A 72,089-nucleotide genomic window follows, 5' to 3' on the forward strand; every position below is an offset into this window, starting at 1 on the left:
TGAGGAAATTTAATTAATATGAGTAAAAGCCTTGACTGGGAGTTGATTGGTTAGAATTTCTACTATTGATGGAGTGATTGTAAGATTAATTTATAATTAATGGTTGTTCTGTTTGGTTATCCTTTACTAGGTAAGGGAAGTCAAACAACTTGGAATGCCAGATCTGTTCACAAGTTGCAACCCACTTAGTTCAAAGGGATTGGCGTTGGTGATAGGATAGCAATCCAACATTTAACCCAATTACAAATTTTTCCTTCAATCCTTCCAACTCAAGAGTTCCTTTTAATCAACTCCCCATCAAGTAAAGAAACTACTCACGCATTGTAAATAACAAATCCATAGCACATGAAAGGGAATTAAAAGAAGACATGATTATTGGAATTGAAATTGAATTAAAAAGAAATAACCCTTGCATTAATTAATCATAAAAGTATTCAAATAACAAAATTGAACAAAACAAAGAACATGGAAGAATGAAACCAAGTTAAGAAAACGAACTAGAATGACGAAGTCTTGATGATGAAATAACTCTCCTCAATGTTCCAATGCTAAGATCAATTGAAAATTAAAAATTCTAAAACCTAGAGAGAAAAACCTAAGAGAGTAAAACTAGATCTAAAACTGTCTCCGAATGAATGTGTTGTTTGTTTCTGCATATTCTCTGACTCTAGTCCGCTGTTCCGGGCCGAGAACTGGGTCGAAAAAGGGTCCAAAATTGCCCCCAGCGAATTCTGCAGAATATGCAGATCGCACATGTCACGCGATCGCGTCATCCATGCGGTCGCATCACTTGTGCTTTTTCCTCGCCACGCGTTCCCATCGTCCACGCGGCCGCGTCGCTGCGATTTGCTCTCCTTCGCGCGGTCGCGTGAGCCATGCGACCGCGTCACTTCTCGCTGGTTATCTCCTCAAATTCTTGTGTTTCTTCCATTTTTGCTAAGTTCCTTCGCAATCTCCAACTCATTCATGCCCTATAAAATCTGAAACACTTAACACACAGATCACGGCATCGAATGGAATAAAGGAGAATTAAAATTAAATAATTAAAGTCTCTAGGAAGCAGTTTTCAAACATGTAATAAATTCCGGAAAGAAATCTAATATGCATGCTAATTTAATGAATAAGTGGTTAAGGATCATGATAAAACCACATAATTAAACACAATATAAACCATAAAATAGTGGTTTATCAACTTCCCCACACTTAAACATTAGCATGTCCTCATGCTTAATTGAAGGAGATAAGGAAATAAGTATGAACATGTAGAAACTCATGAAATGCAATGCAAACCTATATATATATATATATATATATATATATATATATATAAATAAATGCAACTATATGGTTCTTGCCCACTTGATCAAAAGTAAATAAGCTCTTCAAAACAATTACAAATCAAATTCCACTAATTCTATCATTATACAAAAAAATGGATAAAAGTGCAAAAAGATAGCTCATGAAAGCAGGGAACATGAAAATTCAAGTATTGAACCCTAACTGATAATGTATGTACGCTCTAATCTCTAGTGTATAGGGTGATCACTCTATCCTTCTCTAATCATGCTTTCTAACTTTTGTTCTTCTCCTAACCAATCAATAACAGTTAATATACCAATGCAAACATCATGAGGTCTTTTCAAGGTTGTAATAGGGCTGAGGTAAAAGTAAGGATGTATATATATATAAGGCTAAGTGAGCTAACAAAGTGAATCTTTGATTAGTCTAAGCTCTCACCTAACATATACATACTTTATACAAGTTTAAAATCACACCTAGCTACCCATAATTCCCACTTTTGTATGATTCCCATACTCATGTACCAAATTTTTCTTTTTAATTTATCACATGTGCATTGATTAACATTAACATTGGGGTAATTTTTGTCCCTTTATATATATATAATTTTTTTTAATTCATAAAAGAAAACATAACGTATCAATGCACATAGATTCTTCATTATTTTCTAATTTGGTTTTTCTTTTCATGAGTAGGTTCCCAAATTCCCAATATTCAAATAAATTAAATACATTCCCTCATTACCCAATGTTCCCACACTTTAGTTGATACACAATTTCTATCTTAAGCTAACCAAAGATTCACTTGGGATTTTTAATTTGTTTTTCTGCTTAAGGCTTGTAATGTGGTTATAGAACAAGAGGGGATTAAAAGCTCAAGGGGCTAACAAAGGTGATGTAAAAGGTAGGCTTATTTGGGATAAGTGAGTTAATAACAAATAATGGCCTCAATCATGTGCAAGCATGTGAATATAATAAATATTGGACATATAAGATAAAACAAAATATAGATTACAATCATAGAGAAGTAAACACACAAGAATGAAATAATTATGGCTAAATAATGTAACCATATATAAAGGCTCAAATCTTTCATAGGTTGTGTGTTCTTTAATTCAAATATCATATTCCAAATACAACTCAAGCAAATTTATCATAAAATTTTTTTGAAAAAATTAGTGAAATTTTGTTCCAAAGATAGATTTTTAAAAGAAACTTATTGTCTTTTCAATCAAGTAGAACATGCATGCAACTATCCTAACCTACGCAATTTATTCTATTCTATAAAGGAAAGAAAATCTAACTAAAATATCCTAATTATTGGTGCTAGCGAAGAAAAATTACCTCCGGAAGTCAGGTACTGACCGACCTCCCCACACTTAAGGCTTTGCACCGTCCTCGGTGCCATCTGTCAGGAACAGGGGTGGGCTGGTAGCAGTATCTCCATCATCGGGACCGTCATGGCTCCCTGTGCTAGTAAAGGAAGTGGAATCCGGGGTATCTGAATCTCTGAAGTGTCCCTTGAGTAGCTCCTTGAGGTGTTTGAATCGGCACTTGTTACGGCGCTCTCTCATCTTTGCTTTCTATTCTTGCCGGTCCAACCGTTCAATTATCTGCTGGAGCAAATTCTCAGTTGTAGATGCTTGTGGTGTTGAAAAAGGATTATCTTCAACTGGAGCAGTAGGAAGGCTTGTAGTGGCTGCTGAGAGTCTGAGTTATTTCCCGTTAGGGACATACTGATCATCTCGTGGAAGCACGGCTTTGGTGTCCCCAGCTCTGTAGGAGACTCTGGCTGCTGAGACAAGATCTGAGACCAAGGCGGGGAAAGGTAAGTTGTCTGCAATTTGTACGTGTTCCATAGCATTCCAGATATGTCTTGAGAGATTCAGAGGTTGGTCTGTAAGGATGCATCATAGTAGAACAGCCATGTCCACAGTGAAGGAGGACTCATGAGTTCTCAGAAAGACGTAATGGGACATGATCTGTGCCCATACGCGAGCCTCCAAGGTAAGTGCTGAAGCCAAGATTCCCTTAGGGCGGGTACGGTGGTATTCGTAGATCCAACGGCTGCCAGGTGCTGCGATGATTCCGAGAACGGAGTCCCAGTCAAATTGGTATCTCTGGCTCTGAAGGGCAGCTTCTTGAAAAGCGTCCATTCCTGCTGAAATAGGGGGAAGACTCAGAGCTTGCTGAATGGCCTCTTCTGTGATGGGGACTTGCTTCTGCCAGACATAAACAGACTGCAGGGTCGGCATGTAGAAGTTGGAGTAGAACTCAACTACCCAAGAAAGATTGACCTGCCTTGGCTGTCTCCGTAGGAAACCCCATTGTCTTCGCTCAATTTACGGCTCAACAAAGGTGGCAATATTGGATGGGAGGATAAGAAGGTATTCATTGTTATAGTTCCTTTATGCCAGGATAGGGAACATCTACTCACAGTAGCGATTGGAAAATCGCGCAGCGTCCTTTGCTGGAAAGGCTTTCTCCTTTTCATCAACCTTTATTATCCTCTTAACTCGTTTTGTTGAGGGCTTGACTGCAGTTGAAGAAGGCTCTGCCACTAATGCTCTTTTAGTTCCTCTTCTTGTTGGTAGTTTGGATGTTGCTTTCTCCTTTCCTTTCTTGGTGGCCATCCTGAAAGAAGGGAAGAGAAAGAAAATTAAATTTAAAGAGATATACAGCAAGGAAGGAAACGTAAAAGAGGATGAATGATGCACAGCAAAATGTAGATGGCATTAACACATGCTCTTGAGTGCATATGAAAAGCCAACAGTGGAAAATAACTGGTGCATACAAAGACAAGTGAATGCAAGGCGTTTATTGGCATGCCGGAAAAGGGCATGAGTAGCATAGACCAAGCAATACTTTGTAACAAGCCAAAATGTTTGTATTGATGGTGCACAAATTGTGAATCACACTTTTCACAACTCGTACCACTAACTAGCAAGTGCACTGGGTCGTCCAAGTAATACCTTACGTGAGTAAGGGTCGAATCCCATGGAGATTGTTGGTTTGAAGCAATCTATGGTTATCTTGCAATTCTTAGTCAGGAAGTCAATTATATTTATCAGTTGAATTGCGAATAAACAAGAGAGCATGGGTTAAAGGTTACTTGTTATGCAGTAATGGAGAATATGTTGGAGTTTTGGAAATGCTTTGTCTTCTGAATCTCTGCTTTCCTTTGTCCTCTGATTCACGCACGCACATCCTTCTATGGCAAGCTGTGTGTTGGGGCATCACCGTTGTCAATGGTTACATCCCCTCCTCTTGTGAAAATGGTCCAAATGCTCTGTTACAGCACGGCTAATCATCTGAGGTTCCCGATCATGCTGGAATAGGATTCACCCTCCTTTTATTTCTGTCACTACGCCCAGAACTCGCGAGTTTGAAGCTCGTCACAGTCATTCAATCCTTGAATCCTACTCGGAATACCACAGACAAGGTTTAGACTTTCCGGATTCTCATGAATGCCGCCATCAATCTAGCTTATACCACGGAGATTCTGATTAAGGAATCTAAGAGATATTCATTCAATCTGATGTAGAACGGAGGTGGTTGTCAGGCACGCGTTCGTGGGGGAATGATGATGATTGTCACGTTCATCACATTCATGTTGAAGTGCGAATGAATATCTTAGATAGGAACACGCATGTTTGAATAGAAAACAAGAATACTTGCATTAATTCATCGAGACATAGCAGAGCTCCTCACCCCCAACAATGGAGTTTAGAGACTCATGCCGTCAAAGAGTACAAAGTTTAGATCTAAAAATGTCATGAGATACAAAATAAGTCTCTAAAAGTTGTTTAAATACTAAACTAGTAGCCTAGGTTTACAGAAAATGAGTAAACTATAGCAGATGGTATAGAGATCCACTTCTGGGGCCCACTTGGTGTGTGCTGGGGCTGAGATTTAAGCAATTCACGTGCATAAGGCCATTTTGGGCGTTCAACACCAGGTTTGGATCCATTTCTGGCGTTGAACTCCAACTTTTAATCCTTTTCTGGCGCTGGACGCCAGAATTGGGCAGAGAACTAGCGTTGAACGCCAGTTTACGTCGTCTATCCTTGAGAAAAGTATAGACTATTATATATTGCTGGAAAGCCCTAGATGTCTACTTTCCAACGCAATTGGAAGCACGCCATTTCGAGTTCTGTATCTCCAGAAAATCCACTTTGAGTGCAGGGAGGTCAGAATCCAACAACATCAGCAGTCCTTTTTCAGCCTGAATCATATTTTTGCTCAGCTCCCTCAATTTCAGCCAGAAAAATACCTGAAATTACAGAAAAACACACAACTCATAGTAAAGTCCAGAAATATGAATTTTTCCTAAAAACTAATAAAAATAAACTAAAAACTAACTAAAACATACTAAAAGCTATATGAAATTAACCCCAAAAAGCGTATAAAATATTCGCTCATCACAACACCAAACTTAAACTGTTGCTTGTCCTCAAGCAACTAGACAAATAAAATAGAAGACTAATAGGTTGAGAGGCAATAATATTTCAGAGTTTTTGAGTGAAGCTCAGATTCTAATTAGATGAGCGGGACTAGTAGCTTTTTGCTTCTGAATAGTTTTGGCATCTCACTTTATCCATTGAAGCTCAGAGTGATTGGCATCTATAGGAACTTAGAATTCAGATAGTGTTATTGATTCTCCTATTTCAGTGTGATGATTCTTGAACACAGCTATTTTATGAGTCTTGGCCGTGGCCCTAAGCACTTTGTTTTCCAGTATTACCACCGGATACATAAATGCCACAGACACATAATTGGGTGAACCTTTTCAGATTGTGGCTCAGCTTTGCTAAAGCCCCCAATTAGAGGTGTCCAGGGTTCTTAAGCACACTCTTCTTTTTGCTTTGGACCTTGACTTTAACCGCTCAGTCTCAAATTCTCACTTGACACCTACACGCCACAAGCACATGGTTAGGGACAGCTTGGTTTAGCCGCTTAGACCAGGATTTTATTCCTTTAGGCCCTCCTATCCACTGATGCTCAAAGCCTTGGGATCCTTTTTATTTGCCCTTGCCTTTTGGTTTTAAGGGTTATTGGCTTTTTGCTCTTGCCTCTTGGTTTTAAGAGCTTTTGGCTTTTTCTGCTTGCTTTTTCTTTTTCTTTCTATTTTTTTTTTCGCCTATTTTATTATATATATATATATATTTTTTTTCTGCAAGCTTTGTTCTTTGCTGCTTTTTCTTGCTTCAAGAATCATTTTTATGATTTTTCAGATTATCAATAACATGTCTCATGTTCATCATTCTTTCAAGAGCCAACATATTTAACAGTCTTAAACAACAAATTCAAAAGACATATGCACTGTTCAAGCATTCATTCAGAAGACAGAAAACATTGCCACCACATGTTACTAATTAGAATTTTTCTTATTAAAAACTCGAAATTTTATTGCCTCTTATTCAAAAGATCTACTATTTTATTCATGTTTGCTGATGATGAGAAAAATAGACTATAACTTAATTGGGGATAAAATCAAAATAGACACTAATTACTACTAATGATCATGTAATGAAGACACAAACATAGATAAGCACTTAACATAGAGAAAACGAAAAATAGAGAAAGTAAGAACAAGGAACGAGTCCACCTTAGTGATGATGGCATTTCCTTCTTGAGGAACCAATGATGTTCTTGAGCTCTTTTATGTCTCTTCCTTGCCTTTGTGGCTTGATTCCTAGTGATTTTTGGTATTTCTATCCTCAGTTGCTTCCAATAATTATGTGGAGGGAAGTGCATCCCCTGAGGTATCTCAGGGATCTCTTGATTTGCAGCCACATGTTCTACCACTGAGCTATAGATCCTTCACATAATTGTTTTAGCACACCAAACTTAGAATGTTGCTCGCCCTCGAGCAAAAGAAGAAGGAATAGATGAAGAAGAAGATGTGGAAAAAAAAAACTAGGATTATGAGGAGGGAAGGTGGGGATCCTGTGGGGTCCACAGATCTTGAAATGATCCTGTGAGGTCCACAGATCTTGAGGTGTCAAGGAATTTACATCCCTGCACCAATTTAGGCATGCAAAATGCCCTTGCACACAACTCTGGGCGTTCAACGCCAGGTTGGTGCCCATTTTGGGCGTTCAACGCCCATTTACTAGCCATTTCTGGCGTTGAACACCAGAACCATGCTTGTTCTGGGCGTTCAGCGCTAGGATGTTGCCCATTTTGGGCGTTCAGCGCCAGAACCATGCTTTGTTCTGGCGTTGAACGCCAGACAGGTGCTTCCTCCAGGGTGTGATTTTTCTTCTGCTGTTTTTGATTCCGTTTTCAATTTTTAATATTTATTTTATGACTCCACATGATCATGAACCTAATAAAACATGAAAAACCATGAAAGTAAATAAAAGTTGGGTTGCCTCCCAACAAGCGCTTCTTTAATGTCCTTAGCTGGACCTTGCTGAGCTTTTAATCTAGCTTCAACCTTGAGCACTCTTGCTCAACATTGCCTTCACGATAGTGCTTGATTCTCTGTCCATTAACAATGAACTTCTTGTCAGAGTCAATATCTTGAAGCTCTACATAACCATATGGTGATACGCTTGTAATCACGTATGGTCCCCTCCACCGGGATTTCAATTTCCCGGGAAATAGCCTGAGTCTAGAGTTGAACAGCAGAACGTTCTGTCCTGGTTCAAAGATTCTAGATGACAGCTTTCTGTCATGCCACTTTTTTTATTTCTCTTTATAAAGCTTGGCATTTTCGAAAGCTGTGAATCTGAACTCCTCTAGCTCATTTAGCTGGAGCAATCTTTTTTCTCCTGCTAATTTGGCATCAAAGTTTAGGAATCTGGTTGCCCAGTAGGCCTTATGTTCCAGTTCCACGGGCAGGTGACATGCCTTACCATACACGAGTTGGTATGGAGAGGTCCCTATAGGGGTCTTGAATGCTGTTCTGTAAGCCCACAGAGCATCATCCAAGCTCCGTGCCCAATCCTTTCTATGGGTATTTACTGTCCGTTCCAGGATTCTCTTTAATTCTCTGTTAAAGACTTCAGCTTGCCCATTAGTTTGTGGATGATATGGAGTAGCCACCTTGTGGCAAATCCCATACCAAACCATGGCAGAGTAAAGCTGTTTATTGCAGAAGTGAGTGCCCCCATCGCTGATTAGTATTCTAGGGACACCGAACCTGCTAAAGATATGTTTCTGGAGGAACTTCAGCACCGTTTTAGTATCATTGGTGGGTGTGGCAATAGCCTCAACCCATTTTGATACATAATCAACTGCCACCAGAATATAAGTGTTTGAGTATGATGGTGGGAAAGGTCCCATGAAGTCAATTCCCCATACGTCAAACAACTCAATCTCCAAGATTCCTTGTTGAGGAATGGCGTAAACATGAGGCAGATTGCCAGCTCTTTGGCAACTGTCATAGTTACGTGCAAACTCTCGGGAATCTTTATAGAGTGTAGGCTAATAGAAGCCACATTGGAGGACCTTGGTGGCTGTTTGCTCACCTCCGAAATGGCCTCCGTATTGTGATCCATGGCAATGCCATAGGATCCTCTGTGCTTCTTCTCTAGGCACATACCTACGGATTATTCCGTCTGCACATCTCTTAAAGAGATAGGGTTCATCCCACAAGTAGTACTTTGCATCAGTAATTAATTTCTTCTTTTGTATCCTGTTGTACTCCTTGGGTATGAACCTTACAGCTTTATAGTTTGCAATATCGGCAAACCATGGTGTTTCCTGAATGGAAAATAAATGCTCATCCGAAAAAGTCTCAGAGATCTCAAGAGAGGGGAGGGGCGTCCCTTCTACTAGCTCTATCTGGGACAGATGATCAGCCACTTGGTTCTCTGTCTCTTTTCTGTCTCTTATTTCTATATCAAACTCTTGCAGAAGCAACACCCATCTGATGAGCCTGGGTTTTGAATCCTGCTTTGTGAGTAGATATTTAAGAGCAGCATGATCAGTATACACAATCACTTTTGATCCTACTAAGTATGATCTGAACTTGTCAATGGCGTAAACCACTGCAAGTAATTCTTTTTCTGTAGTTGTATAATTTTTCTGGGCATCATTTAAAACGCGACTAGCATAATAAATGACATGCAGAAGCTTGTCATGCCTCTGTCCCAATACTGCACCAATGGCGTGATCACTGGCATCACACATTAGCTCAAATGGTAACGTCCAGTCTGGTGCAGAAATGACTGGTGCTGTGACCATCTTAGCTTTCAGCGTTTCAAACGCCTGCAGGCACTCTGTGTCAAACACAAATGGCGTGTCAGCAGCTAGCAGATTACTTAGAGGTTTTGCGATTTTTTAAAAATCCTTTATAAACCTCCTATAGAATCCTGCATGCCCCAGAAAGCTTCTGATTGCCTTAACATTGGCAGGTGGTGGTAATTTTTCAATTACCTCTATTTTTGCTTGATCTACCTCTATTCCCTTGTTTGAGATTTTATGCCCAAGGACAATCCCCTCAGTCACCATGAAGTGACATTTTTCCCAGTTTAAAACTAGGTTGGTCTCTTGGCATCTTTTCAGAACAAGTTTCAGGTGATCAAGACAGGAGCTGAATGAGTCTCCATATACTGAGAAGTCATCCATGAAGACTTCCAGAAATTTTTCCACCATATCAGAGAAAATAGAGAGCATGCATCTCTGGAAGGTTGCAGGCGCATTACATAGCCCAAATGGCATCCTTCTATAAGCAAACACTCCAGATGGACATGTGAATGCTGTTTTCTCTTGATCCTGGGGATTTACTACAATCTGGTTATAGCCTGAGTAGCCATCCAAAAAGCAGTAATAATCATGACCTGCTAGTCTTTCTAGCATCTGGTCTATGAATGGTAAAGGAAAATGATCCTTTCTGGTGGCTGTATTGAGCCTTCTGTAGTCAATACACATGCGCCACCCTATAACTGTTTTTGTAGGAACCAGTTCATTTTTTTCATTATGAATCACTGTCATGCCTCCCTTTTTTGGGACGAGTTGGACAGGACTCACCCAGGGGCTATCAGAAATAGGATAAATAATCCCAGCCTCTAGTAATTTGGTGACCTCTTTCTGCACCACTTCTTTCATGGCTGGATTTAGCCGCCTCTGTGGTTGAACCACTGATTTGGCATTATCCTCCAATAAGATTTTGTGCATGCATCTAGCTGGGCTTATGCCCTTAAGGTCACCTATGGACCACCCAAGAGCTGTCTTGTGTGTCCTTAGCACTTGAATAAGTGCTTCCTCTTACTGTGAATTTAAAGCAGAGCTTATGATCACTGGAAAAGTGTCACCTTCTCCCAAAAATTAATATTTCAAGGATGGTGGTAATGGCTTGAGCTCGGGTTTAGGAGGTTTTTCCTCTTCCAGAAGAAATTTCAGAGGCTCTTTCATGTCCTCTGAGTCCTCCAAATCATGCTGAACATCTTTAAAGATATTTTCCAACTCTGATTCGAGACTCTCAGCCATGTTGATCTCTTCTACCAAGGAGTCAATAAGATCAACTTTCATGCAGTCTGTTGATGTGTCTGGATGCTGCATGGCTTTGACAGTGTTCAACTTGAACTCATCATCATTGACTCTCAGGGTTATTTCCCCCTGTTGGACGTCAATGAGGGATCATCCAGTTGCTAGGAAGGGTCTTTCTAGAATGAGAGTAGCACTCTTGTGCTCCTCCATTTCCAGCACAACAAAGTCAGTGGGAAAGGCGAATGGCCCAACTCTGATTATCATGTCTTCGATCACGCCTGATGGGTATTTAGTGGAGCCATCAGCAAGTTGGAGACATATCTGGGTTGGTTTAACTTCGTCAAGTAAGCCAAGCTTTCTGACAGTGGATGCAGGTATTAGGTTGATGCTTGCCCCAAGATCGCATAAAGCTGTCTTGGTACAATTATCTTCTAATATGCATGGTATCAGAAAACTCCCAGGGTCTTTAAGCTTTTCAGGAAAGCTCTTCAGAATGACTGCACTGCATTCTTCAGTGAGGAGAACTCTTATTGTTTCTCTCCAATCCTTCTTATGACTCAAGATCTCTTTCATGAACTTGGCATAAGAAGGTATTTGCTCAAGTGCCTCTGCAAATGGAATCTTTATTTCAAGAGTCCTGAGATAATCTGCAAAGCGAGCAAATTGCTTATCCTGCTCCTCTTTCCGGTGTTTTTGAGGATAAGGTATCTTGGCTTTATATTCCTCAACCTTAGTTGCTGCAGGTTTATTGCCTACAGAAGTGGTTGAAGAAGCCTTTTTAGAGGGGTTATTATCAGCATTTGTGTGTGTCTGATCCCTCACTGGCAATTGAGTGCCAAAGTTAGAAACTGGAGTGACGTTAGACGCCAACTCCTTGTCTGTTCCTGGCGTCTGAACGCCAGAACTGTGCCCATTTTGGGCGTTCAGCGCCAGATTTTGCCCAATTTGGGCGTTCAACGCCAGATCCTTGCCCATTTCTGGCGTTGAACGCCAATCCTGCCTTGTTTCTGGCGTTGAACGCCAGTTTTGGGCATGGTCTGGGCGTTCAGCGCCAGCCTTCCACCAATTTTCTGGCATTTTAGTGCCAGAATTATTTTTCCCTGGGCTCTTACTGTCCTCAGGTGAATTTTGGGTGGTTTGCTCATTCCTTAGCTTTTTGCTGCCTTGAGGTGGGGTATTTAATGTTTTCCCACTTCTTAATTGAACTGCTTGGCATTCTTCTGTTACTTGTCTTGATAGCTGCTGCTTTGTTTGCCTAAACTGTTCTTCCATATGTATATTAGCCATTCTTGTCTCTTGTAGCCTGTCTTTAAATTTGGCTAGCTACTTTGTTAGAAAGTCCAATTGCTGATTGAATTCAGCAGCTTGTTTTACAGGACTGAGTTCAGTAGTTACTGTTTTAACCTCTTCATTCATGGAAGGGTTGCTGCTTAGGTACAGATGCTGATTCTTGGCAACTGTATCAATGAGCTCTTGAGCCTCTTCAATTGTCTTTCTCATGTGGATAGATCCACCAGCTGAGTAATCTAGAGACATCTGAGCTCCTTCTGCAAGCCCATAGTAGAAGATGTCTAACTGAACCCACTCTGAAAACATTTCAGAGGGGCATTTTCGTAGCATCTCTCTGTATCTCTCCCAAGCATCATAAAGAGATTCATTATCTCCTTGTTTAAAGCCTTGGATGTCCAGCCTTAGCTGTGTCATCCATTTTGGGGGAAAGTATTGATTCAGGAATTTTTCTGTCAACTGTTTCCATGTCCTTATGCTGGCCTTAGGTTGGTTATTTAACCACCTCTTAGCTTGATCTTTCACAGCAAATGGAAACAGTAATAGTCTGTAGACATCCTAATCTATTTCCTTATCATGTACTGTGTCAGCAATTTATAAAAACTGTGCCAGAAACTCTGTAGGTTCTTCCTGTGGAAGACCGGAATACTGGCAATTTTGCTGCACCATGATAATGAGCTGAGGATTCAACTCAAAGCTACTGACTCCAATGGAGGGTATGCAGATGCTACTCCCATATGAAGCAGTAGAGGGGTTAGCATATGACCCCAGAGTCCTCCTGGACTGTTCATTTCCACTTAGATCCATGATGGAGAAAGGGAGATGATGTAAAATAAAAAAAATATTTTTATTTATTTATTTATTTAATTATTTCGAAAATAAAATAAATTAAAATAAAATAAATAAAAATAGGTGAAGATTTTCGAAAAAAAAATGAAGAGAGAGAAAGTGGTTAGGAAGTTTTGAAAAAGATATGATTTGGAAAAGATTTTAAATTTTAAAAAAAATCTGAATTTTTTTTTTTAAAAATAATTTTCGAAAATTTGTTTTAAAAATAGAGAGAAAAGATATTTTTGAATTTAGTGAGGAAAGAGAAAAACAACAAGATAGCACAAGATTTAAAATTTTTAGATCTAATGCTCCTTGTTTTTGAAAATTTTAGAGGGAAAACACCAAGGAACACCAAACTTAAAAATTTTAAGATCAAGACACAAGAAAAACTCAAGAACACTTTGAAGACTCACAAGAACACAAGAACATGAAGAAAGAACACCAAACTTAAAATTTTTAGAAAACCAAACCAAAATTTTCGAAAACCAAAGGGAAATCAACAAGAAAACACCAAACTTAAAGTTTGGCACACAATTTAATAGAGAAATTATTATTTATGAAAAAGAAGGTTTTGAAAAGAATATAAAAGATTCTAACCCAATTACCAAGAACACAGATTAACGCTCTAGCCAAATGAGTTATGAATGTAACACTTGTTTTGAAGAAGTATATATATACATATATATATTTTAACCAAGAACAATAATAAGAGACTCTAAACTAAAAAGAAAAATTTTCCTAATCTAAGAAACAAAATAAACCGTCAGTTGTTCAAACACGAACAATCCCCGGCAACGGCGCCAAAAACTTGGTGCACAAATTGTGAATCACACTTTTCACAACTCGTACCACTAACCAGCAAGTGCACTAGGTCGTCCAAGTAATACCTTACGTGAGTAAGGGTCGAATCCCACAGAGATTGTTGGTTTGAAGCAATCTATGGTTATCTTGCAATTCTTAGTCAGGAAGTCAATTATATTTATCAGTTGAATTGCGAATAAACAAGAGAGCATGGGTTAAAGGTTACTTGTTATGCAGTAATGGAGAATATGTTGGAGTTTTGGAGATGCTTTGTCTTCTGAATCTCTACTTTCCTTTGTCCTCTGATTCACGCACGCACATCCTTCTATGGCAAGCTGTGTGTTGGGGCATCACCGTTGTCAATGGTTACATCCCCTCCTCTTGTGAAAATGGTCCAAATGCTCTGTCACAGCATGGCTAATCATCTGAGGTTCCCGATCATGCTGGAATAGGATTCACTCTCCTTTTACGTCTGTCACTACACCAAGAACTCGCGAGTTTGAAGCTCGTCAGAGTCATTCAATCCTTGAATCCTACTCGGAATACCACAGACAAGGTTTAGACTTTCCGGATTCTCATGAATGCCGCCATCAATCTAGCTTATACCACGGAGATTCTGATTAAGGAATCTAAGAGATATTCATTCAATCTGATGTAAAACGGAGGTGGTTGTCAGGCACGCGTTCGTGGGGGAATGATGATGATTGTCACGTTCATCACATTCATGTTGAACTGCGAATGAATATCTTAGATAGGAACACGCATGTTTGAATAGAAAACAAGAATACTTGCATTAATTCATCGAGACACAGCAGAGCTCCTCACCCCCAACAATGGAGTTTAGAGACTCATGCCGTCAAAGAGTACAAAGTTTAGATCTAAAAATGTCATGAGATACAAAATAAGTCTCTAAAAGTTGTTTAAATACTAAACTAGTAGCCTAGGTTTACAGAAAATGAGTAAACTATAGCAGATGGTATAGAGATCCACTTCTGGGCCCCACTTGGTGTGTGCTGGGGCTGAGATTTAAGTAATTCACGTGCATAAGGCTATTTTAGGCGTTCAATGCCAGGTTTGGATCCATTTCTGTCGTTGAACTCCAACTTTTAATCCTTTTCTGGCGCTGGACGCCAGAATTGGGTAGAGAACTGGCGTTGAACGCCAGTTTACGTCATCTATCCTTGTGCAAAGTATAGACTATTATATATTTCTGGAAAGCCCTGGATGTCTAATTTCCAACGCAATTGGAAGCACACCATTTCGAGTTCTGTAGCTCCAGAAAATCCACTTTGAGTGCAGGGAGGTCAGAATCCAACAGCATCAGCAGTCCTTTTTCAACCTGAATCAGATTTTTGCTCAGCTCCCTCAATTTCAGCCAGAAAAATACCTGAAATTACAGAAAAACACACAACTCATAGTAAAGTCCAGAAATATGAATTTTTCCTAAAAACTAATGAAAATAAACTAAAAACTAACTAAAACATACTAAAAGCTATATGAAATTAACCCCAAAAAGCGTATAAAATATCCGCTCATCAATTGACAATAAAATTCAATTAATATAATAGTAAGGGAAAGTTGTGAAAAGCAAGCATTGAATAGTATAGCATAGAGAAGTGCATAATGCCATATGAGCTTTTTCACAAACACATAGCATGCATGGTGAATAGGGTATAGAAAATATGAAGATGAATATGCAAGTAATCCCTTAAATAGGAGAAAAAAAATAAATGTTAAACAATTTGCAATAATCCACAAGCATATAATGAGGGACGATGACTCCAAAAAGTTTCTAGCACCATGTATAAAGGAAAAGAAGGAGAAGAAAAATAAAATAAAAAAATTGAAAAGAAAAAGAAAAGAAAAGGAAATAATAATATATATACACAAAATAATAAGAATGATAGAAAAGAGAAGGAAGAAGAAGGTAAAACCTTGTTAATGGTGGTGAAAGAGATAGAGAGTGAAAGCTGAGATAGAAAGGGGAAGGGGGAAGGAAGAAATAAGGAGGGAAAAGAAAAATTAGGATTGGGAGGAGGGGAAGATAAGGTATGTGGCAATTTTAGGTTGAGCTGTGCGGCGCATGCGACGCGGCCGCGTGGGGCACGTGTTCGCGTGGGTGCGCTTCCAGGTAAGGGGGGAGCGATCGTGTGACCCATGTTACGCTGCTGGCGCGAGTGCAGCCTCGCTCCAGCACAACTCTCTGTTCAATTTATTTTAATTGCCAAAATTGGGTGACGCGATCACGTGGGTCACGCGATTGCGTGAGTGTGCGTTATAAATGGGTGACGCGGCAGCGTCGGCGACGCAGTCCCGTGACAAGGATTGTGCTTCCAGCACCAATCCAGCATCACTCTCGCACAGAATGTTACTGTGCACCCTTTTACGTCGAAAACTCAGGGCACGCGGCACGCGGTCGCGTGGGAGGCCATGATTCCCATGCGACGCAAACGCGTCAGGGACGCGGTCCCGTGGGTCGATTTGTGCCATTGTCACGCCTCCAGCCACGCTCCAGCGTAACTCTATGTTCATTTATTTTTTTCTCCACCGCCCTTGCGACGCGGACGCGTCGCTGATGCGATCGCGTCGCGTGGCGAAAAACCCTTTTTTTTTTAAGGAAATATAAAGACATGTAAATGAAAGAGCACGGAAGCACTAATAAAGAGAAGAGTTATTAAAGAAGAAAAACTAAAAGTGAAGAAAAGAACGATCATACCGCGGTGGGTTGTCTCCCATCAAGCACTTTGCTTTAACGTCCGTAAGTTAGACGCTCCACTAGCTCAATCTGCTGCGATGTGGGGATCTTCCAAGCGGAAGATCTCAAGCTCCTTATTTTTCTGCACCTTCTCACTATGGTATAGCTTCAGGCGTTGTCCATTAACCTTAATAAGTTCAGAGCTTGAAGGATGGCTTAGGTGATAAACTCCGTACGGTTCAGCCTTCTCTACTCTGTATGGACCTTCCCGTTTTGATCTCAACTTACCGGGCATGAGCCTTAGTCGAGATTTGTAAAGGAGGACAAAATCTCCAGGTTGGAACTCTTTCTTCTTGATGTTTTGATCATGCACAGCTTTCATCTTTTCCTTGTAAATTCTGGAATTCTCATAAGCTTCTAGGCGAAGGTTCTCCAGTTCCTGCAGTTGTAACTTTCTTTCAACTCCAGCATTCTCAATTCCCATGTTGCACTCCTTAACTGCCCAGAAGGCTCTGTGTTCTATTTCAACTAGGAGATGACAAGCTTTTTCGTAAACCAAGCGGAAGGGGCTCATCCCAATGGGTGTCTTGTATGCTGTTCTGTATGCCCACAGTGCATCTTGTAGCCTGGTGCTCCAGTCTTTTCTATGAGGCTTTACTATCTTTTGCAAGATATGCTTAATTTCTCTGTTTGACACCTCGGCTTGCCCATTAGTTTGGGGATGGTAAGCTGTTGCAACTTTATGGATTATCCAATGCTTCTTCATCAATCCTGTTACAAAAATGGGTGCCTTGATCGCTCACGATCGCTAGTGGTGATCCAAAGCGACATATAATATGGTTTCTCACAAAGGAAACAACAGTGTTAGCATCATCAGTGCGGGTAGGAATTGCTTCCACCCATTTGGAAACATAATCCACAGCTAACAATATATAAAAATATCCATTAGAATTTGGAAATGGACCCATGAAGTCAATGCCCCAAACATCAAAAATTTCACAGAAGAGCATATATTGTTGAGGCATCTCATCCCTCCTGGATATATTACCAAATTTCTGGCATGGGTGGCAAGATTTACAAAACTCAGCAGCGTCTCTAAAAAGAGTAGGCCACCAGAATCCGCAGTCTAAGATCTTTCTAGCTGTTCTTTGAGGGCCAAAATGTCCTCCACTCTCAGATTAGTGACAGGCCTCTAAAATAGACTGAAATTCTGATTGAGACACACAACGTCTAATTATCTTGTCAGCGCCACATCTCCATAAATATGGGTCATCCCATATATAATATTTAGACTCGCTTTTCAGCTTGTCTCTTTGATGTTTAGAAAAATGTGGAGGAAATGTGCGGCTAACTAAATAATTAGCGACAGGTGCATACCAAGGGACTACCTCGGATACTGCTTGCAGGTTATCAAAAGGAAAATTATCATTTATAGGAGTAGAATCATCCTTAATGTGTTCAAGGCGACTCAAGTGGTCTGCTACTAAATTCTGATTACCACTCCTATCCTTTATTTCTAAATCAAATTCTTGTAACAGCAGTATCCAACGTATAAGTCTTGGTTTGGATTCCTTTTTAGCTAATAGATACTTTAGAGCTGCATGGTCCGAATACACTACTACTCTAGTACCAAGTAAATAAGCTCGGAATTTATCCAGAGCAAAAATAATAGCAAGAAGCTCTTTCTCAGTAGTAGTATAATTGGACTGGGCAGTGTCTAAAGTCTTAGACGCATAGGCAATAACAAAAGGATCTTTACCTTCATGCTGAGCCAGTGCTGCTCCTACTGCATGGTTGGAAGCATCGCACATGATTTCAAACGGCTGGCTCCAGTCTGGTCCTCTCACAATTAGGGCTTGAGATAGAGCAGTCTTCAGCTTATCAAACGCTTGTTTGCAATCCTCACTGAACTCAAACTCAATATCCTTCTGCAGTAATCTGGATAAGGGAAGTGCCACCTTACTAAAGTCCTTAACAAATCTCCTGTAGAAACCTGCATGGCCAAGGAACGAACGGACTTCCCTCACAGAAGAGGGGTAAGGTAAACTAGAAATAACATTCACCTTTGCTGGGTCTACTGAAATGCCATTATTGGATACCACATGTCCTAATACAATCCCTTGTTTTACCATAAAGTGGCATTTTTCGAAATTCAATACAAGGTTTGTATTAACACATCTATCTAATACTCTAGATAATCCCTCTAAGCAAAGGTTAAAAGAATCACCTTAAACACTAAAATCGTCCATAAAAACTTCCATACAGTCCTCAATAAGATCAGAGAAAAGACTCATCATGCACCTTTGGAAGGTAGCTGGGGCATTGCACAAGCCAAAGGGCATTCTCTTATAAGCATAAGTCCCAAAAGGACATGTAAAAGTAGTCTTTTCCTGATCCTCATGAGCTATATGAATCTGGAAATAACCTGTGTAACCATCTAAAAAGCAATAATGTGATTTACCTGACAGGCGATCCAGCATTTGATCAATGAATGGAAGTGGGTAGTGATCTTTACGGGTAGCTTGGTTGAGACACTTGTAATCAATGCAGACTCTCCAAGCATTCTGAACTCTAGTTGCTATGAGCTCTCCATGCTCACTCTTCACTGTAGTGACTCCAGATTTCTTGGCACCACTTTTACTGGGCTTACCCATTCACTGTCTGAAATGGGATATATGATACCTGCTTCCAATAGTCTGGTCACTTCCTTTTTAACAACTTCCAAGATGGTGGGATTCAATCTTCTTTGTGGTTGACAGACAGGTCTTGCTCCCTCTTCTAAAAATATTCTGTGCTCGCATACTTGAGGTTTGAATCCCACTATGTCTGCCAAACTCCACCCAATTGCCTTCTTATGCTTCCTCAGTACATCAAGTAACTGCTCTTCTTGTTGAGAAGTCAGTTCCCTTGTAATAATAACCGGAAGCTTCTGCTCATCCTCAAGATAAGCATATTTGAGATGTGGAGGGAGAGGTTTCATTTCTAACTTTTGATCATGGGCGGGCTCTGGATTATCTGGGGCTTGTGAAAATGGCGAAGTGCCCCCATTGTCACTTAAGAGGGTCTTCACACTTGGACCTTGTCCAGTGTGCCTCTCTTCAAACTCTTCCTTTTGAACTTCAGCCACACTTTCATCGATGACATCACACTGGAAGATAGAACGATCTTCTGGGGGGTTGTCAATGACTCCATTCAGATTGAAGATTACTATGCGGCCATCTATTTCAAAGGAGTATGTTCTTGAAAAAGCATCCAATTTGAATTTTGATGTCTTCAGGAATGGTCTTCCAAGTAGGATTGATGATGGCTTATCTGAATCATTGTGGGGCATCTCCAAGATATAAAAATCAGTGGAAAATGTGAGCCCTTTAATGTTTACCAAAACATCTTCAGCAACTCCAGCCACTGTAATAATGCTTTTATCTACTAACACAAAACGAGCTGCCGACCTTTTTAAGGGAGGGAGCCTCAAAAAATCATATATAGACAAAGGCATTATACTGACACATGCTCCTAAATCACACATGCAATCATAAATTACTACACCACCAATAGTACAACTAACTATGCAAGGACCTGGATCACTACATTTTTCGGGTAATCCTCCCATTAAAGCAGATATAGAACTACCTAAAGGAATAGTTTCTAATTCATTAATTTTGTCTTTATGGATACATAAGTCTTTTAGAAACTTTGCATATTTAGGTACCTGCTGAATAACATCAAAAAGGGGAACAGTTACCTCAACCTTTTTGAATATCTCTACCATTTTAGGATCGGGTTCCAGCTGCTTCCTGGGCTTTCTTGCAAGTTGTGGAAATAGAATAGGAGTAGTGTTTTCTGTGGTGCCTGTGCCTTTTGGTGCTTCCTCCTGTGGTTGAGCTGTTTCTTCTTCAACTGTGTTCTGTATATCATCTTCCTCTTCGATTTCTACCACCTATTCAGTTGAGGCGTATTCTGGTGAGCTTGGTTCCTCCTGATTCCTCTCCTGCAGTGTGGTTCCGGACCTCAGGGTGATGGCATTAATGCCTCCCTTTGGATTGGGTAATGGTTGAGAGGGGATTCCAGTGGTGCTTGAAGGTTGGTTACTGGAATTTTGTGCTGATCCAAACTGTGTCATAAAAGCTTGCAGAGTAGAGGTGAGACCATTAAGACTGGCATTAATACTATTCATGATGTTGTTTTCCATGGTCTGTTGTCTTTTCTCAAAATATTGTAGTAGATCTTCATTAGAAGATAACGAAGAATGAGTAAATTGAGAGGTCTGCTGCTGATTGTTCTGTGGTCCTTGGTTCTACCTCAGGTGTGGTGCTCTGTAAGGTTGATTTTGCTGCCTGTTGTTGTTATTGTTCCACTTTTGATTTCCCTGATTATCTCTGCCTCCTCTGTTACTGTTGTCCCTCCAATTCTGGTTTAAATTGTCCTACCATCCATGGTTATTATTTCCACTTTGATTGTACCCTTGGTTGGGGCGGTCATAGAAGTTGTGAGTGGATGCCACCATGTTGTCTTCTTGTTAGAGCTACGGGCATTCATCAGTGTAATGGCTATAATCAGCACAGATTCCACAAATTCTTTGTGGGACTAGTTGTTGGTTTTGCTGTGGTGGAGGAGGTTGAGCTTGCTGAGCTTGTTGATTCAACTACATTTGCTTCAGCAAGTTGGTCAATTCACAGATGCTTTGAGTTAGAGCAGCAGTCTCTCTGCTAGAAGATACTTCTGCAACAGCTTTTGAACGGCCTTGCTTCTGTCTGTGGTTCCTAGTGGATTCAGCTAAATCACTGATCAATTGCCAAGCTTCATCAGTGGTCTTGTACTTCTTCATAGACCCATTGCTGGCACTTTGCAGTGTGGTCTTATCTTGGGGCCTCATACCCTGTGTAATATAGCTGAGTAGCACGATCTTGTCAATCATGTGATGGGGACATGCTTCCAAAAGATTATTGAAGCGCTCCCAGTATTCAAAGAGAGTCTCATTGTCATCCTGAACAATTGTGGAGATATCCTTCCTCAGTTTATCAGTAACTTCAGATGGAAAGAATTTCTCCATAAACTCCTTTTTGAGTGTATCCTAGTTGGATACATTTGCTAGAGGTTGAGTGTAGTACCACTTTCTTGCTTTTCCCTTAAGAGAAAATGGAAAAGCTTTCAGCAGAATTGAAGTTTCATCAATGCCATCACGCCTGACAGTAGAACAGGCTGCCTGGAAATCTCTCAAGTGCTTGATAGGCTCTTGAGCAGGTAGGCCACGAAACTTGGGCATCAAATTTAGCAGTGCGGTCTTTATTTCAAAATCTGTAGCTACCGCTGGATGATGCGCTTGAAACGGTTGCATTGTAAAATCAGGGGCTCCTTCCTCCTGGATGGTAACTCTCCTAGCTGCCATGTTTTTTGCACGCAAAACAACCGAATCAGTAGAACAGGGGCTGGTTTCTTCCTCAGATTCACTTTCAGATCCACCCTCGGAGCGGGCTAACCGACGATGTTCTCGCCTTATTCGTGAAATTGTCATTTCAATTTCAGGATCGAATATTAGCAAGCATGGATCAGGAAGTGAACGCGTCATTTGACGGAAGAAACATGCAGCTCATAGTATCAAAATAAAATAAAATGAAAATAAATAAATTCTAATCAATAAAATTAGCACTCTATTGCAACTCCTCGGCAACGGCGCCAAAAATTGATGAGACGCAGAAGCTGGTGAATTAAAAATTATTAAAATGGTTACGTTGCAAGTATAGTTCTTAACTCACCGAAAATCTGCCTATCAATTTAGAAGTATGTCACAGAGAGTTTGAATTAAAAATTACTGGGAGTTTTAAGTCCAAGGTCGTCTCCCAACGAGTTGCAGAAAAGTGTGCTATCTTATTGTTCAAAGAAGTTGAGTTAAGTAAATTGGGATTTAAATTGAGGAAATTTAATTAATATGAGTAAAAGCCTTGACTGGGAGTTGATTGGTTGGAATTTCTACTATTGATGGAGTGATTGTAAGATTAATTTATAATTAATGGTTGTTCTGTTTGGTTATCCTTTACTAGGTAAGGGAAAGTCAAACAACTTGGAATGCCAGATCTGTTCACAAGTTGCAACCCACTTAGTTCAAAGGGATTGGCGTTGGTGACAGGATAGCAATCCAACATTTAACCCAATTACAAATTTTTTCTTCAATCCTTCCAACTCAAGAGTTCCTTTTAATCAACTCCCCATCAAGTAAAGAAACTACTCACGCATTGTAAATAATAAATCCATAGCACATGAAAGGGAATTAAAAGAAGACATGATTATTGGAATTGAAATTGAATTAAAAAGAAATAATCCTTGCATTAATTAATCATAAAAGTATTCAAATAACAAAATTGAACAAAACAAAGAACATGGAAGAATGAAACCAAGTTAAGAAAACAAACTAGAATGACGAAGTCTTGATGATGAAATAACTCTCCTCAATGTTCCAATGCTAAGATCAATTGAAAATTAAAAATTCTAAAACCTAGAGAGAAAAACCTAAGAGAGTAAAACTAGATCTAAAACTGTCTCCGAATGAATGTGTTGTTTGTTTCTGCATATTCTCTGACTCAAGTCTGCTGTTCTGGGCCGAGAACTGGGTCGAAATAGGGTCCAAAATCGCCCCCAGCGAATTCTGTAGATTATGCAAATCGCACATGTCACGCGATCGCGTCATCCATGCGGACACGTCACTTGCGCTTTTTCCTCGCCACGCTTCGCGTCGTCCACGCTACCGCGTCGTCCACGCTACCGCGTCGCTTGGGCTTTCCAATCCGCACGGCCGCGTGAGCCATGCGGCCGCATCGCTGCAATTTGCTCTCCTTCGCGCGGTCGCGTGAGCCATGCGACCGCGTCACTTCTCGCTGGTTATCTCCTCAAATTCTTGTGTTTCTTCCATTTTTGCTAGCTTACTTCCCAATCTCCAACTTATTCATGTCCTATAAAATCTGAAACACTTAACACACAGATCACGGCATCGAATGGAATAAAGGAGAATTAAAATTAAATAATTAAAGTCTCTAGGAAGCAGTTTTCAAACATGTAATAAATTCCGGAAAGAAATCTAATATGCATGCTAATTTAATGAATAAGTGGGTAAGGATCATGATAAAACCACATAATTAAACACAATATAAACCATAAAATAGTGGTTTATCAGGTATCCCAACCTTGATCCAAACTTTGAGTTGAAGAATAGCTTGATAAATCTACTCCCCAAGTATCATGGGTTGTCGGGTCAAGACCCCATCCGACATTTAAGAGATTTTCAAGTTGCTTGTTCTACGGCTCGAAGGCATGGAGTCGATGAGGTGGCTATTATGGTTTTTGCCTTCTCCTTCTCTCTTTAGGGGCAAGCAAAAACATGCTTTTATTCGCAATTGGATGAGATTGTGACCAATTGGGATTTCTTGAGAAGAGAGTTTCTAGACAAGTTCTTTCCGCCGGAGAAGACCGACTACATCAAGAAGGAGATCTCGGGTATAATGCAAAAGGACCAAGAGAGTTTGTATGAGTATTGGACTCGGTTCAAGAGGCTATTGGAATCTTGTCCACACCATGGATTGGATACTCACTTGCTCATTAGTTGCTTCACCGGAGGTCTTTGTGCGGAAGATAGAAGATTGCTCACCGCTTCTAGTGGTGGTTCTCTTTCCAAAAACAAAATGGCGAGAGAAGCTTGGAGCTTGACAAATGATGTTGCTGAGGCTACACAACATGTAAGGGTAAGAAGGAATCCCCTCAAGGGTGTGGTAGAAGCACCACCCTCCGAAGCAAGCATAACCAAGGTGCTTGGGGATATGACCACCATCCTTACGGAGATGCATAAAGAGCAAAAGGCATTTTATTCCATCTAAACCATTCAAACTCCACCCCAAGTTGCTCAACTTGAAGGCCCTCCTAGAATTTGTGGTTTGTGCTCTAGCACCACACATTACACCGATCAATGTCACCAAATTCAATAGGAGTACACCCTTGCGGTGGCCAATGTGAATTACAACAATCGTCCACCCTATCCATCTCAAGGCCAAAACAGCTACTCTCATGGCAATAACTCCAATTATGGGTGGAGGGATAATGCACTAGGGAGTAATCAAAATCAAAGATGGAATAACTCTTCTTCTAACTACAACAACAATCACCAATCTTCATCCCAATACCATCATAACAACAACTACCAAGCCAACCAAAATCATCACAACCAAGCATCCCACCAAAACCAAAACAACTATCCCAAATACCAAGCACCACATCATAGACAACAATCCAACCAATCCTCAAGCTCTTCTAACCACCAAATTGAAGATTCCAACCGTGCAATCACCCAAGAGCATGAGAGGCTTAAGGGTGTGGTAGAGAAACATGAGGCTCAATTTGGTACCATAACCGCTTAATTATCTAACATTCAAGAGTTGCACTCAAGGATGGCCTTAACCTCCTCCAACAACTCTAACCAACCCTCAAGCTCTTCTAACCTTCCATCCCAACCCCTTCCAAACCCAAAGGGCGGCCTCAACGCCATCACATTATGGTCGGGAACTACATTGGAAGAGATACCTCCTAGGGTCATGGAAGATATTCATAAGGAAGAAGTGGTTGTTGAAGTTCCAGATGTGGAAGAGGAGGTAGATAAAAGGCGTGAGGAAGAAGAAGCAAGCCTTAAGGAACCCAAGAGGAAAGCTATAGTGGACGAATCCATTCCTATCCCATTCCCTTCCATGGTAAAGAAAGCAAAGAAGACTCCGGAGTTTGATTTAAATATGCTTCAAGTGTTCAAGAAGGTTGAGGTAACCATACCCCTTTATGATGCTATTCAACAAATTCCGAAGTATGCAAAATTTTTGAAGGACTTGTGTACACACAAGGATAGGATAGGAGAGTTGGAGACATTATCCTTGGGTAGTTCAATTTCTTCTTTAATGAAGCCGATTCTAGAAAAATGTGGTGACCCTGGACCTTGTTTGGTGTCTTGTCGTATTGGTGGGCGTACTTTTTATGATTGTATGTGTGATCTAGGGGCTTGCGTAAGCATCATGCCTCTTTCTATATTTGTGCGGTTGAATTTAGCTCCATTAAAGAAGTCGGCGGCAAAATTTGCCTTAGCCAATAAAAGTGTAATCACTGTGATGGGAATAGCAAAAGACGTACTTGTGGTGATCAAGGATTTGGTATTTCCAACTGACTTTTACATCCTTGAAATTCCCCCAACAGAGAATAGAAGCGCCTCCTCTGTTCTACTTGGTAGACCCTTCATTAAGACTTCTAAATTCAAGCTAGATGCCTTCACTAACACATATTCCTTTGAGGTCAGAGACAAGACTATCAAGTTCAATTTGGAAGAAGCTATGAAGCACCCTCCCGAAGAGCATTACGTTCTCCGATGTGATGTAATCGATGAGGTGGTAGCGGAGGTACGAAGAGAAGACCACAACAAGTTGTGCTACCCTATTGTTGAAGAGACGGATGACCAAGAGGGTAAACAAGAGAAAATTATTGAGAATGAACTCCATGAGCTTGATGAAAAGGAACCTCAACTTGAGGCAAAGAGTGAACTGGAGCCTCTTCCATCTAATTTAAAGTATGCTTTCTTAGAGGACAACCAAAGGTTTCCGGTCATTATTGCTAGTGAGCTTTCTAGTGAGGAAGAAGGAAAGCTCCTAGATGTTCTAAGAAAGTACAAGAAGGCAATTGGTTAGAGCCTAGCCGATATTATGGGGATTGACCCCTGCAAGTGCATGCATCGTATCTTTCTCCAAGAGGGAGCTCGGCCGGTTAGGCAACCACAAAGAAGGCTCAACCCCACCATCCTTGATGTGGTGAAAAAGGAGGTCACTAGATTGCTTGATGCAGGTATCATATATCCGATTTCTGACAGTGAGTGGGTGAGCCCAGTCCAGGTTGTTCCCAAGAAATCGGGTATCACTGCGGTTAAAAAGGACGATGGTGAAGTGGTCACCAAGAGAGTACAAAATTCTTGGCGAGTGTGCATCGATTATAGAAGGTTGAACGCCGCTAGCTTCCTTAGAGTCCACTCAGGTTCAGGATCAGGATCAAAGAGAGGTTCTTTATCTCTGTTCCTGCTCATAAACAAGAAAAAAGAAAACCAAGAAAGAGAAATAATGGGAGTTTCTATTTCAGGGTATAAAGAACTCCCTGTGAGATATCTTTAGAAGATAAGAAGAATGGGGGTAGAAGAATGGGATAGAATTCGAAATAAAAAGGGTAGGAATTCGAAAATTAAGAACAAAAAGGGAAATTAGAATTAAAATATTTTTTTATTTTATTTATTTAAATAATGCGAAAGAGGGAAAGAAATTAAAAGCTAAGATAACTAATTAACTAAAAATATTTGAAAACTAAAAGATGATTTTCGAAAAGGTAGAAAGAAAAAGTCAAACAAAAATTTTGAGATTTCAATTTAAAAGAAAGTAAAGATTTAAAAGTTTTAAATTTAAAAAGAAGATAAGATAAGTAAGTCTTAAAACTTAAAGAGGAAGATAAGATAAAGATTTAAAAAGATTAAGAAAAGATAAGATTTAGAAGATTAAAGATTTTAAAAATCAAATTTTAAAAGATAGTAAAGATTTAAAAAGATAAGATTTTCAAATTTAAAATTTAAAAGAAGATAAAATAGGAAAGATTCAAATTAAAAAGATATGATAAAGATTTAAAAAAGATTTGAAAAGATAAGAATTGAAACTTAAAATTTAAAATTTACCAACAAGAAAACACCAAACTTAAAATTTTTAAATCCAGATAACAAATGATAGCAAGATTTTCAAAAATTTAAATAAAGATAAAAGAAATATATTTAATTTTTTTGATATTTTTTTTTAAAATTTAAAGAAAAAGGAAACAACTAAGAGACACCAAACATAGAACTTTTAAAATCAAACAAGAAATATTACCAAGAACAATTCAAATATCAAGAAGAACAACCAAGAACAATTTAAAAAACTTAAGAAAACAAAGAACACACAAGGGACACCAAACTTAAGAACTGACACAAGACCCAAACAAAAGATAAAGATTACTATAGAAAAGAAATAGTTTTGAAAAAAATTTTTAAAAAGAAAACAAAGGACACAAATACAAGAGTAACTAAACCGTAAAGAGTACCTAATCTAAGCAACAAAATAGTCTGGTAGTTTGTCAAACTCGAACAATCCTCGGCGCCAAAAACTTAGTGCACAAAATTGAACTCAAAAATTTTCGCACAGATTAACCGGCAAGTGTACCGGGTCGTCCAAGTAATACCTCAGGTGAGTGAGGGTCAAATCCCACAGAGATTGTCGGATTGAGCAAACAATAGCTATCTTGTAGATCTTAGTCAGGCGATTAGAAAATATGGTTGGTTGTTTGAAAGCATAAATAAAATAGTAAAGAATCAAATGCCAGGTTGGTGTGAACGCAATAATAGATATTCAGCTAAGGCTTTGGAGATGCGTGTTCTTTCCGGATTAACTTTTCTTACTATCTACTTCAATAACAGATTATTCATTCAATGGCAGCCGTAAGTGATTAACTCATGTTCTCTCATCAATCAAATCTCTTCTAAACCATATACGTGCAACTCAAGTCCTCTCATCAAGTTAACCCATGGCTTCCCACTATGGCCAAATGTGGAGCACTAAGCAACCCACTCCCCTTCGCAATCCTACTCAAAATGCCACAAATACGGTCGGATCTTCCAGATTAGGGAATACTGCTTTTCTGACTCTAGCCTTAACACTACAAAGACCTTAGTAACCCATGGTCAACGGGATTTTATGTCACTTATCCAAAGTTGCCCAGGTACGCTCTTGGAATTCGTAGTGCACTCTCTAGCTGTGGTCCAATGCTATCCGAGTCAAGACTCACACAGAACCCATGTAGAACAAGGATGAATGTCATGGTTCATCCTCAATTCATGAGATGAAGAACAAAAATGCACAAGAGAATGGAATCAAACCTGTATTGAAATATAAACAGTAATATTATTTATCCATGAGAATCAGCAGAGCTTCTAACCCTAACTAAGGAGGTTTAGTCACTCATAGCTTACAGAAAGTAATAGTAAAGTGTACGAATGGGCAAAGATGAGGCAGAAGATCAAAAGTTAAAAGTTCCTAACAAGGGTGAGCCCTTGTCTATATATACTAATCTAATAATTAAGAAGTACAAAAGTATGATAGACTAGACTAAAGGTGCGAAAGTCCACTCTTGGGCCTACTTTGGTTGAGTACCTAGGCTGAGCTTGGTGTCCAACTTGAGGAATGGGTGTTGAACACCCATTTGGGGGTTGATCCATGCTGCCTTATACTTCTTGGTGGGTGTTGAATGCCCGAAAGGGGATGATTGGGCGTTCAACACTGGCTTGAGTTCCTTTTCGGGCGTTGAACGCCAGAAAAGGGGGTAGTTTGTAAGAACCTGTGTTTTCACGTAAAACCATTTTAATAAAATAATTTTAGTACCTGGAATAGATTCAAAATTTAGAAGTTTTAATTTGAAAATATAAATGAGAAATTTTATTTTAGTGATTTTTTCTGAGCTGGAAAATATATTTCTTTCGAAAATTTTTTGTAAAAATACGTACTGACACGTAAGCTGGCAGTACCAGCTCTAGACTATCCAGTATCGTGTATTTTGGAAAATAATATTTAGAAAATTGATTTATTGTTTTGAAAGGACAAAAATAATTTTAGAATCGAAAACCGGACACTAATCTTAAAAGTTTTGGCCCATAGTGGGCCAAACGGACCAAAAACGCTAACGGGTTGGATGGGGCCCAAACCGGGCCCAATGTCCAACATATATAAGCTCATTTAATGAGCTTTGAGCTCATTTTCCAGCTCTAGGAGAGAGAGGGCCGCGGTTTAAGAGAGAAGGGAGAAGGAAGGGGGTGACACTATTCACCTCCGCCTTCCGGAAGCCATAACTTTTGATCCAGAGGTCCGATTGACGAGCCATTTACGGCCACGCGAAGCTCTTGTCGAGCTCTACATTTCTATTCAAATAAATATGGAAAGAACTTGCGTCTCACTTCCCAATTTTGTGCCCTAGATTTTTACATTTTTGAGGTTATAGTTTTGAGTAGATTTCGTGGTTTTGGTTGTTTAGGTGATCTCTAGTAGCGGGTAATTGATGGATTTTACCCCTACTCATGTTGGATAAGGTAAGGTTTCACTAAATCCTTGTGTTTAGTTATTTTGTATATCTTAGGTTTTGATTTTGATGATATATGTGTTGTTAGTGTGAGCCTTGGTGTTTGTTGGTGTTGGTTGAGGCTTTGGATCAAGCTTGGTGGTTTCGTTTTGGTGATTGGTGCGTTTGGGAATCGGCCAAGGTATGGTTTCAGTTTCCTTTATGTAATATGTAATGTTCATGGACACTTAGCCTAGTTGACCCTAAGATAAGATTGAATGTTGTTGGTGTATGAGTAATTATATATGAATTGATGTTAATTGTTGGAGTAAGGAATTACTGTGGATGATGATTGACGAACTGATTTCTGCTAGTAAAGAATTTTACAAATAAAGTCTCGTTGTAGGTATAGTTTCTAAACCAATAGAAAATCCTTTCGTGCAAAAATTTTGTTTGTAACTAAAGCAAACCCAATAAAATTTATAACCAAAGTATTTAAAGCTCGGGTCGTCTCTCAAGGAATTGCAGGGAAGTATGATTTATTATTGCTTACGGAAAAAGGTATATTTTTGGGTTTTTGAAATAGGGAACAAGTAATTTAAATGGCAAAAAAATGAATTAATAATTATAATAACTCTTGGCAAGGTATGAGAACTGAAAATCCCATCCTAGTTATCCTTATCAGGTGTGATGAGAATTGTTTAGTGCTCCCACTTAGTTAACCCTTACTAAATAAAGGAAAGTCAAGCGGACTAATCAACTTGATTCCTCAAGTCCTAGTCAACTCCTCTGGAAAGACTAGCTTTAGAGGGATCCAAATCAATCAGCAGTTTCCAATTCTCAATCAACCGCTGAGTTTGACAACTCAAGTGTCACCAATTACTTAACCAAAGCCAAAAGGGAAGAAAATATAAATTAAATTGGAAGCATCAATAACATAAATTAAAGAAAGCAATCTTAAACCTGAAATACCTCAATTCTTATTAAATGGAGAATCAAATTAAACATAGGAATCCATAAATCAATATTGAGAAAATAAACAAACTAAAATAATAGAAATAATAAAAGTAGAAGAGAACATAAAGTAAAGGAACATTGAACCTGGTATGAAGAAATAACCATAAAAAAAGGAAAATCCTAATCCTAAAACCTAAGAGAGAGGAGAGAGCCTCTCTCTCTAGAGAAATACATCTAAAACCTAAAAAAAATGTGAATTATGAATTGTTGTCTCCATTCTCTTGATTCCCCCATTCTCCAGCTTCTATTCTGTGTTTCTGGGCTTGGATTTGGGCCGAAAAATGGTCCAGAAATCGCTGGGGGCGACTTCTGCAATTTTCTGCACGTGGTATCCGTCACGCGTGCCCGTGGATCACGCGTGCGCATCATTTAGAGTATTTCCTTGTCACGCGTACGCGTCAGTCACGTGTACGCGTCGCTTGTGTTTTGCGCTAGGCACGTGTTCGCGTCGTCCATGCGTGCGTGTCGCTGCCATTTTCTCCAAAACTCCATTTTGTGCGTTCCTTCCATTTTTACGTGTTTTCTTTTTGTCCTCTAAGCCATTCCTGCCCTATAAAGCCTGAAATTACTCAACACACAGATCACAGCATCGAATGATAATAAAGGATAATTAAAATTAACATTTTCAAAGCATAGGAAACATGTTTTCACATATATCATAGAATAAGGAAGGAATTGTAAAACCATGCAAATCTTATGAATAAGTGGGTGAAGAATTGATGAAAAACACTCAATTGAGCACAAGATAAATCATACAATAGTGGTTTATCAACCTCCCCACACTTAAACATTAGCATGTCCTCATGCTTAATTCAAGAGAAATGGAAAAAGAGTGAAGGTAGAATGGTGGAATCTTATGCAATGCAATCTATTCTAAATGCAAGCTACCTAAATGAATCATGCAATTCTAATTACTATTCACTTATATATATAAAGGTTACATGTGATTAAATTGAGTTAAATTTTTCAAGGAATCATATATGCATAGCCAAGGTTAAATTATGTTAAAACACATTCACAATTGAGTTAAGTTAATCGAAAGATTTAACAAACTTGCAAGAATATTAATAATTAAACATGGATATATGGAAATGAGCTATTGAACCCTCACTGGATTTGTGTTTACTCTCTAATCACTCAGTGTTTGGGGTTAATCACTCTATCCTTCTCTAGTCATGCTTTCTAAAACTTTGTTCTTCATCTAACCAATCAACAAATATTTAATGTATACATGCAAACATCATGAGGTCTTTTTCAAGGTTGTAATAGGGCTAAGGTAAAGGTGAGGATATATATATAAGGCTAAGTGAGCTATAAATTGAATCTTTGATTAGTTTAAAATCTCACCTAACATATACATACTCTATACAATTTTAAAATTACGCCTAGCTACCCAATTTTTCCACTTTTGTATCACATACTCATGCACCAAATTATCTTTGATTTTTATCCCATGTGCATTGATTTTTCTATTAAACTTAATAATGGGGTAATTTTGTCCCCTTATTTGTTTATTTAATTAAAAGGGATTTTTTTTTGAAACATAAACACAATATATCAATGCACATGGTATTCTAATTATTTTGGTTTCTCATGAGCATGCACCCAAATTTCAAATAATTTCCAGAGTTAATACCTTCCTATCAATCCAAGTTACCACAGATTTCCCACACTTAGTTGATACACAATCTCTATCTTAAGCTAACCAAAGATTCAATTTGGGATTTTTAATTTGTTTCTCTGCTTAAGGCTAGTGATGCGGTTATAGAACAAAAGGGGATTAAAAAGCTCAAGGGGGCTAACAAGGGTGACATAAAAGGGTAGGCTTATTTGGGATAAGTGAGCAAAAACAAGTAATGGCCTCAATCATATGCAAGTATGTAAATACATTCTATATTGGACATATAGACTGAAACAAAGTAAAGATTGCAAGCATAGAAAAGAAGGGCAAAACACAAAAGAATGAAAACTATGGTTAAATGTAACCATGCAATTAAGCTCAAAAACTCATGGGTTGTGTGTTCTTTGGCTCAAAAACCATATATCAATTATGTATATCATGCAAGTAGAAATCCAGAGTTTCCATTCAACTCAATGTGAATCTTTAAATGGCTCTTATAAAAATAGATATTTTCCTTGAAAAATGTTGTCAATTAACCAACATTTATTGCTATATATATATGGTGGGTGGATTGTTGTGATTCTAAAAAATTAAAATTTCTAGTTTTACTCTTTTTATTTTCAATTAAACCAAATTATCATATGCTAAAAAGGGTAAACTAAACTAATTGATCCATATTTTCTATATTACAACTAATAAGCTAAAAGTGCAAATTAAGCTAAATATCTAAGATATATATAGCCCAAAGTGCAAAATACAGAAATAAAGTAAAATACAACAAAAGAAAATGTGCAAGTATTGAAAGACAAATAAGATAAAATAAAATAAAAATACAGAAAATAAACAAAATAGGATAAAAAGAGTCTGAAAGTAGTTCACCAAAATAAGATTCGCCAGAGATGGCGACCTCCCCACACTTAAATAATAGCATCGTCCACGATGCTCAATCAAGCTAGATGTGAAGAAGTAGCTTCTCTGGAAGGATGTGCTACTGGTGTCTCTGTGGGCTCTGGTAGTGATAGTGCCTGAGGCTCTGCCTGTATCGATGCCTGTGGGTCTGATGGCTGTGTCTGCGGAGTCTCTTCATGCTGGGGCTCTGCCTGCTGGGATGCTGCCTGCTGGTGCTCTGCACGTGCCTCCTCCTCAAGAGCATCTGCCTCCTCCTCAGATGGCTCCGATGGTGTGTCAGGCTCAGAGGGGATGTCAGGGTTGCCTGACCGGATCATCAGCATCAGATGCTCATAACGCCGCTTGTCGCGGCGCTCCATCCGATCCAGGTGCTTGAAGAGTCGGTACACTTGGTGGTAGATGGGCTCGGGAGCAGGTGAGGGTGCTGTGCGGGTGGCTGGGGCAGCAGGTGCTGAAGGGGCAGCAGAAGACGTGGCTGCCTTAGTAGAGGCAGTGAGAAAGGGTAGTGTGTAGCCCAAAGCCTGGAACTTCTTGTCGTGTGGGATAATCTTCTTGCAGTCGGCGGCGGGTGGCTTCTCGTCCGCAAGCTCCCAGGGCACCTCAGCTCGGCGGCCTAGCTGAGTAATCAAATATGGAAAGGGCAGAGTGCCTCGGACATGGACCCTCGCTATGTAGTACCAGATAAATCGACGAAGATATAGGTCCTTGCCCTCCATCACACACCAGATAAGGGTAATCCTGGCAGTTGGCACCTCAGTCTCATGGGTGCTCGGCATCACATAGTTGCTCAGAATTTGTTGCCAGAGCCGAGCCTTATCATTCAGATAGATGATCTTGATGCCTTTAGGGTTTACTGTCAACTTACCCATGACCCATGGGACAGTAGGTTTAAGAGCTATAGTGCGCTTTACTGCGTCCCAGTTAAACCTCATAAATCCCATATCCTCCTCAGTCTGTTGGTAACCATCTGGTTTATCTGATTTAGGCTGGAGGTTGAGGATATCTTTAATTGCTTCCTCAGTAACTAGAATCTGTTTGCCTCGGAGCTACACTGCATCCAGGGTCGTTTTAAAGTAGTTGCAGTAAAATTCTCTGACCCAGGATGCATTGACCTCAGTCAAGTTCCTCTCTAGAAAGAACCAGCCTCGCTGTTTGATTTGTTCTGAGGTGTACTGTAGTAATTCAGCTGGAATGCAGAGGGTCTTTTCTAGGTATAAGTTCCTTGAAGTTACAAAGACCGGATACTTCAATTCACAGTATTGGTTTGCAAACTTGACTGGGTCGGTGCAGGCACTAACTGATCAGCCTTTTCCTACGGAGTAAAATTCTTCTCCCGCCAGGAATCATCATGGAGGATGTCCAAAATAGTGGTAGAGGATTCTCCTCTTTTTCTTTTGCCTGTGCCTGTTTTGGCTTTTCCTTTGTCTTTTGGATCAGACATCCTGAAAAGCAGAGGTTCCAGGATACAGTTTATTAAACTAAAGCAAAAAAATAGGTAAGCAAATAGTATTTGAACAATATAAACATAGAGGATCAAAAGAGGAATAAAATAGCAAAAGAAGCATGAAGTGAGTTAGATAGAGGTAAGATTTTGGACTGTATGCAAGGTAAAAGTCAGAGAATAAAAATCACAATCCAAGATCTATGATATGTGGAATTCTTGTTTATCAGGAACAACAATAATCATGCCTTGAAATGGGTTGAAAATAGTTAGTTGAGAACTAATAGAGAAGTTAGAAAGTTAATGCAGTTAAGACTTAAAAAGTAAAGTTAAAGTAAATGGCATGGTGTTGTGGTTCCTAATTAACAAAAATTTCACAAATTTGAATAACAAGCAACTCACATTCAAGGAGATAAAAGAATTGCAAAATGATAAATCATATAAATAAAAGAATTGCAAAATGAATAAAATCATCAATAATGATATTCAACTAAGAAGGGAACTAGAAAGAGTAAGAATGCTAGCCCATCCTTCCATGAATTGGCTTAGGTGAAACCAATTAGTGCAGAATTCAAGAGTACTAAGGCCAATTCATGAATGGGGGTTGAGTGAAACAATTTGCGGAAAAAAATCGGACAGCATTCCGGCTATAAATTGGACATTCCTGGGTAATAAACAGCAACAGAAAGCAGTTCATATGACATTAAAGTATTGCATAAAAGAGTAACAAAAAGCGAGTGACGTGAATTTAGAAAAAAAGAACAACTGCAATCTACAGCAAAAATTGCAATTTAAATAAAAACAACATTAAACAGTAATGAACAGCATATTAGCAGCATCAACAGCACAACAATTTCAGAATTGCGAAACAGATAAAACAAGCAGCAAGAACGGCACAATTATCAGACCTAAATCCACTAACCATATCCTAGCTACTTAACCACCTAAAATCCACTACGAACATGCATCTCTAGCTATCCTAATTTGAACAGAATTTGAAAAATATGCAACTAACTAAATGGAACGGAAAGGAATCGGGGTGTCGTGGAACCTGGTGTACGCAGTTACAGAAATTGAATGCAGAGAGAGGGTGGTGGTGTGGTGGTGCTGGTGGGCGGCACAGTGATGCCAAGGCATCTTAGGCTAGTTTCACTAGCCTTTTTCTTTTATTTTTAGTTGTTTTATGCATTTTCTTGAGCCTTAAGTAATCATTTTGGGCCAAATAGTCATGCTTGTCTTAAATCATTCAACATGAAGATTTTGATGCAAATTCCATGAGTTTTTAGTTATATTCCTTGAAAGCTATGAATGGAAGAATTCTCATGAATTTTTGCAAGACTTTGATGCAATTGTTTGGATGATTTCAGGGAAGAAGAGGCTAGGCAAGGAAGCAACAAAATCAATAAAGGAAGCTTGAATATCACATGTGGAGTTTAAGTTCCAGTTTAAGCTTAAACTGGAACTTAAACTACCAAGCCATATAATGCTGGAATTGAAGTTTAACCTCCAGTTTAACCTTAAACTGGAGGTTAAACGCCAGAATGAAAAGTCTCACCAAAGAAGCATTCCACGTTTAACCTCCAGTTTGACCTCAAACTGGAGGTTAAACGCCAGAATGATAATGCCACTCAGGAAGGAGTTCCACGTTTAACCTCCAGTTTAACCTTAAACTGGAGGTTAAACGCCAGAATGGGAAAAGCACCAGGGAGCCATTTCCACGTTTAAGCTCCAGTTTGACCTCAAACTGGAGCTTAAACGTGTTCGACCAAGTTTTCTCCTCCAGGGTTGCTCTCTCCATTTCCACGTTTAAGCTCCAGTTTGACCTCAAACTGGAGCTTAAACGTGTTCGACCTCCAGGGCTACCTTTTCCATTTCCACGTTTAAGCTTCAGTTTAACCTTAAACTGAAGCTTAAACGTGTTATATGGAACAGCTTGACCATGCCTTCTTCAAACATAAATAACTTGAGCTACAAAACTCCAAATGAGGTGATTCAAAATGCATTGGAAAGAAGACATCTAGAGCTTTCCAAGCATATATGGCATGCATGGTGGATACTAAAAATTGAGGGAGAAAACAGCCCCGTAATGTGCATAGAAGAGCATAGTACCAACATGCAATCAGGCCAGCTGACCTCTTCACCTTCCATGGAGTATAACTCGAGTTGTAGAGATCCAATTGAGGTGCTTCCAGTTGCGTTAGAAAGCTGACATCCATAGCTTTCCAACGAGGTATAATAGTCTATATTTGGCATCAAATTGGCAAGGTTGACAAGAGAACAAAGTGACGACTCAAGAAAGGGGGTGCAACATTTGAGTGTAGTTTAATGGATCATTATCCTTTTTGGATCAATTATGTCACTCAGCCCTTCAAGCAAGCAAGGCCCATCAACAACACCAAATCAAGGCCACAAGAATCATCTAGAATAGTTTATTTTCATTTGATTGTAATTTGCTTTGAATTTCATTTTCATTTTGTAATTTAGGGAGCCTATTTAAAGGCCTTAGTTTCTGCATTTGAGAAAAACACGAGGGGGGGATTGAAGGGGAATCCAGCCCCTGATGGGGACTTAAACTTTTACTTTCACTTTTAGCTAGTTTTCCTTTTCTTTGTAATTGAATTCAGAGCTATGATTCACTAAACCCCCTTTCATTGGGTTAGGGAGCTCTATTGTAATTCAATGAATCAATAATAGTTTATCTTCTTCTTCAATCTTTTCTCTTGAATTTTGTTAGAAAGCTTCTCGATCTAATTCCATTGAGTAGTTGTCTTGGGAAAGAAACTACTCATACTTGGAATCCTTCGGAGCCTTGGGAAAGGAATGGAGGATTCATGCTAGAGAAGCTTTCTCACAGTGGATTGGATTGGGGTTTGGATGGATATTGTGACATGTAATCCTACCAAATTGTGGTTCATGAAATTGTGTGGTATAATCAGTGATCAAGCATCATCTCTTCTTATGAACATTTAAACCAAGGGATTGGGAATTTGTTTGTTTTTAGAGAGCATTGGTGAGCCAAGGAATTGGGATCCAATCATATAAGATTGCCAAGCAAAATTTAATGAACGCATTGGTTGAGGAAGAGATAAACATGTTTTGATTCGGAGATCTCAATATCTCCTATAACCCAATGAATTCCCCATTTCTGATTTCCCCTTTCTCTTTACATTCTGCAACTCAATTCATGCAATCACCCCCATTCCCTTTTAATTTCAGCAATTTAGTTTCTGCTCTTTAATTCATGCAATTTAAGATTCTGCCATTTAATTTTCTTGTCATTTACTTTTCCCGCCAATTTTACATTCCGCAATTCTCATCTCAAATCTTGATTCCGCTCAACTAGAACACACTTCTAATCCGAATTGCTCACTCAACCAATCCTTGTGGGATTCGACCTCACTCTATTGTGAGTTTTTACTTGACGATAACCGGTGCACTTGCCGGAAGGAATTTTGCCGATCGTGCAATTTCCTAAATCGTAGCATAACTAGTTTATGCGCATCACACAGCAGCGCTGGGAGTGCGGGTGGTGGTTTGGGTGGTGGCACGGGATGAACGAAGGAGAGGAAGAGAAGGGAGGGGGGCGAGGGGGAGGGGGTGAGGGGGTTAGTGGCCAGCGAAAGGGTGGTGGGTGGTGGGTGGTAGCGGCAGACTGGTTCGGTGGTGGCGGAGGCAGGGGAGGGAGGGGTGAGAAAGGGGGAGAAGAAGAAGAGAGAGGAGGAAAAGAGGAGGTGGGGGCAGTGCGGCGTGGGGTGGCGCGGCGGTTGGTCGGCAGAGGTGGTTGGGTGGTTGCAGAGGGGAAGAGAGAAGGCTGTGAGGGAGGGAGGGGGAAATGGGTTGACGCGAGGGGGATAGGGTTCCGCGTGGGGGGTTAAGTGGATTCAAATCCACGCAGACGCGTGGGTCACACGAACACGTGAAAGAGGCGGAAGCGCAACGACGCGAAAGCATCATTGACATGAACGCGTGAGCGAGGGATAATGGAAATGATGTTTACGCGTGAGGCACGTGTACGCGTTTCCTGGAATTGTGCTAACCACACAAGTCCAGCATCATTTTGGCGCAACTCTCTGTTTCAATTAACGGGGGCAAAAATTTGCACGCGACGCGTACGCGTCGCCCATGCTTACGCGTCGTGTGTGTGAAGTGAGAGTGACGTGTACGCGTCATCAACGCGCACGCGTGGCCCAATTGTGCCTAACGCGTACTAGCCGCACGATTCCAGCCCAACTTTCTGGGCGTTGGATTGTGACGTCGATTTGGAGTCGGCGCCCACGCGTGGCCCATGTGCACGCGTGGGGTGATTTTTTTTTATATGTAGAATGCAAAATGTAGATGCTGGTGCGAATGTTATGAATGATTCTAGGGAAAATAAAATAAAATAAAATAAAACTAAAAACAAACAAAATGAAATAAAATTAAAATAAAAAAGGAACGATCATACCGTGGTGGGTTGTCTCCCACCTAGCACTTTTAATTAAAGTCCTTAAGTTGGATATTTGAAGAGCTCCTTGTTATGGTGGCTTGTGTTTGAACTCATCCAAAAATCTCCACCATCGTTTGCAATTCCAATATCCTCTGGGGTCCCAAACTAGGAATGTAAAGCCTTCGAGCAAGTCAAAGCAGGTTTTCAGGCCCCAGGGGTGTTGATTATCAGAATGAATCCCAGGGTCCCAAATCTTGCTTTTGCACCTGTCTTTGTCTTGATCTTCATTTTTCCAGCCGGGTGGTACGCAACCTGAGTTTCCAATGAAATACCCAAACATCTTCTGAAACCCGTTAAATCGAGCTCTATACCAATCCTTGCACTTCCAACTGGAGCATGGAACCGTATTGAACCTTGGATACCAACTTCTATTATTAACCATCTCTCTTTTACTCTTAAAGCAGTAAAGAGCTCTAAGCTGGTCGTCTGTTTCAAGCAAGCCATATTCAAGTGGGAAAGAAAAGATGAAGGCTAAGGATTTTACCCACTTGATGTTTGTATTAGTTGGTAATGGCCGTGGGAGAGGTGTTTCCAGTGGTTCTTTAAGCTCCACTTCCTTGTACTCCTCTGTGAATTCTTCCAATTCCTAACAAATCTCTTCAATTGCAACCACGTCTTGGTCAAAGTCTTCAATTTCTTCCTCATCACTCAAGTCATAAGTTGGAGGCTGAGAAAAATCTACCTCCACATCATCTTCATATTCACTTGGGGAAGAATCTTCTAGCTCAAAGAGTTCAATTGTGACTGCAAGGTCATCATTAGGAGAGCTTAGTTCATGATCATCACTACCAAGGAAACTTGCTTCTAGATCTGTTCCGTCCATTTCTTCATAAGGTACATGCTTTGGGGGTTGTGCACTATCCTCCTTAGCATCCGTTGCAAATTTCTTAACGGGATTCTCCACAATTCTTGATTTCCATGGAGGTTCAGTGTCTCCTAAGTCTTCAACCAATTCTTCTTCTTCGATAATTCTAGCTTCCTCTACTTGTTCCAATACAAAGTCAAGCTTCTTACTGTCCACCGGAGCTTCTAGTGTCTCCTTCGTACAGGGGGCTAATCGATTTATCGCTTGCTCCAATTGATGAAGGGTTGCATGAAAGTGGTTCACTGTGTCTTTGAGACGATCCTGTGATTCTTGGTTCGATGGACATGGATATAGTGCATATGGAAGTGGTTGTTCTTGGGAGTAATTGGATTAGAATTGGGATGGATAAGGGTTAGTGGCATATGGAGGTGAATGGTTGTGGTTGGCTTGTAAGTATGGTGGTTCAAAGCTATGTTGAGAGGGTGGTTTATAGGCGTATCATGGGGCTTGTTGGTAACCACAAGGGGGTCCACCATATCTATAATCTTGGTACGCACCTCGGAATGGCTCTTGACCATAGTAAACTGGTGGAGGTTGGTTGTCACGAGAAGGTCCACCATAACTATTGTCTTGGCATGCATTGTATAATGGTCATTGTCCACGGTATCTTGGAAGGTGTTGATGCCGAAAGGGTTGATCAGATCCTCGTGGCTCCTTCCATCTTTGATTATTTTGACCTTGATTCATGTTCCTGTTATAGCTTCTATTCTTTACAACAACATTGGAACCAAACTTAAAGCCAGAGGGGTGAGAACTCATAGTAGCTAATAAAAATTAAAAATTAAAAACAAAAATAAGAACAAATAAACAAGCAAAAGAAAATATTTACAATAACCAATAATAAGACATACAATTGCAATTCCCCGGCAACGGCGCCATTTTTTGACGAACTGATTTCTGCTAGTAAAGAATTTTACAAATAAAGTCTCGTTGTAGGTATAGTTTCTAAACCAACAGAAAATTCTTTCGTGCAAAAATTGTTTGCCACTAAAGCAAACCCAATAAAATTTATAACCGAAGTATTTAAACCTCGGGTCGTCTCTCAAGGAATTGCAGGGAAGTATGATTTATTATTGGTTAAGGAAAAAGGTATATTTTTGGGTTTTTGAAATAGGGAACAAGTAATTTAAATGGCAAGAAAAATAAATTAATAATTATAAAAACCTTTGGCAAGGTACGAGAACTGGAAATCCCATCCTAGTTGTTTAGTGGGTGTGATGAGAATTGTTTAGTGCTCCCACTTAGTTAACCCTTACTAAATAAAGGAAAGTCAAGTGGTTTAATCAACTTGATTCCTCAAGTCCTAGTCAACTCCTATGGAAAGACTAGCTTTAGAGGGATCCAAATGAATCAGTAGTTTCCAATTCTCGATCAACCGCTGAGTTTGACAACTCAAGTGTCACCAATTACTTAACCAAAGCCAAAAGGGAAGAAAATCTAAATTAAATTGGAAGCATCAATAACATAAATTAAAGGAAGCAATCTTAAATGTGAAATACCTCAATTCTTATTAAATGGAGAATCAAATTAAACATAAGAATCCATAAATCAATATTGAGAAAATAAACAAACTAAAGTAATAGAAATAATAAAATAGAAGAGAACATAAAGTAAAGGAACATTGAACCTGGTATGAAGAAATAACCATAAAATAAGAGAAATCCTAATCCTAAAACCTAAAAGAGAGGAGAGAGCCTATCTCTAGAGAACTACATCTAAAACCTATAAAAAATTGTGAATTATGAATTGTTGTCTCCATTCTCTTGATTTCCCTATTCTCCAGCTTCTATTCTGTGTTTCTGGGCTTGGATTTGGGCCGAAAAAGGGTCCAGACATCACTGGGAGTGACTTCTACAATTTTCTGCACGTGGCGTCCGTCACGCATGCACGTGGGTCACGCGTGCGTATCTTTTGGAGTGTTTCCTTGTCACGTGTACGCGTCAGTCACGCGTACGCGTCGCTTGTGTTTTGCACTAGGCACGCATTCGCGTCGTCCATGCGTGCGTGTGATGGGGCACAGAAGTTGGTGAATTAAAAATTATTAAAATAGTTACGTTGCAAGTATAGCTCTTAACTCACCGAAAATCTGCCTATCAATTTAGAAATATGTCACAGAGAGTTTAAATTAAAAATTACTGGGAGTTGGAGTCCCAGGTCGTCTCCCAACAAGTTGCAGAAAAGTGTGCTATTTTATTAATCAGATGTTCCAAAAGGTTGAGTTTAGTAGATAGAAAATTAAATTGAGAAAATTTAAATAATATGACTAAAAGCCTTGACTGGGAGTTGATTAGTTGGAATCTCTATTATTGATGGGATGATTTCAAGATTAATTTATAATTAATGGTTGTTCTGTTTAGTTATCCTTTACTAGGTAAAGGAAAGTCAAACAAGTTGGAATGCTAGATCTATTCACGAGTTGCAACCCACTTAGTTCAAAGGGATTGGTGTTAGTGACTGGACAGCAATCCAACAGTTAACCCAATTACAAATTCTCTTTCAATCCTTCCAACTCAAGAGTTCCTTTCAATCAACTCCCCATCAAGTGAAGAAACTACTCGCTCATTGTAAATAATAAATCCATAACATATGAAAGAGAATTAAAAGAAAACATGATTATTGGAATGGAAAATAAATTAAAATGGAAGAAATAATCCTTGTATTAAATAGTCATGAAAGTATTCAAATGACAAAATTGAACAAAGCAAAGAACATGGAAGAATAAAACCAAGTTAAGAGAACGAACTAGAATGACGAAGTCTTGATGAGGAAATAACTCTTCTCAATGTTCCAATGCTAAGACCAATTAAAAATTGAAATTCTAAAAGCTAGAGAGAAAAACCTAAAGGAGTAAAAACTAGATCGAAAACTGAAAACTGTGTAGAATGAAGCTTGTGCTTTGTTTCTGCATATTCTCTGGCTCTAGTCTGCTGTTCCGGGCCGAAAACTGGGTCAAAATAAGGTCCAAAATCGCCCCCAGCGAATTCTGCAGATTATGAAGATCGCACATGTCATGCGATTGCGTCATCCATGCGGACGCGTCATTCGTGCTTTTCCTTGCCACGCGTTCGCGTCGTCCACGCTACCGCGTCGCTTGAGCTTTTCCAATCCGCGCGGCCACGTGAGCCATGCGGCCGCATCACTGCGATTTGCTCTCCTTCGCGCGGTCGCGTGAGCCATGCGACCGCATCACTTCTCGCTGGTTATCTCCTCAAATTCTTGTGTTCCTTCTATTTTTGCTAGCTTCCTTTCCAATCTCCAACTCATTCATGCCCTATAAAGTCTGAAACACTCAACACATAGATCACAGCATCGAATGGAATAAAGGAGAATTAAAAATACATAATTAAAGTCTCTAGGAAGCAGTTTTCAAATATGTTATAAATTCAAGAAGGAATTATAATTTCATGCTAATTTAATGAATAAGTGAGTAAGGATCATGATAAAACCACACAATTAAACATAATATAAACCATAAAATAGTGGTTTATCAACCTCCCCCCACTTAAACATTAGCATGTCCTCATGCTTAATTGAAGAAGATAAGGAAATAAGTATGAACATGTAGAAACTCATGAAATGCAATGCAAGCCTATATATATATATATAAATAAATGCAACTATATGATTCTTGCCCACTTGATCATAAGTAACTAAGCTCTTCAAAACAATTACAAATCAAATTTCACTAATTCTATCATTATACAATAAAACAGATAAAAGTGCAAGAAGATAGCTCATGAAAGCCAGGGACATGAAAATTCAAGCATTGAACCCTCACTGATAATGTGTGTACGCTCTAATCTCTAGTGTATAGGGTAATCACTCTATCCTTCTCTAGTGTATAGGGTAATCACTCTATCCTTTTCTCCTAACCAATCAACAACAGTTAATATACCAATGCAAACATCATGAGGTCTTTTCAAGGATGTAATGGGGCCAAGGTACAGGTAGGGATATACATATAGTTAAGTGAGCTGATAAATTGAATCTTTAATTAACCCAAGCTTCAACCCAACCTATATATTTTTAATGTAATCTTAAAGTTCATACCTAGCTACCCAGAATTCCCTTTTTCAATCCATACTCATGTATCAACTTTGTATTTGATTCTATCATATGTGCATTGATCTTTGAGTTCTGAATTTAACATTGGGGTAATTTTGTCCCCTTATTTATTTATTTATTTATTTATTTATTTATTTATTTATTTAAATTGAAAGAAATATAGCTTATCAATGCACATAGATTTTTAATTCTTATAGTTTCACATGAGTAGGTATCCAAATTCCCATTAAATTCTCATGACACATTCCCTTAACAACTTTTATTCCCACGATTTTCCATACTTAACTAGCACACACAATTCTATCTTAAGCTAGCCAAAGATTCAATTTGGAATATACAATTGTTTTTCAGCTTAAGGTTAGTAATGTGGTAAAATATAGAACAAATGGGATTTAAAGGCTCAAAGTGGTTAACAAAGGTAATTGAAAAGGGTAGGCTTAATTTGGATAAGTGAGTTTAAACAAATAATGGCCTCAATCATGTGCAAGCATGCAAATATAATAAATATTGGACATATAAGATAAAACAAAATATAGATTACAGTCATAGAGAAGTAAACACACAAGAATGAAATAATTATGGTTAAATAATGTAACCATACATAAAGGCTCAAATCTTTCATAGGTTGTGTGTTCTTTAGCTCAAATGTCATGTTCCAAATACGACTTAAGCAAATTTATCACAAAAATTTTGAAAAATTAGTGAAATTTTGTTCCAAAGATAGAGTCTTAAAAGAAACTTATTGTCTTTTCAATCAAGTAGAACATGCATGCAACTATCCTAACCTATGCAATTTATTCTATTCTATAGAAGAAAGAAAATCTAACTAAAATATCCTAATTATTGGTGCTAGGGAAGAGAAATTACCTCCGGAAGTCAGGTACTGACCGACCTCCCCACACTTAAGGCTTTGCACCGTCCTCGGTGCCGTCTGTCAGGAACAGGGGTGGGCTGGTAGCAGTATCTCCACAATCGGGACCATCATGCTCGCTGTGCTAGTAAAAGAAGTGGATTGCAGGGTGTCTGAGTCTTTGCAACCTCCTCTAAGTAGCTCCCTGAGGTGTTTGAATCTTCGGTTGTTACGGCGCTCTCTCAACTTAGCTTTGTGTTCTTGCCGATCCAACCTCTTGATTATCTGCTGGAGCAATTCATCAGTTGTAGGTGCTTGTGGTGTTGAAGAAGGATTATCTTCAACTGGAGTAGTAGGAAGGCTTATAGTGGCTGCTGGGAGTCTGAGGTATTTTCCGTTAAGGACATACTGATCATCCTGTGGAAGCACGGCTTTGGTGTCCGCAGCTCTGTAGGAGACTCCGGCGGCTGAGACAAGATCTGAGACCAAGGCGGGAAAAGGTAAATTGCCCGCAATTTGTACGTGTCCCATAGCATTCCGGATATGTCGTGAGAGATTCAGAGATTGGTCTGTAAGGATGTACCATAGTAGAACAGCCATGTCCGCAGTGAAGGAGGACTTATGAATGCTCAAAAAGACGTAATGGGACATGATCTGTGCCCATACGCGAGCCTCCAAGGTAAGTGCTGAAGCCAAGATTCCTTTAGGGCGGGTACGGTGGTATCCGTAGATCCAACGGCTGCCAGGTAATGCGATAACTCTGAGAATGGAGTCCCAGTCAAATTGGTACCTCTAGCGCTTAAGTGCGGCTTCTTGGAAGGCATCCATTCCTTCTGGAATAGGGGGAAGACTCAGAGCTTGCTGAATGGCCATTTCTGTAATGGGGACTTGCTTCTGCCGGACATAAACAGACTGCAGGGTTGGCATGTAGAAGTTAGAGTAGAACTCAACTACCCAAGAAAGATTGACCTGCCTTGGCTGTCTCTGTAGGAAACCCCATTGTCTTCGTTCAATTTGCGGATCAACAAAGGTAGCAATATTGGACGGGAGGACAAGAAGGTATTCATTGTTATAGTTCCTTTCTGCCTGGATAGGGAACATCTGCTCACAGTAGCGATTGGGAAATCGCGCAGTTTCCTTTGCTGGAAAGGCTTTCTCTTTGTCATCAACCTTTATTATCCTCTTAACTCTTTTTGTTGAGGGCTTGACCGCGGTTGAAGACGGCTCTGCCACTGATGCTCTTTTAGTGCCTCTTCTTGCTAGGGGTATAGGAGTTGCTTTCTCCTTTCCTTTCTTGGTGGCCATCCTAAAAAGAGAGGAGAAAGTAAATTAAATTCAAATAGATATATAGCAAGGAAGAGAATGGAAGAGTGGTGATGGATGCACATTAGGAAGTAGTTGACATTAGCACAGGCTCTCAAGTACATGTGAAAAGCTAACAATGAAAAATAGTCAGTGCACCGAAAGATAAGTAGATGCAAGGTGTTTATTGGCATGCCGGAAAAGAGCATGAGTAGCATAGACCAAGCATCAATTGTAATAAGCCAAAAAGTTTTGTATTGACAATTAAATTCAATTAAAACAATAGTAAAGAGAATTTGTGAAAAGCAAGCATTGAATAGTAGAGTAAAGTAATGTAGAAAAGTGCATAATGCTATATGGGCTTTTTCACAAACACATGGCATGCATGGTAAATAAGATATAGAAAGTATGAAGGTGAACATGCAAGCAATCCCTTAAAAATAATAATTGTCAAACAAATTGCAACAATCCACAAGCATATAATGAGGAATAATGACTCAAATAAATTTCTAATACCATGTAAAAAAAGAAAAAGAAGAAGAAGGAAAATATGAATAATGAAAAGAAAAAGAAAAAAGAAACAGAAAATAATATATAAAATAATAGGAATGATAGAAAAGAGAAGAAGGAAGAAGAAAATAGAACCTTGGTAATGGAGGTGAGAGAGAGAGAGAGAGTGATAGGTGAGATAGAAGGAAGAAAGGAGAAGGAAGAAATAAGGAGGGAAAAGAAAAATTAGGATTTGGAGGAGAGAAAGATAAGATATGTGGCAATTTTAGGTTGAGCTGTGCGGCGCATGCGACGCAGCCGCGTGGGGCACGCGTTCGCGTGGATGCGCTTCAAGTATGGTGACGCGATCGCGTCGGTCACGCGGTCGTGTGACCCATGTTATGCTTCTGGCGCGAGTGCAGCCTCGCACCAGCACAACTCTCTGTTCAAATTAATTTATTTGCCAAAATTGGGACAGCGCGATCGCGTGGGTCACGCGATCGCATGACTGTGCGTCAGAAAATAGATGACGCAGCCGCGTCGGCGATACAGTCGCGTGATAAGGATTGTGCTTCCAGCACCAATCCAGCATCACTGTCGCACAATATTCCATTGTGCACCCTTTTACGTCGAAAACTTAGGGCATGCGGCCGCGTGGGGCACGCGGTCGCGTGGGAGGCCATGATTCCCATGCGACCCGAACGCATCAGCGACGCAGTCGCGTGGGTTGATTTGTGCCATTGGCACGCCTCCAGCCACGCTCCAGCGTGACTTTCTGTTCATCTTTATTTTTTTCTTTACTCTCCTTACGACGCGGACGCGTCGCTGATGCGATCACGTCGCGTAGTGAAAATTTTTTTTTTTTTGGAAGATAAAAACATGTAAATGCAGATGCACGAAAGAACTAAGAAAGAGAAGAGTTATTGAATAGGAAAAACTAAAAATAAAGAAAAGAACGATCATACCATGGTGGGTTGTCTCCCACCTAGCACTTTGCTTTAATGTCCATAAGTTGGACGCTCCACTAGCTCAATCTTCTGCTATGTGGGGATCTTCCAAGAGGAAGATCTCAAGCTCCTTGTTTCTCTGCATCTCCCCGCCACGGTATAGCTTTAGGCGTTGTCCATTAACCTTAATGAGTTCAGAGCTTGAGGGATGGCTTAGGTGATAAACTCAGTACGGTTCGGCCTTCTCTACTCTGTATGGACCTTCCCATCTTGATCTCAACTTAGCTGGCATGAGCCTTAGTCGAGATTTGTAAAGGAGGACTAAATCTCTAGGTTGGAACTCTTTCTTCTTGATGTTTTGATCATGTACAGCCTTCATCTTTTCCTTGTATATTCTGGAGTTTTCATAAGCTTCTAGGCGAAGGCTCTCCAGTTCCTGCAGTTGCAACTTCCTTTCAGCTCTGGCTTTCTCAATTCCCATGTTGCACTCCTTAACTGCCCAAAAAGCTCTGTGTTCTACTTCAACTAGGAGATGACAAGCTTTTCCATTAACCAACCGGAAAGGACTCATCCCAATGGGTGTCTTGTATGCTGTTCTATATGCCCAGAGTGCATCTTGTAGCCTGGTGCTCCCGTCTTTTCTATGAGACTTTACTATCTTTTGCAAGATACGCTTAATTTCTCTATTTGACACCTCGGCTTGCCCATTAGTTTGGGGATGGTAAGCTGTTGCAACTTTATGAATTATCCCATGCTTCTTCATTAATCCTGTCAGTCTCCTGTTACAAAAATGGGTGCCTTGATTGCTCACGATTGCTCGTGGTGATCCGAAGCGACATATAATATGATTTCTCACAAAGGAAACAACAGTGTTAGCATCATCAGTGCGGGTTGGAATTGCTTACACCCATTTGGAAACATAATCCACAGCTAACAATATATAAAAATATCCATTAGAATTTGGAAATGGACCCATGAAGTCAATGCCCCAAACATCAAAAATTTCACAGAAAAGCATAATTTGTTGAGGCATCTTATCCCTCCTGGATATATTACCAAATTTCTGGCATGGGAGACAAGATTTACAAAACTCAGCAGCGTCTCTAAAAAGAGTAGGCCACCAGAATCCACAGTCTAAGATCTTTCTAGGTGTTCTTTGAGGGCCAAAATGTCCTCCACTCTCAGATGAGTGACAGGCCTCTAAAATGGACTGGAATTCTGATTGAGGCACACAACGTCTAATTACTTGATTAACGCCACATCCCCATAAATATGGGTCATCCCATATATAATAATTAGACTCGCTTTTCAGCTTGTCTCTTTGATGCTTAGAAATATTTGGAGGAAATGTGCAGCTAACTAAATAATTAGCAACAGGTGCATACCAAGGGACTACCTCAGATACTGTTTGCAGGTTATCAAAAGGAAAATTATCATCTATAGGAGTAGAATCATCCTTAATATGCTCAAGGCGACTCAAGTGGTCTGCCACTAAATTCTGATTACCACTCCTATCCTTTATTTCTAAATCAAATTCTTGTAACAGCAATATCCAACGTATAAGTCTTGGTTTGGACTCCTTTTTAGCTAATAGATACTTTAAAGCTGCATGGTCCGAATACACTACTACTCTAGTACCAAGTAAATAAGCTCGGAATTTATCCAGAGCAAAAATAATAGCAAGAAGCTCTTTCTCAGTAGTAGTATAGTTGGACTAGGCATTGTCTAAAGTCTTAGACGCATAAGCAATAACGAAAGGATCCTTACCTTCACGCTGAGCCAGCACTGCTCCTACTGCATGGTTGGAAGCATCGCACATGATTTCAAATGGCTGGCTCCAGTCTGGTCCTCTCATAATTGGAGCTTGAGTCAGAGCAGTCTTCAGCTTATCAAACGCTTGTTTGCAATCCTCACTGAACTCGAACTCAATATCCTTCTGCAGTAATCTGGATAAGGGAAGTGCGACCTTACTAAAGTCCTTAATAAATCTCCTGTAAAAACCTGCATGGCCAAGGAACGAACGGACTTCCCTCACAGAAGAGGGGTAAGGTAAACTAGAAATAACATTCACCTTTGCTGGGTCTACAGAAATGCCATTATTAGATACCACATGTCCTAATACAATTCCTTGTTTTACCATAAAGTGACATTTTTTGAAATTTAATACAAGGTTTGTATTAACACATCTATCTAATACTCTAGATAATCCATCTAAGCAAAGGCTAAAAGAATCACCATAAACGCTGAAATCGTCCATAAAAACTTCCATACAGTCCTCAATAAGGTCAGAGAAAAGACTCATCATGCACCTTTGAAAGGTAGCTGGTGCATTGCACAAGCCAAAGGGCATTCTCTTGTAAGCATAAGTCCCAAAAGGACATGTAAAGGTAGTCTTTTCCTGATCCTCAGGAGCTATATGAATATGGAAATAACCTGTGTAACCATCTAAAAAGCAATAATGTAATTTACCTGACAGGCGATCCAGCGTTTGATCAATAAATGGAAGTAGGTAGTGATCCTTACGGGTAGCTTGGTTGAGACGCCTGTAATCAATGCAGACTCTCCAAGCATTCTGAACTCTAGTTGCTATGAGCTCTCCATGCTCATTCTTCACTGTAGTGACTCCAGACTTCTTGGGCACCACTTGTACTGGGCTTACCCATTCACTGTCTGAAATGGGATATATGATACCTGCTTCCAATAGTCTGGTCACTTCCGTTTTGACAACTTCAAAGATGGTGGGATTCAATCTTCTTTGGGGTTGACGGACAGGTCTTGCTCCCTCTTCTAAAAATATTCTGTGCTCACATACATGAGGGTTGATGCCTACTATGTCTACCAAGCTCCACCCAATTGCCTTCTTATGCTTCCTCAACACATCAAGTAACTGCTCTTCTTGTTGAGAAGTAAGTTCCCTTGCAATGATAACTGGAAACCTCTGCTCATCTTCGAGATAAGCATATTTGAGATGCGGAGGGAGGGATTTCAATTCTAACTTCTGATCATGAGCAGGCTCTGGATTATCTGGGGCTTGTGAAAATGGCGAAGTGCCCTCATTGTCAGTTAAAAGGGTCCCCACACTTGGACCTTGTCCAGTGTGCCTCTCTTCAAACTCTTCCTTGTGAACTTCAGCTACACTTTCATCTATGACATCACACTGGAAGATAGAACGATCTTCTGGGGGGTTGTCAATGATTCCATTCAGATTGAAGATTTCTATGTGGCCATCTATTTCAAATGAGTATGTTCCTGAAAAAGTATCCAATTTGAATTTTGATGTCTTCAGGAATGGTCTTCCAAGTAGGATTGATGATGGCTTATCTGAATCATTATGGGGCATCTCCAAGATATAAAAATTAGTGGGAAATGTAAGCCCTTTAATGTTCACCAAAACATCTTCAGCAACTCTAGCCACTGTAATAATGCTTTTATCTGCTAACACAAAACTAGCTGCCGACCTTTTTAAGGGAGGGGGCCTCAAAATATCATATATAGACAAAGGCATTATACTGACACATGCTCCTAAATCACACATGCAATCATAAATTACTACACCACCAATAGTACAGCTAACTATACAAGGACCTGGATCACTACATTTTTCAGGTAATCCTCCCATTAAAGCAGATATAGAACTACCTAAAGGAATAGTTTCTAATTCATTAATTTTGTCTTTATGGATACATAAGTCTTTTAGAAACTTTGCATATTTAGGTACCGGCTGAATAACATTAAAAAGAGGAACAGTTACCTCAACCTTTTTGAATATTTCTACCATTTTAGGGTCCTGGGCTTCCTTGCAAGTTGTGGAAATGGAATAGGAGTAGTGTTTTCTGTGGTGTTTGTGCCTTTTGGTGCTTCCTCCTGTAGTTGAGCTATTTCTTCTTCAGCTATGTCCTGTATGTCCTCTTCCTCTTCAACATCTTTTATTTCTACTACCTCTTCAGCTGAGGTGTGTTCTGGTGGGCTTGGTTCCTCCTGATTCCTCTCCTACAGTGTAGTTTCAGACCTTAGGGTGATGGCATTAATGCCTCCCTTTGGATTGGGTAATGGTTGAGAGGGGATTCCAGTGGAGCTTGAGGGTTGGTTACTAGAATTTTGCGCTGATCCAATCTGTGACATAAGAGCTTGCAAAGTAGAGGTGAGACCATTCAGACTGGCATTAATACTATTCATGATGTTATTTTCCATGGTCTGTTGTTTTCGCTCAAAAGATTGTAGTAGCTCTTCATTAGGAGATAAAGAAGAATAAGTAAATTGAGAGGTCTATTGTTGATTGTTCTGTGGTCCTTGGTTTTACCTCAGGTGAGGTGCTCTGTAAGGTTGATTCTGCTGCCTGTTGTTGTTATTATTCCACCTCTGATTTTCCTGATTATCTCGGCCTCCTCTGTTAGTGTTGTCCCTCCAATTCTGGTTAGAATTGTCCTACCATCCATGGTTATTAATTTCCACTTTGATTGTACCCTTAGTTGGGGCGGTCATAGAAGTTATGAGTGGATGCCACCATGTTGTCTTTTTGTTGGAGCTGTGGACATTCATCAGTGTAATGGCTATAATCAGCACAGATTCTGCAAATTCTTTGCGGGACTAATTGTTGGTTTTGCTGTGGCGAGGGAGGATGAGCTTGCTGAGCTTGTTGTTGATTCAATTGCATCTGCTTCAGCAAGTTGGTCATCTCACATATACTCTGAGCTAGAGCCGCAGTCTCTCTGTTAGAGGATACTTCTGCAACGGCTTTTGAACGGCCTTGCTTTTGCCTGTGGTTCCTAGTAGATTCAGCTAAATCACTGATCAATTGCCAAGCCTCATCAGTGGTCTTGTACTTCTTCATAGACCCATTGCTAGCACTTTCCAATGTGGTCTTATCTTGGGGCCTCATAACCTGTGTGATATAACTAAGTAACACTATCTTGTCAATCATGTGGTGGGGGCATGCTTCCAGAAGATTATTGAAGCGCTCCCAGTATTCAAAGAGAGTCTCATTGTCATCCTGAACAATTGTGGAAATATCCTTCCTCAGTTTATCAGTAACTTTAGTTGGAAAGAATTTCTCCAAAAACTCCTTTCTGAGTGTATCCCAGTTGGATACATTTGCTAGAGGTTGAGTGCAGTACCACTCTCTTGCTTTTCTCTCGAGAGAAAATGGGAAAGCTTCTCAGCAAAATTGAAGTTTCATCAATACCATCACGCCTGACAGTAGAACAGGCTGCCTGGAAATCTCTCAAGTGCTTGATAGGCTCTTGAGCAGCTAGGCCATGAAACTTGGGCATCAAATTTAGGAATACGGTCTTTATTTCAAAATTTATAGCTACCGCTGGATGATGCGCTTGAAACGGTTGCATTGTAAAATCAGGGGCTCCTTCTTCCTAGATGGTAACTCTCCTAACTGCCATGTCTTCTGCACGTAAAACAACCGAATCAGTAGAACGGGGCTGGTTTCTTCCTCAAGTTCACTTTCAGATCTCTATTAGTTGGAATCTCTATTATTGATGGGATGATTTCAAGATTAATTTATAATTAATGGTTGTTCTGTTTAGTTATCCTTTACTAGGTAAAGGAAAGTCAAACAAGTTGGAATGCTAGATCTATTCACGAGTTGCAACCCACTTAGTTCAAAGGGATTGGTGTTAGTGACTGGACAGCAATCCAACAGTTAACCCAATTACAAATTCTCTTTCAATCCTTCCAACTCAAGAGTTCCTTTCAATCAACTCCCCATCAAGTGAAGAAACTACTCGCTCATTGTAAATAATAAATCCATAACATATGAAAGAGAATTAAAAGAAAACATGATTATTGGAATGGAAAATAAATTAAAATGGAAGAAATAATCCTTGTATTAAATAGTCATGAAAGTATTCAAATGACAAAATTGAACAAAGCAAAGAACATGGAAGAATAAAACCAAGTTAAGAGAACGAACTAGAATGACGAAGTCTTGATGAGGAAATAACTCTTCTCAATGTTCCAATGCTAAGACCAATTAAAAATTGAAATTCTAAAACCTAGGGAGAAAAACCTAAAGGAGTAAAAACTAGATCTAAAACTGAAAGCTGTGTAGAATGAATCTTGTGCTCTGTTTCTGCATATTCTCTGGCTCTAGTCTGCTGTTTCGGGCCGAAAACTGGGTCGAAATAAGATCCAAAATCGCCCCCAGCGAATTCTGCAGATTATGCAGATCGCACATGTCACGCGATCGCGTCATCCATGCGGACGCGTCATTCGCGCTTTTCCTTGCCACGCGTTCGCATCGTCCACGTTACCGCGTCGCTTGAGCTTTTCCATTCCGCGCGGCCACGTGAGCCATGTGGCCGCGTCACTGCGATTTGCTTTCCTTCGCGCAGTCGCGTGAGCCATGCAACCGCGTCACTTTTCGCTAGTTATCTCCTCAAATTCTTGTGTTTCTTCCATTTTTGCTAGCTTCCATTCTAATCTCCAACTCATTCATGTTCTATAAAGTCTGAAACACTCAACACACAGATCACGGCATCGAATGGAATAAAGGAGAATTAAAAATACATAATTAAAGTCTCTAGGATGCAGTTTTCAAACATGTTATAAATTCAGGAAGGAATTATAATTTTATGCTAATTTAATGAATAAGTGGGTAAGGATCATGATAAAACCACACAATTAAACACAATATAAACCATAAAATAGTGGTTTATCAGCATGTCACTGCCATTTTCTCCAAAACTCTATTTTGTGCGTTCCTTCCATTTTTGCATTTTTTCTTTCTGTCCTCTAAGCCATTCCTGCCCTATAAAGCCTGAAATTACTCAACACACAGATCACGGCATCGAATGGTAATAAAGGATAATTAAAATTAACATTTTCAAAGCATCGGAAACATGTTTTCACATATATCATAGAATAAGGAAGAATTTGTAAAACCATGCAAATCTTATAAATAAGTGGGTGAAGAATTGATAAAAAATACTCAATTGAGCACAAGATAAATCATAAAATAGTGGTTTATCAATGATGATTGTTGGAGATTTTTAAGTTGATAAGTATTGATGATGATTATTTATATTGATGGATAATGAGAATTTTGAGAAATTAAAGTGATGAGTTAATGTTAAATGTTTATGGTGGGTTGGAACGAAGGATATTGATGATTATGATATTTGATGACATATATTGATGATGATTTTTAATTGTTGGTTATTGTGGTTGTTGAGGATTGTTGGGTATTATTGGTGTTGATGAACTTTAAGATGGAATTGATTAATAATGGATAAGGTTTGATAATGACTATTGGAATTTACGAAGAGTTATTTTGGGTAGTTGGGGTTGTTGTTGATTGATTTTGATTATGAGTGTGGATTTATGATTAAGTAGAAAATTATGGATTTGGTAACGAGATATGGTATAATGGTTGAGTAATTTAAATGAAATTGGTGAGAATGATATGAAGAGGTAATGTGTTGTGTGTGGTAGTGGTTTATGATGATTTGGGTAGGGTTTGATTTGGTTGAATGGAAAGTTGGTTAAAATTGAGGTTATGTGGTTTTTGGGTAAAAATAGATTTTTGGTGAACTTTGTCTGATCGTAACCTTTGCCTTGGTTTCCAAAATTTGTTGAATTTGGTTTAGAAAAAAAGATTATTGAAAACCCTTCGATTTGATATAAAGTTTGTAAGATTTGGATTTCTGCAGAGGAAGTTATGATCATTCAAAGATTGGTGTTGAAATATGAAATTATGCAGAGTTGTAGAATTTCAGGATTTTCTTATATGTGCGGACGCACAGCCTTGTGTGCACGCACAACCCTGCGAAAATGTTATTCTGTGTGGACTCATAGATCTGTGCATACGCACAGGCAGGGAAAAGGGCTCTGGTAGCAGCGCTAGCATAGGTTGTGCGCGCGCACATCAATGAAGAATTACAACCTGTGCGGACGCACAGCCCTGTGCGCAGGCACAAGTCGGGAAGGGACGTCTGTTAGGCGTGCTTGCACAGCTTGTGCGAGTGAACAGACTTTATAAATTTTAGTACCTGTGCGTACGCACACTTTCAAAATCTTCCTGGGCGTGCGCACGCACACCCCTGTGCGGACGCACACCGCGTGTTTCATAATTTTAAACTTTATTTTCAACTATTTCACCTTCCCGACAAGGTTGTAAGCTTCTATAATACCATTTTAAGACTCTTGAGCTTATTTTAGAGCATTGAAATATGGGAAAGGTCCTTGGGGTTTTAGTTGGGTTTTCTTTTGAAAAGTTAGCAAATGGAGGTTTAGGTTTCTGGTGTATTACGGATGAGTTAGTTGAGAGAGAAGGAAGAATGGTGCATATGGTGATTGTTGACAATGACTTGGGAAATTGATGAGCTAATGAGCTTGTAATGGAAGTGATGAATTGATGATGGTTATGATGAGTTGAAGACTCAAAGAGGAATGATAATCTTGTTGAATAATAAGAGTGTGCCAGGCACTATGTCCTTTGGTTAAGTATGATAGTGTGCAGGGTATTATGTCCCTAGGATTGAATTATGGTTGATAATCTTTTCTACTGCAAGAGTGTGACAGGCACTATATCCTTGGTTTATCCATGCAAGTGTGCCCGGCACTATATCCGTGGGTGAATAGAGTGTTCCCGGCACAATATCTGTGGGTTAATAGAGTGCGCCCGACACTATATTCGTGGGTGCGGCAGAAAAGCGACATCCGAAAGGATGTGTCGGGTTGGCATTTATGAACCGACAAGTGATATCACGAGCCAATAGGATAGGCATTCATCATATGCATCTTTTATGTGCTTGCTTACTTGAACTACTTGTGTTATACGCTTCTACTTATGTTTTACTTGGTTGCATTAACTGTGATTGTCTGGTGCTGAGGAAGTTAGGTAGGCGGTGGCGATGGGATCACACAGAGGTAAGGTTGGCGAAGGTTGTGGGACACAGCGGTGTGATTAGTGTTAGTTAGAATCCCCCTAAGTGTAGATAACCCTGGTTTATGGTTTAAGTTCTCTTATTTATTTTTGTTCTAAGCTTGAATATCAGTATGTGATGTGAAGTTCTAGGATTGCCTTCGGCGTCCCGGGGTTTTACATCTTACATCATTGGGCACTGTTACCATACTGAGAACCTCCGATTCTCATTCCATACTTTGTTGTTGTTTTTCAAATGCAGGTCGTAATCTACTTTGGTGAGATTGCGGATATGGTGACAGAGCAGAGTATGGTTCCTCCTTGGTTTAATTTATTTTACATTTTTATAGTTACTCTCACATCTTTTTGTTTTTTATCTTTATGGCCTTAGAGGCTTACTTAAGAGATAGGTTGTATAAGCTGTTTTAATTCTAAAGCTCTGTATATCTCTATTTGTAACTATTTGGCTTAAACTCCGCAAGCTGCGGCTAGTTCTCTATGATTATTATATTCTTATATTTATATATGTTCTATTCTCTTACACCTATACCTTGTATCTTATGCGTTAGCTTTGTGTGAACGTCTCACACTTTTGAAATTCTGTAATTTGATTATTAATCCTTCATCAGGCTTCTAGAATATCTTATTCCCTTCTATATATATATATATATATATATATATATATATATATATATATATATAAGCCTTAGAACTGTCGTAACCTCTGATTAACCTTTGCTTTACGGCTAGAGGTAAGGCTTAGGGTAATTGGGGTGTTACATAGTTCATTGGCATTCAACGCCCAATATGGGCAGACGCCTTCGAAGAAAAGTGTAGACTATTATATATTGCTGGAAAGCTCTGGAAGTTAACTTTCCAACGCCGATAAAAATGCATCCTTTAGATCTTTGTAGCTCCAAAAATTCTCATTTTAGTGCATGGAGGTCAGAATCTAACAACATCTGCTATGCTTTCCTTGCCTCTGAATCAGACTTTGCCAAAGCTCCTCAATTTCAGCCAGAAATTATCTGAAATCATCAGAAAACATCACAACTCAAAGTAGAATCAAAAAATGTGAATTTTTCACTAAAACCTACAAAAATATAAAAAAACATAAACAAAACATAACTAAAACAATATGAAAATGATGCCAAAAAGTGTATAAAATATCCGCTCATGAACAATGAAATGTGAATGATCTTGAATGAATGAGGAGAGTGACCCCTCATAAATTGAGACTTATAGAAGTTTTATTAGATCTCCAAACTTTCAAAAGATCCTTAAATTGAACTAAAAAAAAGGCAAAAAGAGTGAGGAAAGAAATAAGCAAGAAAAAGAAACATGAAATGTTCAAAAGAGATTCAAGAATTAACAAAAGCTCTAAGCATCAATGGTTAAGAGCCTAGTTATGTGATTGTGGTGTTTTTATTCCAAGGAAAAGCTTGAACAACTAGATCCGAGGGGTGCTTCATCACCCGATAACTTGAGCTAACTAGCTCGGGATTATCGATTGAAAGTTCGTAATCAAGAGCCAACTTGCAACAAAATATTTAGAAGTCCAAAGAGGCTTTGGGCATGGATGTCTAGGACTAACTCTCTAACAATGTGCTGGTGGTGCAACCATGTCAAGGAGAGGCTCGAGTGAGTAGACCTGAGGGGTGCTTTATCACCCGGTAACTTGAACCAACTAGTTTAGAATTATCGATTGAAAGCCTGTTATCAAAATTTACCTTGAGACAAAGCACTAAGAGTTAATAAATAAAGAATAATCTTTCTACCACAAATGTGAACTAACTGATTCACAAATCCAGTAAAACTAAGAAGAAGGATCCCATAATATCATCCGAACTAAGTTATCAAGGAATCCTTAATCTCAGGATCTCAAGATTCATTTGAGGGAGAAAAACTTGACTACAAGACCATGAAACCCCATTACCTAATATGGATATCAACTGTAAAGAAGATTCAATCCCCTCTTATTAGACTTAACTCTATTCTTTTCTTTTATTTTGCTTGAGGACAAGCGAAGACTTAATTTGGTGTTGTGATGCATGAGCATCCTTAATACTTTTCTTTAGCATCTCTTAAAGAGAATTGATAACTTTTGCTTGATAATTACATGCTTTTGTGCTTTATTCAATTGGTACTTTGAGTGTTTTATTTTCTTGACAATTCCAGGAGAATAATTGAAAAAGAGAAGCAAAGCATAAGCAAAGGGAATCATGAAGAAGAAGCACTTTCTATGAGGAAGAACATTGAGCATGCAACACAACAAAGGAAGGTAGGCAACATGTCCTCATTCCCAAAACAGAGGAGGCGATGTCCAACACACCAATACAAGGGCGTGGCACGCTGGGCCAACTCTCTAGAGGCTCTCAAAGTCAAGGCTAGAAGGGGCGTGCAACTGCAAAGCTTGGGCATGCCACATGCCAAGCAAAGGACTCCAAACCTAAGGCAAAAGTGGGCTTGCAACACGCCAATGCTGGGCATACCACACACCCAAGGAGGACACTTCCAGGAGCCAACTTGGTGGTGGCGTGCAACATGCCAATGCTGGGTGCACCACAAGGTTGCACACTCTCAGGAATTGAAATTTGATGGCGTGTCACATGCCAATCTTAAAGGGCATCCTATTCCTACACGCCTTCGAAGCCCTTCCAAGAAATGAATGAAGGGCGTGCAACACGCCAATCCTGGGTATGCCACATGCCCAAGAAGAGAACTTTAGGACAACGCCAAAACCTGTTGCAACACGCCAGGCTTGGGCATGCAACACACCAAGGTAAGTGATGTGCAAAAAACGATCTGACACAAAACTCACCGGCAAGTGTACCGGGTCGCATCAAGTAATAATAACTCACATGAGTGAGGTCGATCCCACAGGGATTGAAGGATTGAGCAATTTTAGATTAGTGGTTGATTTAGTCAAGCAGATCAAGAGTTGATTGTGTGAAATTGTGTTGACAGGAATTAAATTGCATGAAAAGTAAAGGGAGAGGGGTAAATTGCAGGAAATTAAAGAGAACAGAAAATAAAAGTGCTGAATCTTAAAGAACAAGAAATTAAATGGCAGAAACTTACAATGCAAGAAATGTAAATTGCAGAATCTTAGAATGCAAGAAATGTAAATGGCTTGAATTGTAACTGGATCAGGGATGTGGGATTGCGAAAATTAAACAAGAGAGCAGTAAATCTCAACAAACAGAAACGTAGAAGATGGATCTAACTGAACCGGATCTTAAATGCAAATGAAAATAAACTTGGTGTAGCAATGTAACAAGGAAATTGAAATTGAAAGATGTAGATTTCAGGACTCAAGAGACTAGATAACCAAGTCTAGATCTCACTGCCTTCTTAGATCCAAATTTAAAATTCAATTGCAAAAGATTAAAAATCAAAACAGAAGAAAACTTGGATTCAAATCTCAATTCTCCAATGGTGCAGTGAAAGAAACAAAAAGAGATCTCAAGGTGAGATTGAGACAGAATTTCCTCAATTCTTCAACACCCAAGACTCTAAATCTCCAAATAGCTCAAAACCCAAAGGTTCTCTACTGTGAATACTATGAAAACTCTTAAAGAAAACACTAAAACGAAAACTCCCTAAAACTTCAAATCCTAAGCTATTTATACACTTTTTTCAAATGATCATTAAGCCTTGAATTGGGCCTTTAGTCTTGATGGAATTGGGTTGATAGTGGCCTCCGTTGCTTGCTCTTGGTGTTGGGAAGAAATCTATTAGTGAACCAGGCCATGAACCATTCACGTTTGAGCCAACGTTTGAGGCAAACGTTGACTCAAACGTCACTTGTGTTAAATTATGCAGCCAAGTCCATTTGCTGTCCTCCACGTTTGGCTCAACGTTTGAGGTCAAACGTGAGCTCAAACGTGGATCACCCCAAGCTCTCTTTTTGGCCAACGTTTGGCCCAACGTTTGAGGCAAACGTTGGCGCAAACGTGGCTCATCTAACTCATCAATCAGGGGTGCTCTTCCATGCTCTTTCTTGCCAAAATGTAGCCAACGTTTGACCTCACGTTTGAGGCAAATGTTGGCTTAAACGTCGGTGCCCAGAAGCTCCAACTCTCCTCTTTTAGGCGCCAACGTTTGACCTCACGTTTGAGGCAAACGTTGGCGCAAACGTTGGCTCTTCTCCAGGGTATTCTTCATCTACTACTCACGTTTGAGTTGACGTTTGAGGCAAACGTCAGCTCAAACGTGAACTCCTCTTTTCAAGCCCATTCTTGCAACCTTCTTCCAAGCTTTATTCCTCCTGTCATCAATCAACAATTGTATCAAAGCTATGCCATAATCATGAGAGTTATCCTTCTTCTTGTCACACAAACAATTATGGCACAAAAACTCATGAAAATGCATCAATTCATCCATGGTTGATTGAATCGAAGGAAAAATGAAATTCAATCTAATTAGCTTACTTGTGGCTTAAGAAAGTGCATAAAACCAAATAAAAACAAAGGAAAAAGACTAGTGAAACTAGGCTAAGATGACTTGTCATCACAACACCAAACTTAAAACTTGCTTGTCCCTAAGCAAGAAAAGAGTTATTAAGAAGAAAGAATGAAAACAAAAGAGAATGCTCATGTTAGCAGAGTGTTATTCGTAGCTCATGGGGTTTTATGCAGATGTGTAACTACTCACTTCTTATTGACAAGTAGGCCTAGAAAGTTCTCTCTAAGCATCAAGCAAGACACTGCTATGACCTCTCATTATTCATTTGTCCTTGTTTACTGAAATTTTTTTTTATATAAGCTTTAGTTCAGTGTCATGTGTAACAAGCTCTTTTCTTTATTTATGCTTGACACATTATTCACTTTAGACACTTGGCTCACATCCCTTCTTAGAACATTGATGCCCAGCACCTCTTTGGGTTACTAAATGTCTTGTAGCTAGGTTGCTCTTAATAGTAGACTTTCAGTTGATAATCCCGGGTTAGTTAACCCAAGTTACCAAGTGTTAATGCACTCCAAAAAACTTAATAATCCAAGCAGATCCTAGTACAAAGACACCACAGGCATATATTCTAAAGTTCAAACTATTGGTGTCTAGCTTTGTTTCTTTTTATTTTTCTTTTGTTCTGTTGCCACTTTTGGCTTTTTCTCTTCTCTTTTTGTTTTTCTTTACACCCAAGGACTTTTATTTTGTTGAGATTCATAGACAGTGAACTACTTTCTTCTTAAAAAGAGAACAAGCTATTCCTTTTATTCACTAATAATGAGTTGCCACACAATCACACATACATGCCACCACTTACTATTATTTGACTTCTAGCTAACAATGAACCATCTTACTTCATGCTTCAAACATTTCTTTTATTGAATTGAAAAGATGCAAGGGACAAAGCATGCATTAGTTAAGTGAAAGTAAACACACAAGCACACACTTAGACTAACTTACTTATTTTAAGAAAACAAACATAATGCAAAGACCATTAACTAAAATGACCTAATAAGGATGCAAAGACTACTTTATACAGAAATGATGCATGCTTTCTTTGTAGTAAGGAGCAGGTCCACCTTTCATGTATCAGGCATTTTCTTGCTTCTTTCATTTGCTTGGGTGTTGGTGTTCCCTGTGTCCATGTCTGTTGTCTGTTGACCCCGCCAAAACCCAGCTTTATTCATCGCCTCCTCTACTCTATCTTCAAGTCTCATAGCCTTGCTTACTTCTATCTCACTTTTCCCTTTGAAGAACTCATCGAAAGTTGGAAATGCTAGATCCATATTGTGCAGATGCTCTCCAATATAGTTCATTTTGATTTGACTATTTATATTGTAGTCGGCTTGGACTTCATATCTTGCATCTTGGAGAGTTGTGAACTCTTTGAGAGCCCTCATATTTTCAGCTTGCATTTGTGCTAACTTTCCAAATGATTCGTGAGATTGAAAAGCATGCTCCTCTTGCATCATGAAAAATTTTGACTCAAACTCACTTTGTCTGTTCATCATTCTCAGCTGCCATTCCTCTTGCTCTTGTTGGTTTTTCATGTAGTGGGAATGGTATTCCTCTTGCCTTTCTTGAATTCTCATGTATTGTTGTGATAATCTTCCAATTGCTTCCTGCATTTGAGTCATATATAGGGTGTTATGTGGTGGAATGTGTTGCTGTTCTTCTTCCTCTTGTGGCTCTTCTTCCTCTTGTGGATCTTCTTCCTCCATTGGTTCATTTCTTTGCCTTCTTCTTGGTAGTCTTCGGCTCTGCTGTGCTTCAGTAACGATCATCATTCTTTCAATGGTTATAGGCATGCCCGGGTTCAGCCATGTTGGATTTGCCTCTTCCATTGGCACCTTGGCTTTCATACATAAACGCATAATGGTGCTCGGGTAGTGTAGCCACCCTTCGGCCGAATTTTTCTCTGCTAACCTTTGAATGTCATTTGCAATGATCTCATGGATCTTCACTTCTTCTCCCGTTATTATGCAATATAACATGATAGCTCTCTTCTTATTGACCTCCGAGTTGTTTACTATGCCTAAGATTGATCTCTTCATTAGCTCATACCAACATTTTGCTTCAGGAGTGAGATCTCCTCTTCTCAAGTACTTGTACTTGTTTTTAGTAGTTCCTACCCACTTCGTGTTGACTACACTAATCTCACTGGCAATCTCATCATAGTCTTGCTCTTCATTTAGCCTTTGATGGTATCCTGGCTTATCAAAATGGGTTGCCCTCAGTTTCAATGCTTTCATGATAGTGTTTGGGCTAAAATCTACTTCAGTTCCCCGTACATAACTCTTATAAGTTGGAGCTTGATTCATTTCGGTCCTTGGGGTATTGGCGTAGAATTCCCATATAATGTTCGCATTGATTTTGGTAATTGGTGAAATGAGATCCTCCCACCTCCTCTTCCTAATCTTGGCTTTCATTTCTTGGCACTCATCGTCTGGCAATAGAAGTGGAACCTCTGGATATATCTTCTTCTGCCTCATCCATTCAAGTTGTAGTTGATGGTACCAAGATCTAAATTTCCACTGGTCAAATTCAGGGGTGTTTTCTTCAACCATGGGCTCCTTTCCTCTCCTTCGTTTGGTTCTTGAGGAAGAGGCCATGATTGCTTGATTGGCTGATCTTTTTGAGGTTAGAGGGGGTGTGAAAAAAGTTGGAGATTTTGATGTGTTCAGAGAAAAATTTGGGGTTGAGCTTATATGATGAAGAATGATGGAGGGAATGGAGTTTGAATGGTTGGATTGCAAGGGGTGTGCAACTCTTCGGTTATGTGCATGGCTTTGAAGGTGGTGTGTTATGATTACTTAAATGAACAATGGAGGGTTGGGATACAATTGGGTGTTATGCGAATCAAAGGTGTGCATGTGAGGGTGAATGAGGACAAATTTTTACTTCTTCAATGATTTTCAACGTGATCATTCCAAGGAGTGGCAGATTCACTTTTTGAGACATTTGATGGGATTTTGTCCTCATGCTATGCTCTCCCTTTGTCTTGTCTCTTTCATTGAGTGTTCTTTGACCACCTAACCATCACAACAAGACAACAAAGATCAACATTATCAAACCGTGGCAAGAGTACTTCCTTTATTAACAACTATGTGAACTCTCATTCCTTATATCTATTTTAACCGTGACTTTTCTTGGAGGACACCAAACTTAATGTTTGGTCATATAGTTAAAAAAAATGTTTATTCCTCCAACTAGTGTTCTTGAAATCCCAATGTCACTCTTGGTTAAATATTTATAAGAAATGCTTTCATAAAAAAATTTTTTTTTTGTGCATGATTTTTTTTTAATTTTCATGAAGAGAAAGGAATTTTTGATCTTCTGAAAATGTCCATCTAGGCAGACACCAAACTTAGTGTTTGGTCATATGCTTTATCAGGATAACTAAGCATACAGTATGAAAATATTTGTAACACTGGTTTGGTGTGCTTGAAGGCACACCAAACTTAGAAGCCTTAGCATATGTTTCAAACAGTGCATGCATTCATTAAGTACGTTCATGAAAAGAAAAGAAATCATGCTCAGGTGATCATAGCTTATTGAATTTTAAAATGACATAAATCTTAAATCATGGGTTGCCTCCCATGGAGCGCTCTTTTATTGTCACTAGCTTGAAACTGGGGCTTTCTTTTATGGTGGTTGATGATTGTAGTGCCTCAACTTGTCCCCCCTGACTGTGATCCTCCTCTTTGTTCCTTGATGTTCAATTTCAGCATGTTCTAATGAAAGTATATTGCTGACAGTGTAGTAGTCATCAGTCTGTTGGTTTGTTCCTAGTTGTTGGTAGATCAATTGCACTTTATCACCTTTGGACAGCCCTTCTGTTGGAATCTTTCTGTTCTTCCAACCCCTTTTTGTTTTGTTCTTGTGTTTCTTCCTTCCTTTTGTTGACCTTTCTTCTTTGGCCGTAGATTTACCTTGGAGATTTCTCTTCTTAGTGGCTAACACTACAATGTCCTCTTGAACTTCTTCATTATTTTGCATAGATTCTTTCCTTCTTTGATTTGTTAAATCATTTATCTCTTGTTTGGGAGGGCAGCTGTTGTCTGTCTTGTTGATCTCCTCCTTCCATTGTAGATTTTGTTTATTTTCTGTACCATCCTTCTTTTTATAATTGAACTGTGCTTCTGGCAGTAAACTTAGAGTGATACTCTCATCATGCATCTTGAGAATTAATTCTCCTTGTTCTACATCTATGATGGCTCTTGTAGTAGCTAAAAATGGCCTTCCCAAGATGATTGAATTGTTTTCTTCTTCTTCAGTGCTCGGTATTACAAAATCCACAGGGAAAATGAACTTGTCAACCTTAACTAAAAGGTTTTCAATCACTCCTTTGGGATGTACTACTGACTGATCCACTAATTCCAAGGACATCTGTATTGGTTTCACCTTCCCTATGCTAAGCTTTTTCACTAAAGATGATGGAATTAGATTTATGCTTGCTCCTAAGTCACACATCCCCTTGTTGATAAATAGACTTCCAATGGTGCAAGGTAGGAAGAAACTTCCAGGATCTTCCAGCTTGGGAGGGAGTCCTTTTCTGATGAGCGCACTACATTCTTCAGTGAGAAGCACAGTTTCCTTCTCCAGCCAACTTCTTTTCTTGTTAATGAGTTCCTTCAAGAACTTGGCATATAAGGGCATCTGTTCCAATGCTTCAGCTAGGGGAATGTTGATTTCCAGCTTCTTGAAAGTTTCCAGGAACTTATGAAAATGTTGGTCCTTAGTCTCTTTGCTGAACCTCTGAGGGTATGGTAGTGGAGATACAAAGTTTTTCTCTGTTTGTTGCCTTTGTTCCTTTGTTGGTTCTTCAATTATTTCCTTCCCCTTTCTTGAAATTTTTAATTGTTCCTCCATTTCTTGAGCTTGCCTTGCAGTTTGCTTGCTTGCCATTGCATCATCACCATCGGCTTCCTCTGCGTGTGTTGGCTTTTTCCCATCTATTGGCCTTTTGCTGTTCTCCATTTGCTTCCTTGTAGTGTCTTTGTTACTCATCAATGTTCTCCCACTTCTTAACTGTATTGCCTTGCATTCTTCTTTAGGATTTGGAATTGTGTCACTTGGCAGGGAACTTGATGGTCTCTCAACAGAAATCTGCTTGGAGATTTGCCCAATCTGTCTTTCTAGGTTCTTCATGGAAGCTTCATGGTTCTTGGTTGTCATTTTTTGGTGTTTCCACATTTTGTCTATCAAGGTTTCCAAGTTAGTGAGTCTTTGAGATTCAGATGATGCTTGTGGTGGGTTGTGAGATGTGGGTGGTGGATGGTGGGCATTTTGATTGGTGGGTTGGTTATTGGATTGGTAATGGTTGGGATTGGGGTAGTTGTTTTGAGGTTTTCTGTAAGGGTTTTGGTTAGTTTGCTGCTGGTTGTGGTTTTGGTTGTTTCTGGAAGTGTTTTGGTTTGAGTTCCTCTGCCATGGTTGTTGGTTCTGGTTGTGATTATCTCCCCATCTGAGGTTTGGGTGGTTCTTCCAGGATGGATTATATGTGTCACCATATACTTCATTCTGTCCAGAATTTCGGTTGTGCATGTACTGGACTTGTTCTTGCTGCTGCTCCTCTTGAGTTTCTTCATTTTGCACCCATGTGGATGATGGTTGGCTTGTGTTAACTGCTGCAACTTGGAGGCTATCAATCCTCTTGGCCATTTGCTCAAATTGTTGTTGAATTTGCTGCTGCATCATCTTGTTTTGAGCCAAGATTGAGTCTACTCCTTCTAGCTCCATTACTCCTCTCCTTTGTGATGGTTGGCGGTTTCTTTGATGAGCAAAGAAATATTGATTGTTGGCCACCATGTCCACAAGATTCTGGGCTTCCTCAGTAGTTTTCATTAGTCGTAGTGAACCTCCAGCAGAATGATCTAATGCTTCTTGAGATTTCAATGTCAGGCCTTCATAGAAATTTTGCAGCACGTCCCATTCATTGAACATCTCTGGAGGACACTTTCTGATTAAAGCTTTGTACCTCTCCCATGCTTCATACAAGGATTCGGCATCTAATTGTGTAAATGTCTGCACCTAGGTTTTCAGTCTGATGACTCTTTGAGGTGGATAGAATTTGGCTAGAAATTTGGTCACCAAGTCATTCCAACTAGTGATACTTCCTTGGGGAAAAGTTTCAAGCCATTGTGCGGCCTTGTCCCTTAATGAGAACGGGAACAGCAGAAGCTTGTAGGTTTCAGGATTCACGCCATTGGATTTGACAGTGTCACAAATCCTTAAGAAAGTAGATAGATGTTGATTTGGATCCTCCAATGGTCCTCCCCCAAATGAGCAGTTGTTTTGGACCAATGTGATGAGTTGTGGCTTCAGCTCAAAGTTATTTGCATTGACATTAGGGGTGAGAATGCTGCTCCCACAATGTCTAGCGTTTGCAAAGGTATAGGAGGCCAGTACTCTCCTCTGTTGTGGGTTATTGTTAACCCCTCCTCCTAGATTAGATGGATCTCCTTCCATCTCGTGATATTCTTCCTCAGATTCTTTCTCTCCAACAATATTTTTCCCTCTTTCAGCTCTTCTTAACCTTCTAAGAGTTCTCTGGTCAGTTTCAGATAAAACAGGAATGGATCTCCCTGTACCTGACATACAAACAAAACAAAAGAAACACCACCAGTAACACTTCAATCTATTGCTAGAATGAAGTTTAGTTTAAGCAAAATTTCAAACAGTTAGTGTGTCAGTCAAAAATTAGAGAAACAGAAAAGAAAAAAGTGCTTGATCTAAACTACCACCTCACTTAATCATTGTCAATCTATTCAATCCCCGGCAACGGCGCCAAAAACTTGATGTGCGGAAAACGATCCGACACAAAACTCACCAGCAAGTGTACCGGGTCGCATCAAGTAATAATAACTCACATGAGTGAGGTCGATCCCACAGGGATTGAAGGATTGAACAATTTTAGATTAGTGGTTGATTTAGTCAAGCAGATCAAGAGTTGATTGTGTGAAATTGTGTTGACAGGAATTAAATTGCATGAAAAGTAAAGGGAGAGGGGTAAATTGCAGGAAATTAAAGAGAACAGAAAATAAAAGTGTTGAATCTTAAAGAACAAGAAATTAAATGGCAGAAACTTAGAATGCAAGAAATATAAATTGCAGAATCTTAGAATGCAAGAAATGTAAATGGCTTGAATTGTAACTGGATCAGGGATGTGGGATTGCGAAAATTAAACAAGAGAGCAGTAAATCTCAACAAACAGAAACGTAGAAGATGGATCTAACTGAACCAGATCTTAAATGCAAATGAAAATAAACTTGGTGTAGCAATGTAACAAGGAAATTGAAATTGAAAGATGTAGATCTCAGGACTCAAGAGACTAGATAACCAAGTCTAGATCTCACTGCCTTCTTAGATCCAAATTTAAAATTCAATTTCAAAAGATTAAAAATCAAAACAGAAGAAAACTTGGATTTAAATCTCAATTCTCCAATGGTGCAGTGAAAGAAACAAAAAGAGATCTCAAGGTGAGATTGAGACAGAATTTCCTCAATTCTTTAACACCCAAGACTCAAAATCTCCAAATAGCTCAAAACCCAAAGGTTCTCTACTGTGAATACTATGAAAACTCTTAAAGAAAACTCTAAAACGAAAACTCCCTAAAACTTCAAATCCTAAGCTATTTATACACTTTCTTCAAATGATCATTAAGCCTTGAATTGGGCCTTTAGTCTTGATGGAATTGGGTTGATAGTGGCCTCCGTTGCTTGCTCTTGGTGTTGGGAAGAAATCCATTAGTGAACCGGGCCATGAACCATTCACGTTTGAGCCAACGTTTGAGGCAAACGTTGACTCAAACGTCACTTGTGTTAAATTATGCAGCCAAGTCCATTTGCTGTCCTCCACGTTTGGCTCAACGTTTGAGGTCAAACGTGAGCTCAAACGTGGATCACCCCAAGCTCTCTTTTTGGCCAACGTTTGGCCCAACATTTGAGGCAAAATGTAGCCAACGTTTGACCTCACGTTTGAGGCAAACATTGGCTTAAACGTCGCTGCCCAGAAGCTCCAACTCTCCTCTTTTAGGCGCCAACGTTTGACCTCACGTTTGAGGCAAACGTTGGCGCAAACATTGCCTTCTAGGAGCTTCTTCTTCAGCCAACGTTTGCCTCAATGTTTGAGGTCAAACGTTGGCTCAAATGTTGGCTCTTATCCAGGGTATTCTTCATCTGCTACTCACGTTTGAGTTGACGTTTGAGGCAAACGTCAGCTCAAACGTGAACTCCTCTTTTCAAGCCCATTCTTGCAACCTTCTTCCAAGCTTTATTCCTCTTGTCATCAATCAACAATTGTATCAAAGCCATGCCATAATCATGAGAGTTATCCTTCTTCTTGTCACACAAGCAATTATGGCACAAAAACTCATGAAAATGCATCAATTTATCCATGGATGATTGAATCAAAGGAAAAATGAAATTCAATCCAATTAGCTTACTTGTGGCTTAAGAAAGTGCATAAAACCAAATAAAAACAAAGGAAAAAGACTAGTGAAACTAGGCTAAGATGACTTGTCATCAGTAAGTACCTCCTGGCAAAGATCACAACGGGATGTGCAACATGCCAAGCTAGGGCGTGCCACACGCCAAGGAAGACACTCCTAGGGCCCAAAATCTTTTGACGTGCAACACGCCAAACGCTAGGGGCATGCCATTTTCACATGCCTTTGAAGACTCTTTGATAAACCCCGATTTTGTGGTTCATCTTGTGCTTATTTTAGGAGATTTTACCACCTTTTTCCACATTTATTCAATGAAATAGCATGGTTTTGTAATTCTCCCTTGAATTGTGCTTAAGTGTAAAAACATACTTTTTAGGCCCTTAAATTAGTGATTTTAACTCACTTTAATTCCATCCGATGCCTTGATGTGTTTGTTGAATGATTTCAGGTTCATAAGGCAAGTATTGGATGAAAGAAATGAGGAGAAAAGCATACAAAGTGGAGAATGCATGAAGAAACAAGGATTGGGGATGCATCGATGGACACACACGCGTACAAGGCGCGCACGCGCAGAAGTGATTTTGCATAGAGACGCGCACGCGTACATGCCGCGTACGCGCGGATGAAGAAACAGTCAATTGACGCGCACACGCACATGGCGCGTACACGCCGATACTCTCACATGACCCACTTAAAGGCAAAACGCTGGGGGCAATTTCTGAGCTGCCCATGCCCAAATCCAACTTGTTTCTGAGTGTATTTCATGCAGAATTGAAGTCCAAGCAAAGGGAGAGCAATTGTTTGTAACTTAGCATCATGTAGGATAGTTTCTAGAGAGAGAAGCTCCCTCTTCTCTCTAGAATTAGGGTTCTTAAACTATTTTGCATCTTAGATCTAGGTCCAACTTCATGCTTTCATCTTGTTTCCTTTATGATTTCTTGTTCCTACTACTTGATTATCTTAGTTTGTAGTGTTAATTCTACATTTATGTCTCTTTTGTGATGATGAACTCTTGTTGGATTTGGATCTTTTCTTTAATGCAATTTAATGTTTGATATTCTTCTATTGTTGATTTCAGTTGTGATCTTACTTTCCTTGCAATTGGTAGTTGGTAGATTTTATTATTCTTACAATTTATGATGTTTACTTTTATTGCACTCTAGATGTTTGATGAAATATTCTCTTTAGTTTTTGGATAATTTTCTTTACTCTTGGCCTAGGCTAAGGGAATTGGGTAAACTTGAGTCATTGAGTATAATGGATTTGGTGATTTGAGAACCCTTGGTGATCAATTTGATACCCATTGACATTAACCCACTACTAAGTTAATTAGTAGATAGGTTGGGACTTATGGGTTGATGTGATCAAATCTATTTGACGTACTTCAAGCTTAGGAGTATACATTACGTACTTAAGGCTTTTGAGAAGTAGACTTAATGGGTTGGTCTCTCATAATTATCAATATATGGTTTGTTGACAAGGATGGTGATCTCAAATACCTATGTCTAGCCAAGAGTCTTTATTTTGCTTTCTTTAATTGCTTGCTTGATTTACTTTTCTTGCCATTTATTTTCCGCCCCTTATAAATCAACCCCCTTATTCCTTCATGGCCAATAAGCATACACTTCATTGCAATTCCTCGTGAGATGACCCGGAGTCTAAATACTTCGGTTAATTCTTATTGGGGTTTGTACTTGTGACAACTCAAGTTTTTGATGTGAGAATTGTTTGTTGGTGTAGAACTATACTTACAACGAGATTTCAATTGTGAAATTCTATACCGACACGACGATCAAGGCACTCCCATTGTTGAATGTGGAGAAGCAACCAAAGAGCTTAGTGAGGGAGTGAACTTGAAGCTCCAAGGTGAAGAAGAGGAGTTAAAGCAAGAAATGCAACAAGAGGAGGAGGTAGAGATTATTGAACAAGAGGAAGTAGTGGTTGGAGCCTTAGGATATGTTGAGTACATAGAGGAGGCACAAATTAAAGAGCCTTATTCCATAGAGTTCGAAGTTGATGTTGAGGAGGAGAGTGCACAACCTCCAATGCATAATGTGATTGAAGAATTGGAAGAAGTTTCCCAAGTAATAGGCCATCCTATTTATGATGATTCCGTACCAAATCCTTTTGAGCTTGAAGAATCCTTCCCCACTATGCTTGGAATTGATGGTGAGGTAGATTTCACTCAACCTCCTATGTATGATTTGAGTGATGGAGAAGAGCTAGAGGACATTGGCGAAGAAGAATGTGAACTTGAGGAAGCTTGGCAAGAGGTAGAGCATGAAGTATCTTGCCAAGTGATGGAAGCCTCTAGGAGAGGATGGACGGGAGTAGAGCGCGCCTTGTCAAGACCGTTGGGAACTCCTCCACCTAGGTTGTCATCTAATCCTTCATTTGAGTGGGTAAAACTTCTAACTCTTAGCTTTATTATCCCACTTGAATTTGGTTTGCTTGAAACGGATGGCCAACTTAGAGCGCTTTGTGGAATTAAGCGAAAGAGGAGGATGTTTAGTGGTTGGCGTTGTAAGTCTAGGCTCATTATGGTTGAAGCTTCAAGGAGCAAAGGTTGGACTAGTGCTCAATTGGATGGATCTAGGAGGATATTTTGGTGCTTTCATGAGAATTTATCTCTCTTGCCACCCGGAGGAAATCACCATGATCAACTCAAGGACGGGTGTGAAAACAAAGTGTGGAATCCCGGATCACAGAAGGAAAATCAACTTTGGGAGCCCATGGTTTATGAAGAACTCCATCAATGCTTGGAGTTATTAACTTTGAATGATGAAGCACAATGGAAATCCAAGCATTGGTGGATGTTCAAGGATGGATTCAAGCACAAG

The 72,089-nt window shown here is 39.5% G+C and overlaps 1 non-coding gene across 1 annotated transcript; it reads left to right on the plus strand.

Annotated features, from left to right (window-relative positions):
* Positions 1-21,262: 21,262 nt before the first annotated feature.
* On the plus strand, positions 21,263-21,370 carry LOC112761670 (small nucleolar RNA R71). Its single transcript, XR_003182054.1, has one exon. It is a non-coding gene; the product is annotated as a small nucleolar RNA R71 (small nucleolar RNA).
* The last annotated feature ends 50,719 nt before the right edge of the window (positions 21,371-72,089 follow it).

The sequence above is a fragment of the Arachis hypogaea genome, chromosome 16 (genome assembly GCF_003086295.3).
Source record: "Arachis hypogaea cultivar Tifrunner chromosome 16, arahy.Tifrunner.gnm2.J5K5, whole genome shotgun sequence".
In the NCBI taxonomy this organism is placed as follows: Eukaryota; Viridiplantae; Streptophyta; class Magnoliopsida; order Fabales; family Fabaceae; genus Arachis; species Arachis hypogaea.